This window comes from Antennarius striatus, chromosome 12 (assembly GCF_040054535.1).
Source record: "Antennarius striatus isolate MH-2024 chromosome 12, ASM4005453v1, whole genome shotgun sequence".
Classification (NCBI taxonomy): domain Eukaryota; kingdom Metazoa; phylum Chordata; class Actinopteri; order Lophiiformes; family Antennariidae; genus Antennarius; species Antennarius striatus.
The window spans coordinates 10,908,044-10,980,132 of NC_090787.1; the positions used below are offsets into that span (position 1 = coordinate 10,908,044).

At 37.9% G+C, this 72,089-nt stretch overlaps 3 protein-coding genes across 3 annotated transcripts; 1 reads left to right on the forward strand and 2 right to left on the reverse strand.

Moving 5' to 3' along the window:
- Nucleotides 1-4,940: 4,940 nt before the first annotated feature.
- vgll3 (vestigial-like family member 3) lies at nucleotides 4,941-7,903 on the reverse strand. Its single transcript, XM_068329260.1, has 4 exons — nucleotides 7,763-7,903; nucleotides 6,296-6,638; nucleotides 5,675-6,214; nucleotides 4,941-5,565 (listed from the first exon to the last, which is right to left on the reverse strand). Exons 1-4 carry the CDS (start codon nucleotides 7,865-7,867, stop codon nucleotides 5,525-5,527), a joined length of 1,029 nt encoding a protein of 342 aa, XP_068185361.1. The 5' UTR covers nucleotides 7,868-7,903; the 3' UTR covers nucleotides 4,941-5,524.
- Nucleotides 7,904-21,457: 13,554 nt separating this feature from the next.
- Nucleotides 21,458-33,133, forward strand: chmp2ba (charged multivesicular body protein 2Ba). Its single transcript, XM_068329261.1, has 6 exons — nucleotides 21,458-21,638; nucleotides 23,888-23,979; nucleotides 25,830-26,024; nucleotides 27,140-27,242; nucleotides 27,439-27,545; nucleotides 29,623-33,133. The coding sequence occupies exons 1-6, from the start codon at nucleotides 21,605-21,607 to the stop codon at nucleotides 29,734-29,736; spliced, it is 645 nt and encodes a 214-aa protein (XP_068185362.1). The 5' UTR covers nucleotides 21,458-21,604; the 3' UTR covers nucleotides 29,737-33,133.
- Nucleotides 33,134-34,354: 1,221 nt separating this feature from the next.
- pou1f1 (POU class 1 homeobox 1) lies at nucleotides 34,355-44,457 on the reverse strand. The gene is made up of 7 exons (XM_068329860.1): nucleotides 44,322-44,457; nucleotides 41,811-41,972; nucleotides 41,043-41,141; nucleotides 35,731-35,994; nucleotides 34,964-35,128; nucleotides 34,688-34,748; nucleotides 34,355-34,595 (listed from the first exon to the last, which is right to left on the reverse strand). The coding sequence occupies exons 1-7, from the start codon at nucleotides 44,455-44,457 to the stop codon at nucleotides 34,355-34,357; spliced, it is 1,128 nt and encodes a 375-aa protein (XP_068185961.1).
- Between the last annotated feature and the right edge of the window lie 27,632 nt (nucleotides 44,458-72,089).

Here is a 72,089-nt window from a genome sequence, read left to right on the forward strand (position 1 = left end):
GGTGTCCTCTCCTCTCCTCTCCTCTCCTCTCCTCTCCTCTCCTCTCCTCTCCTCTCCTCTCCTCTCCTCTCCTCTCCTCTCCTCTCCTCTCCTCTCCTCTCCTCTCCTCTCCTCTCCTCTCCTCTCCTCTCCTCTCCTCTCCTCTCCTCTCCTCTCCTCTCCTCTCCTCTCCTCTCATCCTGATCTCTATATTTGCATAGTTTTGGATTCAGACAGCTGGTGTACTGCTGACTGTGAGACTAATCATCTGCTCAATTACTCTGGAATGTGTATCTGGGACGTGTTATGACTGATCAGCTTTCTCTCTCAGTCTCTTTTCATCTCTTTTGGTGGACTCTCAAGTTTGCTACTCTTTTTCACCAGCTGCTCCCCTTGACTCCTAGTTACAGATACTCTGGATATTCCCTTGATGCTTCAGCAAAGCAAAACCAAAAACATTAGTGTTATTAACAACAGAATAAGCTTCCTGTTACACACAACTTAGTCAGGAGTGACAATAAGATACTCTAAATATTTTTAATGTGTAGGGAATTGAAAATATTAGTAAATTAATGAAAGTTCAAGTTTGCTTGTCTGAAGACTCAGGGAAAGGCTTGTCCCAGTCCATCATCAGACTTCTGCAGAGGTCTCTGAAAAGTTCAGAGGCTCCTCAGTGAGTGGGTATGAATGACATGCTGAAGGTTTTAAATGTGAAAGTCTTCATATATTCTGTTGTGGGCGTGGGACAGCAGAGCAACTTTTTGCTTGTCCCTGTTTGGGACACCGCGACCACCAGGACCACCAGAACCACCAGGGCTACAAACAACCCATTTCCTTTAGAACAGTGTAAGAGTTGTGTCTGCAGTCGTAGGACACAATCAAACATGTTCTTAGTGGGTTTTGGACTCTGGCAAGGTGACAGCTTGTCTCTGACGCTGTATATTTCCGGAAATGTCTCAAAGTACAGTTTGGGAAGCTAAGAATTCTGTCAAATTCCATGGTTTTGTTCCATTCATCAGTTTAGGATCTTAATCATGTAATAGAGTACTTTGTAGATGAGTGTGAAACAAGTGAGTTCAGAACACCTCCAAATCTCAGTTCATCTTCCTCCGCTGGAAACCACTGACTGGAAACTACCTTCCTTCACAGGGTGTTTAGGCTCAGTTTTAAAGATAAGATGAGGAGACACTGGTCATTCAAAGAGAGTTGTGGCTGCCCCTTCACATTGAAAGAAGTCTGTTGATTTGCTGGATGAAACTGAGGCCTCTGTTCATCACTTCTGAATCGATGCACATGTTTAAATGTTTATAATGTGAAATGAGGTACTGGCCATTGGGAAAGGTTGATTTATGAAGTTGTGATGGAGGAGCGCACCTTCACACAGGAAACTGGAAGAATAAAACCTGATTTTTAGACAACAACACAAAAACAAACAAACAAACAAACAATAAATAAATAAAACTGGGATTTTTGAGGAAATACACTTTATGAAACTCATACAGAAATGTAATGATGAATAGCTCAGACAGGGCTTAGCAGTTCAGAAGAAAATGTGAATTCCAAAAAGCAAGAGAATAAATACAGCTATAATTTCCAATTTCTTAAACTTAATGCAATATTCTGATACAAAGAGGAAATAGTTTTTGGTCATAAAAGAGGCAATCATGAGAAAAGATGAGAATACTAAGCTCTACATTGAATCTGGGTTCATCCTTTTCTCATTTGCTGTCTATTGTGCATGGAAACATGAATTTGTTTGAGCGATGAGTAAACGCAGAGAAAAATCAATTTCACACACACACTTGTGCACGCACGCACGCACGCACACACAAACACACACACACACACACACACACACACACACACACACACACACACACACAAACACACACACACACACACGCACACATGCCGAATAGTTGTTGTTTTTTAACAGCTACAGATACTCCAAATACTCATCTTTAGGATTTCACTGATATTGACTGATGTTCCTTATCAATTATAATATTGATCAATACTTTTCATGATTATGGATGGCACGGTGGTGCAGTGGGTAGCACTGTCGCCGCACAGCAAGGCGGTTCCGGGTTCAAGTCCCACTCTGTATGGAGTTTGCATGTTCTCCCCATGTTTGCGTGGGTTCTCTCCGGGTTCTCCGGCCTCCTCCCACCTCCAAAAACATGCGCTTTAGGTTAATTGGCTGTTCCAAATTGCCCATAGGAGTGAGTGTGAAGACTTTTAAATTCATTCATTGAGTGCTTTGTGTTGTATTTGAAAGAGCTTAATTTACCTCCCTAATAACAACACATAAATGCTGTTATGAAATTAACATGCTTTCAACTGCTATGCATGTACATTGAATGACAGTGTCCTAGCTGTCATTACTCTGAATACAGTATCTTATACATCAGTGCAAACGATTAAAATTTTAATGAATCTACTCATTAAATATTTCCTTTATCTCTGCCTGCAACACTTAATAATTGACATTTTAATTAACTTTTACATTGCTTCCAGCTTGATTACTGTAACTTGGTGTTCTTCCTGCAGTGGAAGTGCCTGTGGTGACTCTCCAAGGCTGACAGTGGGACGCCTGTTAGCATATAAGCTGATGCAGAAGCTACATGCTAATGCTAATTAGGAGGAGAGGTAGCGGTGGAATACGTTAGTGGAAATTCTTAAATCTCTCTTGTGTCCTACTTTAAAAAAAAAATAAAAAATTACCCTTGGTCTTCATTTGTGTGGTGTAGGAACCACATCAAGCGAATTTAATAAACACATTTACCATCAAATGTGTGTTGTTAGAACAATTTTCAATGTATTATACTGTATTATACTGTATTATACTATACTATTTACATATAAACTGCAGGATTTTGTTTTATGTCTTAAACAACACTGTAGCAGTCAAAAGAGATATAGGCACAGCTAGATGATTTTTGGGGAAGGCGCAATGTTTGATAGCATCATTGGATTCTGTGATTTAATAATTAAATTTGATTGGATTGCTAAAAAGGAATTAATGACTCAGTTCAGGGCTAAAATGCAGACTTTCTCAGGTTATATTAATATCTCTGTGACAGATAACAAATGCAGCGCTGTTCAACCATTTATCCAAAAAGAGGGCAGCCAAGTGGTCATTTGCTCAAGCCTTCAAAAAACTTAATGTATTACCATAACTCCTCTATCTACTAGCATGCATATTGGTATCGTTGATAAATATTTTAGTTCAGGCTATGGCAATACAAGATAAAATTCTGCCCATCCAGGGAGTAATGCCAAGGTGCTACGGTACATGCGTCCTATTTGCACAGCACATTAGGACATTAACATTCTCCGTGATGGAAAAAAATGCAACTTTCCATAAATCCCTCCCCATTTTATGTGATTGTATGTGTGTCTAGTATGGAGGCTGAGAATTCACACTCTGAAATCTCTTGCCCAATGTGGGTCTTGAACCGGTCAACCTCCGGTCAACAACCCAAGGCCTAGTGGACTGGTAGTAGCGAGCTAACTCTGAGCCAACGTCTTTGCTAATATTCAATACAGATATTATCTTTGACATTAACAGCCAACTAACCTATTTTATTGTATGTTTATGATGTTTGCAAAGTTATCAGATCCATAGGTTACGTCAAATGCGTGCGCAGTAGCACGTGTGCCCTCTGTGTTGTTGTTACTGAAGTATTACCTGCAGTCATGCACGCCAGATGCGTAATGATCGTATCGGAGGAAATGACATTCAGGTCGTACTCGAGCACACACACACAGTTACACACACATGGAAGCAGCTGTTGATTATGTTGGGATGTGTACAAATAATGCTGGTTATGACATAGGACCAGTTTGATTTTTTAAGAAAACAGATCAGTTCAGACTTTCTTTAGGAACCTGATATCTCAGGTGTAGTGGTAACTGTAACTTCCAGTCTATTACTGTGCTAAAGACCTTGATGTTTAATAGAACAAGATCAAACATTACTGCAGTACGTCAAATCTGTTCTTTGCGTGTGTCTTAGAATGTTGTCTGCTGCCCTATTGGTCTGCCACCCTTACAAGCTTCCTGTCCAGACAGGAAACCCATTCTTTGGTGTGTGTTTGTCAGTCTGAGTGTGTATGTGTGCGTGCATTTTTGTAAGTGTTTGCGAGGAGAGAGACAACAGACAACGTCATGGTATCTTACAATAACTGTCTGAGGAATGTAACCCACTTCCTTTTGCGCGAGACCTCAGCTCCTGTCTGGTGCATGATGGGGCCTACAGTATTCTGTTAACCAGTGTCTTTGTGGGAACCTTCAAGTTACTAAATCTTATAAATAATAAATATCTTGTCTTTGAGCAGCAGCTCAGATCAGATGGGTTAGTGTTTATGAAAAAAACATGTTGAAATAAAATCACCAGTTATTGAAGAATGTCTGCAGCTGCTGTAAAGTCATGGGTCTGTCTTCAGTTATCAACTTACCTACCTCGATTGTCAGGACTTGCCCCTAGCTATTTCTGTTAGTTCTATCATTTATTATACACTAGCTGCATGAAGGCTCTAGAGAAGAAATTTTAGTATGTCTGATCAGAAATTTCTAAAACCACTTATCCTTTGCAGGATTGCAGATATCTCCTTGCAGAATGTTCCAAGGTCTGGATTTGAATCAAGTGCTCAACAATATTTTTCCTATAACTGCAAATATTCAGCCAGGTTGCATCACACTTGATGTTACAATACTGAAATGACATTCTTTCCAATTTTATAGAACAAGACAAATAATCATTTAATAGGATGTAATGGGAAAGTAAAGTATGATAAGTTGCAAAACAAATTTATCCCATTTGAGAGCAAGAATTTGTACCTATAAACTAAAAAAAACAGACTTTGATGTGCTTAATACTATAAAAGAATCTGGTCAGAAAGTATTTCACCTTTTGGAGCGTACAAAATTATGTCTAAAAAGGAATCTACACTTGCAAATAATATTCAGCAATTTTTTTTATTTATTTGTTATTTACATGTACAGCATCAATATTTATACTACACAACAAACCGGAGGCCAGATAGTAAGGGAGAATTCAGGCAAACATTTTTGCAAAGAGCATCCAGCAAACAACAAAGAACAGCAGAACTGTACACACACACTCACTCATTCTCATACAATATAATGCATCTACAGCTGTAAACAACCAGGTACTGTACAAAAAATGTGGATCATAATGAAGCTCTTGAAACAGAACCATTTGGTCTCACATTGCATGAAAAAGAAATGAAGCTTTGCGCTGATGGAGATAAGAGGCCTCCTTTTGAAAAAATGTTTTTTTAAAGCTAGTAGTCTGTACTGTCCTTCAAAGACCTGCGGCCACAGCATCACATCACTGTCATTAAAGTCCAAAGCCTGAGTTCATGTCCATGATGAGTCGAAACTGTGCAGGATTCATAGTCTGAGCTACGGCAAGCCTTCTATCACAACCTGCATCGTACATTATAGTGCTGGTGATGGGCCCATACATTGATGGAGTCGTACAGTAGGTCCTTTTTGGTGTGAGTTGATGATGAATCAGTTAGAACCAAACTGACGTCTTTGCTTTGGTCTGATCAAGAGCTGCAAGGAAGAAAGAAATGATGTGAAATTATTATTGTGCAATGTGTGAGAATATACATAAAGTTTATCAAGTGCATTTATTCTGTTGATCTTGTTTTGTGGTATCTACCTGAGTCATATACCTCCAAGGATCCATGGAGGGCTGAGGGGGTCCATGTGACAGAGGTAGTCGTGGCAGGACTGCTGGTGGGGGTGTCCATCTCAGTCTTCACCACCTCGCTGTGTGGAGAACTCCCTGTGTCGGCTGTTGGCTGGCTGTGGGTCCTGATAGTGGGCCGCAGCAGAGGATTAAACCTAGCATCCAACGCTGGGCTGTGCGTCGGGTAGGAGTGAAGCATCGAGTGATGGTGCCGACCGTGGATGTGGGGGTGAGAATGGTAGATGTTGTGGACATTGGGGTAGCCACTTGTGCTCTGTGGGTTCAGGCTATAGGTCCAGTTATCCGAGAAGGTGGCTGGAGGAGGGAGATTTCCCTTTGAGAGCATGTGGTCGGCCCACAGACCTCCATCTGGATGGCTGAATGAAACTGGGCTTGAAGAAAAGTCTGGATGGACTGAAACAGACACAGAGGGGAGGCAAGAACTGGTCTGGGCTGGATAGGTGCTGCTCCACGCCGAGCTGCTCTGACCCTCAGAGAGAGACCCACCATCTGAAACCAACGCATCATTCAGATTTTTAGCTTCATCAACACTTCCACAGAAACAACTCTAGCGCTCACCTTGATGCTCACCTTTCCACGAGCCGGCGGGGGCTGAGGCCAATGATTGAGTCACTCTTATTGGTTTGATCTCACTGTTGAAGGTGCTGGACTGACTGAGCGCTCGGGAGAAGTGCTCGTCTACAACATCACTGATATCACCTTGGAAATAGGTGAACAAAACACACCGGGAGCTCAAGTACTCTGCTTCTGCTGGTTGAGCATCCTTCAGTTCCGATTCAAACGTTGATGGCCGTCCCGATTCGGTTCCTGGAGCTACAGGACCCTGGCCGTGAACATGATCCCTGGAAAGCATGCCTCTAACTCCGACTTGCTGCTGCTGCTCCTGCATTTTATGGCACACATTCAGCCTTCTCTGCAAGAAGAGACAGGACACAACCAGGAATTCATTACACTTTTATTTTCATTTTATTAAAGCTGCGTCGGATGGGGATTTTTTTTATTAATCAATCAATCAAGTTTTATTCATATAGCGCTTAATCATGGCAACAGACATTTCAAAGCGCTTTAACAGACAGAGAAACCCAACTGAACCCTCAAGAGCAAGCATAAGCGACAGTGGTGGGGAAAAACTCCCTCGATGAGGAAGAAACTCCGGGCAGGACCCAGGCTCTTTTGGGCGGCCATCCGCCTCGACCGGTTGGGTGGAAAAGAAATCAAAGGAAGATAAGAACAAGGAAAGAGAAAGAGAGACACAGAGAGTGGCAGATAGGCCAGATAGAGACAGTGTCAATATGCTTAAAGTTATGTTTCCCATTGCTAAAGTCAAGGCACAATTACAGCTGTGTGGATGACTGTATGGCGGCACGGAGGAAGAAAGGAAGCAGGCGTATTATGTGGATGTTGTTGCTGCTAACACTTATCAGAAAGAAATATTCAGTTTCTCTGCGATTATTTTCTCTGATCACGCTTAGTGTTTGTGTGAGAATAGTGGTGTTCTGCATATACTGCATTCAAAAATCTCTTTACCCCTGATCCACATTCCTGAGTGACGGTCTGACTGTCATTACATCACCATTTGACCGCAGGATTAATAGTTCCGTGTCATTACGCCTGACCTACGTTGAATAACGAGAGTAAAGAATGGAATTTAATCATTCAAAACTGAATCTGGAGTCAAGAGGCTTTTTGTCAGTTTGATTGTGGTGCCCGGCCAGCCTCAAAAGTCCGACACATTAAAAAAAATTTTTTTTTGGGAAAAAACATCTATAAATGAAGTAACATGGTAACTTTGAGATATTGCTGCTGTAGTAAAATACATCGGTCAGATCACATTATTCATCTTTTGATATTTCTGTTATTTTCGCACTTGTTATAACAAATTATTGTTTATAAAGTTAAATGCCTTTTACGATCTGAAAACACAGAGATCTATATCCTATATATCTATATACTATATCCTCTACTGAAATTAAAATAAAATACAATAAAAAAAACTTCAGTCTACCAAAAAAAAACAACGCACGGTTGCTGCCTCACCTGTTGCTGCTGGTTATGGTGGTTGAAGTAGGTGGCTTTGTACGCCGCTGTGGGGAGGTAGTGCGCTCCATAGCTTTGGTGGTACATCACATCCAGGCAGCTCATAGCGACAGACCGGAGCGGCTAATGACACAGTCGGAGGAGAGAAACGCGCACGACAGAAGGCGAGGGCGACCCACCGCTCCTGATCCCGAGACTTCAGACGGGCTGTATCCTCCGAGTCATCGGCTCCTCCATATATGGCCAAACGCGCACAATGGCCATGTCGTTCCAGTTTGCATACACACAATGCGTCTCCCGCTGTTCGCTCCACCACCACAAAATGGGACAAAACTGTTTGAGACAAACGCACTGTATCTTGTAAAAGAAGAAGAAGAAAAAAACTTCCCTGACAAGTTTGCACACCGCTTCTGATTGGGTGAGTATTGAGTAGCCTATTACTGGAGAGGAGTTATATTTAGAGAGGGTTGGGGCCATTTGCGCACGCCTACTGGGGAAGGGCCTGTAAGTTGCAGAAAAGTTTAGCAAGCTATTAAGACTCCAGCCACGGGTCTAAGGTTGTATCCCCGTGGCTGGAACTCATTCATTAAAACGAACTTAAGATACTGTAGCTCTTATTTGGACTTTATAGACGACATACCACACCAGGACTGCGTGTCAAAGGGCAGAGACTTTGGGAACGCAGAACAGAAGATTTGGACCAGCAGACATTCTTTCACGCGTATTATTACTATTATTATTATTATTATTATTATTATTATTATTATTATTATTATTAGTTATTTTATTTTCCGAATAGGTTGTTTCAAGTATTCATATGAGTGTCCAGTTGCTTTGGCCATAAAGTTTATAGCCCTGAATGTTTCCTTTCAGACAGTTTCTTCAGTGACTTTTTTCTGTCTGAACTACAGTACAAGGTCATGAAATATTGGAATCAGTATTTGAAGAATTTAAAAAAAGTCCCCACCAGGACTTTTGTTAAAAAAAGAAAATTAACCATGTTGACCATTAAAAGTAGTTCTCCAATTTACACGCTGATCATGAGATATGGTACTTATTCGTATCTACTGTACAGAGACAGAATGTGATCAGGAGGCCTAAGGTTCAGTATCTTGTTTGTATGGAAAGGGATTGTTGACCTTGTTTTGTGAATAACTGCTCTGGAACCACATACAGTTTAAATAATGCAGTCAGAGACTGCAACATCCTGCGACAACCCTGAATTCAAAATTTTACCCTGACCTACTGTCATAAGTCAGGGTAATTTAATAAAAGGCCCATGATCCAACATGTAACTGGTGCATTCTATTTGTCATGAGGTTTCAGAGATGTGTACCTAAAAAGGTATAAAAGTGAAAATGTGACCTTGACCTAGTTTTTCAAGGTCAAGTGTGTGATCTAATTTTCATCCATTGCCTCCCTGAATATAACGCCTTTTGTTTCGTCTTTCTATCTTATCCGGTTTCTGAAATATGTGCAAAATAGGTCATGATAGAACCAAGGCAATCACAGACTGCAACATCCCGCAACACCCCTGAATTCAAAATTTTACCCTGACCTACTTGCATAGGTCAAAGATCAAAGCTAGTGGTCTGACCCACTTTCATAGATCAAAGCACTAGCTTGGATCTAATCACACTGGCCTTCTCCCTCGTCTTTCAATCTTATTTCTGAGTGTACATAAGTTGAAATTTGACCTTGACCTAGTTTTCTCAAGGTCAACGTCATCATCTCATTTTCATCCCCTTTGCTGCCTGAGTAATGTGCTTTTTGTTTCATCTTTTTATCCACAACGGTTGTGAAGATATTTGGTTGACAAATGGACAGACAGACGGACGGACACATGAACACTGACAATTACAATACATCACAGCTTCGCGGAATGTAATGAAGCATGAACAATGTCATCATATTTGAGCAAGTTCCATCACTTAGGATCCAATTTTGGTGTGAATTCTGTAGACAAAAACATCAATTCATTTAAAACACCGACCTTTTGTTGAATGTAAGTAAACACATTTTTGTTCAAATGGGTATAGAATATTATATTTGTTTCAAGCTGATTTCAGGGATCAGAGAGAGAGAAGAGGGGTTGTTCCAGGTCAATTAGAACATTATTTTTTATATCTATATTTACTTCCAGTCTGTCTGAAAACTGTTCATCTCATCTACTGTACTTCTGGTTGCTGAGGGGCCAGGGAAGTACAGGACTTCCTTTACTTTGGTGCGATTTGGTTATGTGACATGCTCAGTGTTACTAGAGTGAAAGTAAATGGGATGACAGGGCATTTCATCAGAGTGATGTGTGTGGACACCAGCTGCTCTTGTGTCTGGTTTTCTGGGTGAATTCTGAACTCTGTGGCAACAATCAGCTGAAACCTGTTGTGTTCATGGTGTGATGGGACATGTTCCACCCATTTCCATCTTTTGTCATGTAAGAAAGTCTACTTTTTGTCAACTAAAACACCATGCTAGTTTGTCAGCTGTGACCTTTCAAGTTAACATTTTATCTACAAAACATTTCTGACTTTACAAGACAATTTACACTGTTATAGACCTAGTGAAAAAACAGTAGAAAAAATAATTATATTTGTATTATGGGAAAATGTTGTGAAACAACCAATAAACTAATAAAAAACAACAACGAAAAATAGCCAATTAGCCAACCAGCAAACAAACATGTATCAAGACAACTGTTGTACTTGGCAGCTATATGCTATTGATTGCCTTTTATGCTTGAGCCCAAACAGACAGTATGATTTTTTTTTGGTCATAAACAGGCTGAAGATACTGTCCTCAAACTCTTAATCCAAATCTTGACAGACTGTCATGTCTGGTTTATCCATTTGTCACTAATGACTGAAGCAGTTGTATGGAAACTAGTCCAAAATACTGGACTTCATCTGCAGCGAAGAGGGAGGCCAGTTGATCAAAGTCTATAGATTTTATTTATTAACTTTATAAATAATACATATTTATACACATATAAATACACATTAATGTTGGGGAAGGAAAGAGAAGGAGTTTTCCAGGGAGTGGTGGTTATGTTTAAGGTTAGATCCAGAGAAGTGAGGGTCTGTGGAAGTAGGATTTATTTCAGGGGTATCTGTATCCTCTTTTTGAGGTTGAAGACAAGCTCCAGATGCTGCTCAACTTCTGCTTTTTAACTATGAGCTCCTCAAAACAAAAACGTGGCATGTTTAATTATGACCTCCTAACACTGTCGGTTGTTTCAGGGAGGTTCTTTGCCTCCCCGAGTGGTCTTATCTAAAGAACATTTAGGAATTCAATTGGGTTTTAACAGAATAGATATTGATTGCCATGTTTTTCCTTATTGTAATAAGCACAAAGACTTTTATGCTTGTTTTTGTCTAATTTTGATTTGTGGTGGGAACTGTGTTCATGTGAGAGACAAGGTTTTAATAGAGTTTGTGAGGAAAAGCAGGTGTTCACTGGTACTTTTTTCATCCCGTAATGGAACTTAAGGGTAAGTGTCTGAAGAGAATACTATTTGAGATTATCTGATAATGGGTATCTGCTGTTTTATTTGCAATGGCAACAACATTCAGCACCAGCTTTTTTATTCTGATCCTTAGACCTCCTCTGAAATAAGTTGCAGGAGCTCACCTGTAATTCAGCATTCTCCTGCTTCAAACGTTGATGTTCCAGGATGCTCTAATCCCTCTCAGAAGCAGTTTTGCATAACATCAAATTATTGTTCCTCCTAGAACTTCCCTGCCTGCTGTGAGTTCCATTCTGCAGAACTCAGCTTTCATTCTCTTTGCTGTCATGCAGAGCTGTCTGTAAAACATCTGTTTATACATTTAGCTAGATAGACAGATATACTTTATTGATCTCAAACTCGGAAATTTGTAGTTTCTTAATGTTTTTTTTTAAATTTCTTATACTTTCATTGAGTGGACAAATCAAATTTTCATACAGCGTTTTTGGTCTTGTAATGTCAGTGTAATGTCTTAGTTCTTGTGCATAGTTTTAACATCCCGCAAAGCGGTGATGTATTGTACTTGTCAGTGTTTGTGTGTTCTTCCGTCTGTCCACCAAATATCTTCAGAAAGATGAAAGAAAAAGCACATTACTTGGGCGGCAAAGGGGATGAAAATGAGATGATGACCTTGACCTTGAGAACACTAGGTCAAGGTCAAATTTAAACTTTTGTACAATTATTTGCACATATCTCAGGAACCGGATAAGACAGAAAGACGAAACAAAAGGCGTTATATTCAAGGATGCAAGGGGATCAAAATTAGATTGAAAACTTGACCTTGAAAAACTATGTGATGTCAAATTTTCACTTTTATACATTTTTAATGCCCAGAACAATATTGTATGTTGTCCTGAGTCTGTGTGCTCCAGTATACTTCTAGCAGTAGTCAACTTAATAATGTGAAATTAAAAGCCAGATACTCAATAGTACAATATAGAATTCATTTCTGCGACCATTATGAAAGTGGGTTAAGGTAAAATTTTGAATTCAGGGGTGAATTCAGGGGTGTCTCGGGATGTAGTCTCTGACTGCCTTGTTATTTGTTTAGATTGTTTTGAGCATGCTCTGCTTTATTTGCAAAATATTTTGGCTAACACTGAATTCTATCTTAGAAGTGTTATTGGTCTACACAACGCCAGTCTCTCATTTGTTTTCCAATAATTAAACCTTAAAAAATCTCATGTTTTAGTAGTATATACCTCATACAGTTTTATGTTTAGTATGAATGGGACACCCTTTTTTCCGGTCAAAAACCAAAGGAGCTGCATCTGTCTTGTCTGCTACCTATCTTGGTGAGGGCACTCTTGAAAAAGAAATTTTTAATTTTAATTAGGCTATTTTCCTGGTTAAATAAACGTCAAATAAGAATAATAAATTATATGAACGTATAATATAATAAAGCATAATATCAGACATGCTGGGTGCTATGTCATTTCAGGGTGATTTCTTATTACTGTTACTGTTGATGATCAATTTCATATCTGTGTGAAGCGCCCTGACCGACAGAGTTGAGCTGTTTGCTCCCACCTGTTGGTGAAGCTCTGACATGACACTTTGCTCTACACAACCTCTGCAGTTAAGACAGATAGTGTAATTTCTATTTTTAGTGATCAGGTTACAAAAGGACTCGGACAAGTGTCTGTCACACAATTACATTATAATAAAGCAATGTAACAGTACTAACAATTTTAAATTATGTTTTTGCCCCACAATGAACAATGCAATATATAGTTTGTCTGAAATAGTTAAAAATAAAAATAAAAATCACAACGAATTGAATTCATGAGGGCATTTTATTGGGAAAACTGTTAAATATGTGGCGAATTGCATTTGGTAGTAACTATTCAAGATTACAGTTCAGTTAAGAGTATGTGGACATTTTCCAAACATCTTTGAGTCAGCAGAGATGCATATTTCTAAAGACACAAGAACCCTTTACAATGGTCAAACCAGTTACAAGGAGACATCAGGATATTGTGCAACCAATTTTATTCACCAAAAATTTTAACACAAAAGGAGACATTTTCCTAACACTAACCTGGAACGTTTTTGTGCTAAATTAATAAGTTCACAGCATGAAAAGAACACCCAAAGGACCATAAAGCATCAACATTTCTACAAGGAAAGTAGTCTGGAAGTAAGAACATACCCCTGGTTTGCCATGAAATTAGATTGGAGAGTCTGCCAAGGAAAAAAACATTTCACTTTTTACAACATTGCAATAAAATTTAGCATTCTTATCCATTATGTAAAAAGTGCTTGATGGATTGCAATGGAAATTTTACAGAAAACTTAAGTTGATTTGGAACTGGTTATTTTGGGCATTAGCTGCTCAGTCTGTTAAGACTTCTTGTCAGGATTTGCAGTTGCTCTTTCTCTCTCCATCTCCTCAGTCAAACCTGGTTCCCAAACCTGGTGTCATTCTTCTTCTCTTCTTCTCTTCTGTCAACTCTCACAGTGCTTGGTGCCAAGTTTTAACTTCACGCCAAGTTACATCTTGGCATGGATTTACTAAATAAAGACGTTTTGAATGTGATAGGAATCAGAATATTTTAATGGTGGTGAGAAAACAAAACAAAAAAAAAACATTTCCAATGACAACTGAACTGCTTTCATATGTGGTCAAATACATTTTACGTGACTTTTTGTAGGTAACTTTTTGCACTGAGCGTTGTTATCTTAATTTTATTAGATATTTTGAATGCACTTCAATGAATGTTTGTGGAAAGGTGGACTCTGAAGAGAAAAGCATATGATTAGAAATTGAGGATTACCTGAAAAATGATATGGATCCAGGATTATTAATAAAAGTACAATGGTACTTTCCAAATACTTTGGTGAGACACCAGGAAGATTTATAATGCATGTCCTGTACCTGTTCTCCAAGCAAGTTACCAGGTCTGATGGGACCCCAGGGTCTACAGCAAATGAATAAGATCCTCACCATTTCCACTCATGTTTCATTCACTTTGATTTCAGAGAGGCAGTGAATTATTCATTTACAAGCTGATGATGCAATTTGCCTAGATGGAAGTGGGGCAGCCTTCAGAGGGAAAAAGACGGCAGGAATTTCAAAATCTTTTGGAAGAGCTTTGACAGTATTTCAATAAACATCGCCAGATAATAAGAGCATAAATCTGACAGAGAAATTCTGACTGTAAAATATTAGTTTTTAAAAAAGGAGCTGCAAGTGAGAAAAACAGTTGATTGCTGATGACCCAGAAGTTTTTGATTCTTTTAAAGACACTAAATAATGAAGAGGCTTTCTCCAGCATTGCTAATTTCCATAAATGTCCTGTATCAAGCAAAATCTTTATAAAAGGGTAGGGTAGGGTTTCTACAGATACAGATATTCAAATGGGTTAAAGGGGATGAGAATGATAATTGTTGAATGAGTTCACACGTTGTTGAGGAAAAAGGTTTTAAAGAATAGTAATATTGACAGCCACTATGTCATCAAATCGACAATTAATTCTACAATGAATAAACCATCATGCATATTCAGTGGGGAAGGATATAACTGATTCGTGCAGAGTCTTGTGTTGTTCATTTTTAGACCGTGTCAGCAGAACAAATTGTGTGCATGTCTGGACCTGAGGACACCCACAGACAAAGAGAATGACTGTAGACTTGTGCAGATCTCCATCTAGTGTTGTCACAGAGGAAATCTGGTCCCCAGTTGTGTTGTAAGTGGGGCACTGGAGCACTCAGAGTGATGCCTAGAGACAGTGCAGGAAGTATCAAAAACATCCAATTTATACTGCTATGATATACTGTACATGTGCAGTCAAATACTCAATTATGAGCACTTGATAGTCCCTATTACAAGAGGAGTTCTCTGACACAGATACTGTCCTTCAGGGGGTTTCCACTCACATCTGGAGCAGCCTGTGCCTCCACTCCTCTGCTCTTTAATGAGCCACTGAGATGATTATTAGGGGATTTTTTTTAGAGGGCGGGGGGATTAAGGAAGGGACAAAAATTTAAATGGATTTAGAGAAGTGTTTGCTTTTCCTGCTGCTCAAAGAGAGAGGGACCCCTCCAGTGTTTCAGATCTAAAGACCTTTTACATGCCTAATAGACTTTCACTACTTTGACTCGTAGACACACTTTAAATGAGTTAGGTTCTTTAGAGGAAGCAGGTTTGGGTAATACAATCGAAGAAACAAACAAAACCAAAAAAACAGGTCACAAGTGTGTGTGTGTGTGTGTGTGCACCAGATTTGAATCCCAGTACCAAAAGAAACAACGTGAAAGGTCCAAGCCTCCCTGATCGGAGAAGATGGATTTGAAAATTAGAAACAATTTTCACATCATGAATACATTATTTTTTCAACCCCACAACGCCCCCCCCCCCCCGCCAAAAAAAAAAAAAAACCTTGACAAATTGACAAATCTGTCTTTGCAAACGTATGCTGCACTCTTTAGGCAGGTGTGAAATAACGCCGTGCGTCCATGATGATATCTCGCATTAAGCAGACTGCAGCATCATGAGTTTTCTGGTGCTGCTGCTTTAATTCTTTAGCTCCATAGAGAGCATGTAGGAACACACACCTGCCTCAGCTGACTCTCCAGATGGCCTGAAGATAATAATGATGACAATAATGAAGAAGAGGATGAAGATGACATACATTTAGGCAAATGAACAACCAGGTTTGCTTGTGTATACAGAAGATTCACAGGCAATCAACGACATGGAATTCACTGAGCTGTGAGAATATGGTTTTTATTCATTTATTCTCAGTAAATCCTATTAACCAACATTTACAGCTTTATTGATGAGGAAAAAAAACTGGTTCTAAACATATTGTCTGTACATTTAAAGGGATAATTTCATGGAGTTGCCAAATTAGTGTGAAGTGAGAGGTGGGGGAGGAGTTCAAACAAAGCCTAATTAAAGAATCATTAGTGCATTTTCAAGTGCATAAAGTGATACAATGTGAGTGTTTATTAAAATTCACTCACTTATGTATTCCAAAAAAATCTCTTCCTGCTGCATAAATCACAAGAAATGCCTGTTCTGTTCTTTAAAACCAGAACAAGTGTCTTAGTGTATAATTAATTTCTCAAGTGAGACACAAAACAAAGTGATGGGATCATTTGCATTGCACCAGTGTGTTTTCTAATGAGAAAAAGTAATTTGTAAGTTAATAGAATGAGATTCTCCCTGTTAAAACAAATGGAAAACTAATGGCTACAAGAGCTTTTTTTTTCTTTTTGTAAAACATAAGCCTTGAAATTATCTCAACTGTCTCAGATAGGCTGTTTTAAGTGTTCTCACTGCATGTCTTATAAATGGAAATGAGAGTTTTAATTGCAAAAAGCAGACAAAGTAAGAAGCTTCCTTCACAGCATGGGTGGTTGTGTGTCTGACAGTGACCAGTGGATATTGGGTTCCCTCAGAGTCAACACACTGACCTCGCTTAAAGAGCAGATAATTACTTGGTCCATTCTCCAGTTTTAACTCATATTGTGCATGTATAAGGATAAATGAAATTATCGCGGTTGCTCGACAGGAATTAATGAGTTGATTGAGACTCAAGGACCTGGTCATGTTGATGGAAAGGATGTTGATGTGTGTACCCTTTGGAGGGTCAAAAGGAGAGCAATTTTCCTTTTAAAAAGAAGCCGGATGTATACTTAAATTTACGGGCTGAAAATTCAATGTTAATTGGAAAAAATAAACTGTTTATGTGTGGGGTTCATGCTTTTAATATGTGTGGAATTAAGCACACAATCCTCTCTGTGACATTTTGTTCTGTTACTTTTCGAAAGTTTGGATGGAAAGTTTCTACATCTGGTTTGTAAAATGACTTGTGGAGAAATGTAATAACTATCCTATTATCTATTATTATCCTATTACTCAATGCTATTGAACAGAAGTAAGATACACAGTAGCATGGTAGAAAAACCTGTCCACCACTGAAAGTGCTAACAATGGGCACATTGCATCACAAATTCTCATATGCTTTGCTTAATAGTGATGTATACTAAATTCCTATGAAATATAATACATCTCCTGTATCTAAACCAACCGCACCTTATTCACATTTAAATATCTAGTATCATTTTAAATACACCCATGCACTTCAGATTAAATGCATATTTCTTAATTACTTGATTAATAAAGCTTGTCCATTTCCTCCATCACACAGCTTCTCAAACCTCTTTCCTACTCCGCAGAGCGAAAGACTCGTCCTACCTTGCCCTTCCAAGTGTAATGACTCTAATTCCCTCATGCTAATGGTGTGTCTGAGCCTCGGCCCCTGCTGGGACCACCAGCCCACTTCTGCTGGCCACAACCTGGCTCCAGGGCGAGGAGGACCGTGGACTGGAGAGACATAAGAGAGGGAGAAAATAGAGAAGGTGGAAGAGTGTTCGACATGCATGATGCATGTAGGATCTCCCTCAGACAGATTGGCCTCCTCAGGCAAAAAAGACCTGTGGATAAAAGAGGGTATCATTGAACCGTGTACCTCACTGAGTGGAACATCTAAAATTGGTGCCAGCAGCAGATTTAAACAATAAAAACTCACTGTTTAACCTTCCTCGCAAAACCATGTCTGTAAGATGGGCATGTTCCTGCCTTCATGTGTTTGTCTGCACTTGTTCATTTTAATAACCCCTGCACCTGCATCTAAATGCTAAAACTGCCTGCTTGTCTTCGGGGGTTGTGTGTACTTCGTTGGAGACTGGTGAGGTTGTGAGTGGCAATGATGATGAGCAAACACTACAGGGGAGAATAATCTCTCATTACCCACAATTCCCTGATGCTCTACTGTGCTGGTAAGCGGGACCAGATTTGTCCCATGGGCAGAAATGAGTGGAGTCACTCACTCGATTTATTAGACCACCCCAAACTCCCTGCCCCCCTGCCTCCCCCACTGCTGGCTTCCTGCTTTCTACCATCCCTCCTTCTCTCCCAAATGTCTCCACCACCTGCTTTCTTCCATATGTTCTAAAGCCTCTTCACAACTTCACAAACACATCAGGTTTAGAAAAATATCATGTTGTTACTTTAGATGCCATATTTCTCATAGATACGCAGTAGATTGTTATGCTATGACATCCTCCAAATGTTAAAGATGGATATTTTATTTTATTTTTTAAAGGAATGGTTCCACGTTCGATTCCTCTCTATACTGAGTTTGTAGTTTATGTTTGTGTTTGTGTTGTCCCTGTGTCTGTGTGGGTTCCCCCTGGTTATCCTGCTTCCTCCCACCTCCAAAAACATGCAATTTAGATGAATTGATCACTCCAAATTATCTGTGGGTGTGAGTGTTAGAATGAATGGTTGTCTTTCAGGTTGCCCTGCAAAAAGCTGGCATCTCGTCCAGGGTGTACCCCTCTCTGACCTACAAGGTGGATAGGAAGTTGAATGAATGAATGGTTGTCATTTTGGAAAATTACATGTTTATTGGCAACAGTTTGATGACTGGATCAAAGTGTCTCCCAGCCATCAGACTTTGATGGATGGGAAAGAAGAGATGGATAGAGAGAAAGTGTGAGAAGGTGAGGAGGAAAAGTAATCAGTTAACCTGGCTCTGTCCAGTAGCATCAGATTATGCCTACCAGAAACTCTAAATCATTTGCAATTTAGCATCACAGCTTAAATCTTTAAAAAAAAAGAAAAAAGGAAAAGGTCTGCCTCTGCTATGCTTGTGGTTTGATTTTCCCATCTCTTCCTCTTTTTGAATTTGCCCTCTATTTCGCTCCTCCTTTTATCCCCCTGGTACTCACTGTACCTTCCTTGCATTCTCCTATCTGTCTCTCTCCATTTGGGTCGCAGTTAAGCATCCATCCATCAGACAGGAGGAGTACTGTTGAAATCCCGTGTCTCCCATCACAGCCTCTCGCCTCATTCTGTCTTTGCATACAAACATATTTCAGCCTGCTTGCATGTCAGGCGTGTAGAGAGGGCTGTAAACATACCCCTGTCTTATGTCCCATTATGAGTCAGGATTTATGCTTATAAATAAAGGGAATGAGATTTACATTCCAAGGAGACTTGGGTGATCTACTTTGAAATTATATTGCAAAATGAAAAGGTAGAAAAACAGAGGAATCTATATTATCGGTCATACTATTGCTTATATATTACCATCAATAGAAAATGTCTAATGAAACATGCTGAAGTACACTAAAAAAGTTTTTATTATTATAAGGCAAGTGTAAACTACAGAATATACATTTTACAAGGATAAAACGTGATTAGAAACACAGATAATGATCAAATATTTTTGCTGCTATTAGGGATAAAAATGGCCATGTTGTTTTTAGATGTAAAATATCAGTCAGCACTTGTCTGTTTTAAGCAATAAAGGTCCATCCCTGCTGGACTCAATTCTTTGTTTCATTATCACACCACACAAAAGGATTTGCGGCAAGTGTCAGATGATACCTTAAAACTGAAAATCTTGATGCGCTTTATGGCTGCAACTCCCACTGATTGTGCAGAGATCTCATTTCACACATGAATGTCTCCCACATTTCTATGTGTGTGTGTCCATATATCCGGCAGTTAGTGCCTTAACATTACAAGTCTGTTAGCCCCAGGCTACATTACAAAGAGGAGAATGAGAGAGACAGATTGTTTAAAAAAAAGTGGAAGGGAAAAGAGGAGAGTGTGATGCGGGTAAACAGACAAAATGGAAAAACAGAGGAGACATTTTATTTGTTATTTGTGTTTCAATTTATAAAAGTTGATCATCAAAAAGAAATGTTCTCAAGATTCCATTGGAACATCCTCAGATAAAACTATTCATGGTCCTAAACTGAACAATTCTAAAATATATATTTAATCAAACTTAAATAAATCTATTACATGTTACAAAATCCTCATATTTGATTTTTCATTACTGGATTCCTTACTCTGACTGTGTATCAGCAAAACCAGATGCAGACACGCGCTTAATACCTGCAGGCCCTCTGGGTGCTTGGGGCTAGATTTATCACCACTGGGGCTCACTGATGATGAGGCCGTTTAGTAGAGGTCCCTATAGTCCTCCACTGATTAACACCAAACATCTTCCCTAATAACCTTAACAAGAACAACGCCTCAGGACGACATGCTGATGCACACAGGCAACAGCGAGAGCCCCCATTGCACACAGGCACACACCTACACAGAAGATAACGAAAAGAGCTAAAGGCTACTCATCCTCCCCTCTGTCTCCTCAAAGTCACCCTCCTCTTCTGTGCTCCAGCCATAACTTGGCATCCGTCACTATTTCACTATTTCCATCTTCTGCACTACCTCCCACCTCCATTTCTGGCACAGATACACATATGCACCAAATTGAGTTGGTTATGGTTCAAGAGTCCCGGGACTGTGGCACTAATATGAAATAAGAAATGATGACTACATGAATACACACTGGTGTGTATGAAGACATCACCTCTTGGGAGAAATAGATGAGAGAAATTGAGATTAACAGAATTTATGATGCTGTGAGAAGCTGTGGGCATTATTTTATACACAGTAACCCTGCCAGTAAAGTGTTTTCCTACAGCAATTTGAATGTTAGCTTGCTAAGGATGGACTCATAACACACAATAGATACATAGACTGCTGCAGACACTGCATAAGGTATCCTAGAAAGACTGAAAGTAAGGGAGAAAACATTAAGGGAATAATTGGAGCAAACATACATTATTCAACAATAATTTAAACAACAACAAAAAACACCATGGGAAACTAATTTGCTTGCTTAATATTATACACTAATTTATTAAGTAGAACTTTCTTTGTTCCTAGTAAATGTATGAGCAGTTCATATACGTATATGTCGCCTTCAGGTACACACAGTAATGTTCAGTTTTCTCTTCGACGGACGTGAATACAGTATACCAAACAGGGTGTCGAAAAAATTATAATACAGTATCTCTGTAGAAACAAGGCTAAATATTTTTTTGTCACCATAGTGACCGCTTTTCTAAAATGCAGATGTATTGGTAATGACTGCAGACAATGGTAGCATTGTCTAGCTTTAACTCCTCAAATCCAGCAAAAATGTGCAGACTGGCTTAGAAGTGATAATTTTGCCGCTGGTTTGTCGGCTGTTTAAAACAGACGGGCGCCACGGACGGTTTTCTTCTAAAATGTGTTATTTTACGATGTACTTGAAGGCAACACAAGAGTCCCGCCGTGACGTCACGTGGAGTCATCGAGTCATTCAGTTGAGGGAGGAACTCCGACAAGCGACAATCAAACAGGAAGCTGGCGCTGCTAATCTGACCCAACTCCCCGGGTGAAACGGCGAGACTGCGGTAGTAACTGTAACAATAGCAGTTTATCGGTGTTGTATTTGGTATTGAGTTCAATATAAAGAAGCGACATGAGTTCCCTTTTCAAGAAGAAGACTACCGAAGGTAAGTTTGTTCTGTGTAGAAAGAGCTAGCCAACTTGTTTTTAGCCTGAGTCACAGCTGTGTTCCTATTATAAATAAGCTGCCCTCGTTCAACTATAACTTGTTAAACCGGTTCAGTGTGACACAAGTGTTGAGTCACCACCACTGTCATTGCTGACTGAAACTTAGTGTATTATCTTACAATAAATACCAAGTTGTTACATATAAATGCATTTTAACGACAGTACGTGTCGATACTTTGGTTTTAAAGGTTAGTTCCAACGGAGAGTTATTGATGAAACTTCCATAACGATAACCCTGTTTAGCGTTGGATCTGTTGAAGACGAAGGTGTCATTATTGCTAAGCTAGTAACAAGGTGGGGTATTGGTTCATGCATGACCAACTCAAGCATGCAGAGGCACCATAATTTTTTTTTCAAAAATGTTGACTGAATAAAATCATATGTATAATTAGATATATTCGTTTGACTCTCAGGTTTGTCTGGGGTTGGTAGATGAAATACATCTTCCAACCATCTACATCTGACATCTTTTTGCAACGTAATTGTGCCAGAATTACTTAAGGTTTAGTATAAATTGTGACAAAAATCTATAATATAAAACAAATATGACATTACATATATTATGATTGATATTTATAGTTCAGTATAGTAATTTTCATTAGCGATGTCAAAATGATGGAAAACTTGAATTTAAATGTGTTTTTTTTTTGTTTCTTCAGGCTGGGTAATATACTTGACAAGCTCACAGTGACTGAAAATATTACTCAATTCTTTCATTTAAAATATTTACTCACAAGGCCATAATGGATTTGGAAGATGCAATTTCAACTACTAGAGCTTTTTTTCATGGAAGTAAGAACTATCATTACATTAACTCCAGGTTTAAAAGCAGCCTTTGTTAGTCAATGTGAGTTTTTCCATTGCACTGCATGGATACTCCTCCCATCACTACCTTTCTAGTTACGCCCATGCGATCATTTGCTTACTGTACTCACCGTGCTGTGCTATCTTAACTCCATGTGAAGATGTAGTCAGATTTCCCCCAGCTTCAACATTTTGAAGTCTTCAACTTGTTTTGTTAATGTGTCTCATCCCATGTTCTCTGGACTCTGTGTCTTCCGTTGTTTCCCTGGTTAAGGAGGTTGAAGAGGTTTGTGGTTATTTCACGAATGCAGATGAGTGTTAGATCACACGTATTTGTAGGACGATATCCCTCCCACTTCGAGACATTGGCGAAGCGTCAGTTCATACGTACACCTGCATCGTTTCTACAATTGGTTCAGTTCACTGACGTGTCTTGGTCATGTTTATAATTTCAGATTAAAATTTTTTTAAGGAAGAGTAAGTTGGGCTTTATTTTCGAACATTGTTAGTGGTATTGTCTTTATAAAAAGTTCCATTTCCTGTATCAGTTAGCACCTTATGAGCATATATAATTGGTTGATTAGAAATGAATTATTAGTGTCTTCATGATTAATCAATAGAATGTCCAAATTCCTCATATGTCCCTCAAAATAATTAAAATGTTGTTTTTGTATAACTTTGTATATCTATTTGTGAGATCTTTTATGAAGGATTCCTTGTTAAAGCAGCAAATTTAACAGTAATTTTAAAACTTGATTGATAAATGTAGTTAGTGTAAAAGCCCATATGGCCACAGTGTGTGTGAAAGTGATTGTTGGGATCGACCCACATCCTGAAGTCATACATGAATGTGTGACATCAGGGTTAAATCTCACATGATGTCACTATGCATTGGTGATTTACAGCTGACACCATGTTAATGTGACTTGTCAGTCTGTGTGCTGCTTTGGCATTTTGTAAGCATGGGGCACACACTATCACATGCTCACTATTCAGAAACAATAGATTGTTTTAGATGTCTTCCAAAGTCAGCTGAAAAGTCAGCTCACTCTTCCCTTTTCTAGCTGCATCACAGAAAAGAAACAATTGTAGATGTTTCAGACAAAATTTACAGATGTTTTAATCTGTTTGCACAAATTTATTTCAGGAGGGTCACTGCAGGGGTGAGCTCTGATCAAGTCAGAGTTCTTGACATTTTTCTTTAATTACAACTTTTGCAAACTCATATTTGTAAATCTTAAAAAATGTGGAACACATGTTTAAAGAAACATGTGTTCCACATGCATTTCAATTGTGCGAGATATGCTTCAGTGATCTAAAATTTCAGATTCAGCAGCTTTATTAGGTATGAACCGATTTTTTTTCCTTTTGTCTTTCACCAAAGAACTAATCAGGGACCAGGGGAGGGAAATGCGTTCCACTCAAAGAAACATCAGCAGAGACAGAGCAGCACTGGAGAAACAAGAGAAACAACTGGTGGGAATACACACACACGCACGCACGCACGCACAAAAGCACACACAGTATACCCACGTCCTACATCTGGGACTGAGTCTGATTCGCTAATATGTGTAAATGTCCTACTTGCTCGTGGTCTCTCTCTGTCCGTCTGTCTTTCTTTATCTTTCTCTCTCTCTTGCTCACAACCTCACACACACTCAGATAGAAACACAATTGCATGATAAGGCTTTATGCTTGGTTTTTTGCATTAAAGATGAAACAAGTGGATGTGTGTTACTTTCTCTTGTATTAAGTAAATATCATGTAATTGCCTCCTTGGGGAAACTGATTTTTATTCCTCATTAAGGCTTTCCACTAATGAGTTGTATGTTCTGAATAAAAGATACCATTGTTAAGAAATGGAAATGACCTATAAAAGCATCCTGTCATTTTTCCCTATATCAGTAGGCTACATTAGTGGTACATCAGTAGGGCAGTAGTCCATTTTTTTTTTTTTTACAAATGTGCAAAAACATAATTGGAATGATACCTTTTACATCTTTCGATTGAATATGCTTTTGCAGAAAAATGTTTGCTTTCAATGTATAATTTTGTCTGTTCCAAACAATGTGACTTTTTCCTGCATCACATTTGTCTGCAGCATTCCCTTATGTGTAGGAGAATACTAAACACCCATTCACCTTTTTCCTTTGTCTCTTGACAGGCCAGTAAATAAGATACTGTAATTTCTCTATGTGCAGAGTCTTTGTTTCTGTCTTTTTACCGTTAAAGCATTAATAGTTTTTCAGATGACAATGAGGCTGACAGTATTATTGCCACTACTATATGTGTTTTGTCTCATAGAGCTATGCATTCTTCTCTGTGAAATTAAAATTTATTTTGCTGTTCACAATTGTGTACAAAGAGGACCTAATGCACCTATTTCATGCTGCTTCTTGCTTTGTCAAACATTAATAATTAACTGTTGTTTCCTGAAGATGCTCCTAGTTCACAAAGAAATGAGCAGCACATGCTTCCGCTGTCGTACGTAGCAGCGATGAGAGGCCTTGCTAGCTTACCGTAACCTACAGCTTCACTCTTGTCTCCTGGGATGTTCATACACACCCATGCCCACACACATGATCCCTGTGGGCATCAGTGTGTTTTCTTATATTTGCCAAAGCTAATAGTGCATAATTGCTTGCCAGTGTGAAGGGCATGATCCAGATGACTTTATTTACTATGTCCTTATTTGCAAACACATTGGTCTCTTGGGAACTTGTTTGATACAATTCTGTAAATCAGTACGTAGGATGTGTTCACACACACAAACACACACACACACACACACACACACACACACACACACACACACACGCACGTATTGATGTGGGTGTGTATACATACATAGCTGTGGCTTTGCTCATGCCATTGTATTGGTGTTTCTTAAATTTGAAGAAAAATCAGTCATGCTTTTGTCTGTCTGTCCATTTTTCTCTCTCTCTGTCCCAATGGGAAATGTATTTACTTTATTTGATATACATAAATCCATTTGTGAACTGTCAAACTTCAAAAACATGTACCTGTAATTATGTTAACTGTGAGAGGGAAGTTTGGATAATAAAATTTCAGACAATAAAAACATGAACAAAAATCACAATATTTCAAAAATTTGTATTAAGTCATCAGAAGAAATCACAGTAGCACCTTTCAGGAAGTAAGATCATTACTAGAAATGTTAACAAGAGATGGATATCTGAAATGTGTGACACGTCGACTCCACGACAAATATGCAATATGCATGCTGATACTATGGTGAAAATGCATAAACTTTAGCATCCAGTTCGTGTATCCAAGATTGTATTCTTCTCCACCCCCAAAACCAGGAGGCAGAAATCAAGAAAATGGCTAAGAGTGGTAACAAGGACGCCTGTAAGATCCTTGCCAAGCAGTTGGTCCAGCTCAGGAAGCAGAAGACTCGCACATATGCGGTTAGCTCCAAAGTCTTTTCCATGTCGGCACAGACGAAAGTCATGAACTCCCAAGTGAAGATGGCAGGTGCCATGGCCTCCACAACCAAGGTAAGATCCTGGTCTTCTGTTGTTCTGAGGCCAGGTTACTGTATATAATATTTAAGTCAGTTTTAAATGGCAAGTTAAGTCCAGTTTTAAGGAATAAAACACCAACTTTTACAGTAGAATACCAGCGACATAATGATAACTGGCAAAAATGTGTTCTTTTCAAATGGTAAATTAAAACAGACATCTTGATCTTTATTGTAGTATTAGTCTCCAACTTAATTCTTCATGGTCATTGAGACATTTGAGATCCACTCTTTTCAAGTCATTGTAAAAAAGTAAATTGTGTTTCTGTTAAGGGCATCGACTATTTTCTTTGACTAGAGGCATCAAAATTTAATATTGTAATTAAAGGACTAATGTGGGATCTGTCTATGTGGTGGCGTTGCAAATGAAGTGTGAGAGGGACTAATTGGCCAGGAGCAATGTACAGTACAGTCAGGCTTAACAAACAGACAGGTCAAATATAATTAGGCTTCAGATTAATGGAGTGTAATCAGTAGAGAACATGACTGTTTTAGAGAGAGCTTGAATTATTTTATGTCAGACATAAACAAAGTTACCTAATATAAACTGAAGTGCAAGAAAATCTCAGCTCAAATCCATACTTCAAATCAATTGTGCAGCATTTCCCTCCAAAGCAGCATTTTGACAACAACAAAGTGGAGACCAGGAACTATTCTTACTTTTGTTGGACTTTGCTGTGAATATAAGACACATTTGTCCTCACCTTTCACAGGAAGTGTTTTCTGAAGCTTCCTGTAAACCAAATGTTTTGTTGGTGCACAATGATTTGCAATAATTTTAGACTTTTCTGGATATTGCTCATTGGGAAACTGCTTTATCAGAAATATGAAATATGTTGGTGGTGAGAGTGTAGATGACCATGTAAAACACACTTCAGTTTAAATTTCACTTAAATTTATGTTTTTTTTGTCTATGTTTTAAAACTTTTCCAATGAAAAAACAAGTCAATGTCAGAAATAACACTGGAGATTCTATCCTGATGGTATTGCTTTTTGGCTGCATCAATTTACTGTAGTTGCATTTGTTAATTTGTTCAGGTTTTGTTTCTTCTTGTTGCCATGTTAAAATAATCAATATCTTAATGTGTGCAGACGATGCAATCAGTGAATAAAAAGATGGACCCACAGAAGACACTGAAGACCATGAAAGAATTTCAGCAAGAGAACATGAAGATGGACATGAATGAGGAGATGAGTAAGAACACATAATACACACATACGCTCTGGTATTTCCAGGCTAACCAAAAATCAGATTGTCAGGATATAAGTGAATATGTGAGGTCTTGCTGGCTGTTTTGTCATGATAATAACAAAGAATGATTGTAGCAATACATTTCACATTTTGAGGTATTTCAATATCCTCTAATTCCCTCTCCGGCTCTTTTGTCCAGTCAATGACACTTTGGATGACATCTTTGATGAGTCTGGGGATGAAGAGGAATCTCAGGACATCGTCAACCAGGTTCTAGATGAGATTGGCATTGAGATCTCAGGAAAGGTGAGAAATTCAAATTGAGACAGAGATTGCACCATCTCTAATACTCTACCTACAATATCCTAACACCACTTAACATTATGAGAAAAGTGGAAAAAAAGTGGAGAAAAGTGGAAAAACAAAAAAACCTTTTTTTTTTCAATTTATGGAATTTAAGCCAATATTAACACATTTTACACACAGTGGTGTTCAAAATAATAGCAGTCACACATCACTAGCAAGATAAATCGCTGTTTTTGTTAGAATTTCAAATTCTACACTGCAAGTAAGTTTGTGCAAGTTTTATTAAAAGTATAGAAAAACAAAAGACCCAACAGGAATTACGTGCACACGGCTGATTCTGTGAAACTGAGTCATCAACCAAAAGGGGTGTGTTAAATAAGTAGCGGTGCTGAATCCAATTTATAAGGTCACTGATTATGTGGGGAAAAAAATAGGTGAAAAAAAAAAAAGGTGTCTTGGTCCTTTATTTAAGGACCAAGGCACCTGGTGCTGTATGTGCTAGCTGTACATTTGTCCTTGAAAGAAGTTAAGAAGTTAATAAAAGAGGGAAAACCTAAAGTGCAGAAAATGATGGGTGCTCATGTAAAATAATATCAAACACTTTAAAATTGCAGCCAAAACTATAAAGGTGGCTAAGAAAAAGAAAATGACTATTCAAATGGATAAGAGACTAAGCAAAATGACTCAATAGGGTTCAGCCAGTGATCACCTCCAGCAGGATCACACAAGATCTAAGGCGGCCTGTGAGAACTGTAACAATCAGACTATGTCTACAGTATGTGAAGCCAGCAAGAATTCTGGCAAAGTCTCATTGTTAAAAAAGAAAAGAAAAAAATACGTGATAAAGTGGTTTCAATTTGCCAAAGTTCACACTGGCTGGCCTAAAAAGAAATGGTGCATCTTTTTGGGTCCAAGGGCCACAGTTTGTCAGATGAGTTTACGATTCTCAGGAAATTTTAATCTTTAAGCATTTCTTAGTTTATACAGTACATTTTTGACTTTGTAAATAAAGATATCAACACGGATATTATTTTGAACATTAAATTTCTTGACTTTCGATAACATAATTTCAAGTTCAGTTACTTTTCATCCTTTAAAATAGAATGTGCAGTGTCCCCAATGCTATTGTGTGCATTAAAATAAAATCATTTGAAGAATTTTGAGGTTCACTCACCGTTTTAAACACGCTGCTATTATTATGAACATAACTAACTAATTACACACCCCTCAGGAACATGAACTGTTAGCGTTCCATATGGCTCTTACTTGAGTGGTTAAATGTTTTCCAGCTGCCACGTGGTGGGGCTACCCCCTAGCTCTAATGCTGCGTAGTCTTTAGAGCTTCTTGGCTGCCCATCTGCTGGGTTTCTGGCTCCCCCTGGGGGCCTCCTGAGTTATTATCCTTCATAACACTGAAAGGAACCAAAATAACTGTCCAATAAACAAGCCCACAGCTGGAGAGACCAGACATGAATGTTTTAAGACTTTTCTCCTTTTAAGGGCTGGGATAATTATTTTTTGCTCAATCACAATTAAAGACAAAATAGATGATTCTCTTATTGCTTTTGTACCGTACATTTTTTCTTGGAAAGAAAAAGAAAAGCTTTCTTTATCAACTCTTATCCCAAAGGGAAGTTAAATGAGGTAGTTTGGGAGAAAGGAGCATAGGGATGGCAGATGTTTTATTGTCCCTCTATTCAGTGGAAGTCAGTCATTCAGTGCAACAGAAAATAAATTGCAGGAGAAGAATTTGGTACTTTCTGTTTGCAGTTTGAAATGAGAGCCACACAATTTAATATTGTGTCTTTATGGTGGTGTCAGATTGTATGTTTCTACCAGTTAAACAGCCTCAAGATGGTTGCATCACAAATTTCTTTTGTAATGTGTATCAACGAATGTGAAAAGCATACATTGAAATGTCGACTGGAAAGATGGGAAAAAAATGTTTTCTCACATCTTGACCCTTCCCACCCGGAATTGATGGCAATTCTGAGAACAATTACCAAGCTTTATCATTTGTGTTTGTATTTTAGTTTGAAATATGTCTGCTAAATGTCACGCTTGTGTTTGTTTCCAGATGGGGAAAGCTCCAGCAGCAGGAAAGAATCTCCCCAGCGCCAGTCAATCCAAAAAAGCCACCTTGTCCGACGAGGACATTGAGCGACAACTCAAAGCTCTGGGAGTAGACTAAATGTGTTTTTGCATGAATGCTCTCATTGTAGAGATTCAAGATATTAATACTCATAGATACAGACTCTTTTTAGACACACTGGTTTTGTACAAATACTACAGGTGTAGCAAAAAGTGCACACTCACACACTTGATGACACCTGAAGGCATGCAGACAGACAAATTCTATTAACTCATATATTTACAGCTTCACATGCAGGTCATTAAGCACAAAACATCTAAACTGTTTATGCAAAAATATTTATCATCATTGAGTGGCCACAACCTGAAGTTGCAGCAGTAATCGATGCTCAGCCTGAAGAGTTCTGAACAACCTACTTAATTTACACCCATCTCTGTTTTAATAAGGGCTACAGAATACGCTATTGTACGTTTTCCCATCCAATATTTTGAATTTGATTTAGTCATTATATTTACTTTTATGCCACAGAAGATGGATCGTTTTATTCATCAAGTTTTAATACGTAAAACATGGTGATTAAAAATAACTGTTTGTCAATAACCAGTTGGAACCTGTATTTTGCCTTCTCACACACTTCACAGGTAGAATTTACCTGCCGCTAATGTTGCTGCTGGTTTATTCAACATCCTTTTAATTCACTTCCACCTAGGCAAACGATCCATATCTGATAATAACATCCCAGAGTTGAAAAGAGATGGGCACAGATATTGTCACTGCCTTCACACAAATAAAGCAAGTAGTCAAGTAGCAAAGAGATGATCATATTTTTTGAGTCTTTAGGTACGCTAACATAAATAGTGGAGCTGATCTTAATTAGACAAACTTGTATGTTGAATATATAAGTGATGTTGATGCCTTTGAGCTCATGAAGGCCTTCACTTTACCTCAAAATAGTGGCACCTAATGAGCGCCGCTGAAGTTGGAATGCTGTGCATATTGTGTGAGAAACCAGACACAAACCAGGACTAATGAAAGTCTGACATATCAAAGAGTTTAGAATAGACTTTGTGATACTACTGGGTAATCAATAACTTTTTTTTTTTTTTTTGCTATTTGTGTATCAAAAATTGGACATAGGATTTACTCAGATTGTAGGATGGCACTGGTCCTGCAATCCCTTTTCTCTTTCAGCTGCTGTGCAGTTATTGTCATTTGTTATTTTAACTTGTCTCATTCACAAACCTGAACACACACAATAGCTTCAAACTGATGGAAGTGATATTTGAAACAACGACACTGTGATGCAAGATGTTTTTCTTGCTTGGAGCTGAACCTGATTCCTCTTTGAGTGATGTATTCTGGTCAGCCAGTTTCAGGATGCTCTGTCACTCCTCCCTCTGTGGCTTTTTGTACCAAGTCTAATTCACATTGCTAACGAAAGTTAGAATTATCTTTTTTTAATTATATAATTAGTAATTATTTTTGTAACTTGTCATTCTTTCCTCTACCATTCATCAGTCTATTGTGCTTGTGAGTGGAAGTAATGTTTTAACATATTGACATTAAGTGCAATCCCATGAGAAGGAAACCTCCAACTTTTTTAAAAGCATATTCTCCTCTTTTTTTCTTCAGTTATTTTAAAGTGTTTCTGCAATGATTTATGGCATTTATAAGGAATAAAAAATAAAAAAAAAACCACAGTGGGGTTAGTGTCTTATGTCTATATCAGCATTTTAATTAATGTACATTTAATATTTTCTGTTCCTCGTGCTACAATGGGGTGGGGGATAGTTGTTGCCAGGATATTTTGAGATATTTTTGACTGCATAAAGTGGGCTAAATGACAGAATTGTGCTGACAACATTCTGGCACATACAACGTTAGTTATTATATCATTTCTTCAAACTCATTAATCTCTATGCTGATATGAATCTCAAAGCTGATATAATTAAACAGCCGAGGCAAAGACCAGAGACCAGTGGGTGGAAATGAAGGTCTGTGTTTCTAAAACAGGTTGGGAATTAGACAAACAAAACAACACAATACAAAATAAATGTACAACAATTAAATCTGCTGACTATTTTACTCAGTCCTTTTTAAAGTTATGTGTCAATTACAAATTTTATTTTAGAATCCTTCTTTTTAAAGTTCTCTTATTTTAATTGACCTGGGCTTTTTTATTGTGAAGGACTCCAGTAGTAATCATAAATATGGCTGTTCTACACATTCAACATTAATAAGTGTCCACTATCAGACTGGCACACAATTAACTACAGGCAATACCAGATCGATAAAGTCAAGTTCTATGTGTAAAAATATATAAATGAAATGAAACATATGGGTCCTTTTCTTAACTCTTCCCTGGGTTGCAGTGCATGTTGCAGACAACACCTTTTTTTTTTTTTAGTCCAATTGAGATTCAAGTAATTTGTATCTTATCTGACATGCATTATGTGTTGTTTTCCAATTCCTGACACATCCACAGCCATTCCTCCTGTCTGATTTTTAACAAACACTCAAACCAGAAAGCTGCATTTGTTCTTGGCGAGGACTTCAGCCATCTAACGCTCTGGACCCATTTTAGATGGAAGGCTCTTTTTTTGAACCAGGCGGCTTCTGAAACAGCTTTAAAAGGTTCATAGTTGATAGTGTTTTAACGATACCCTATTTATGAATGTTTGACTTTGATCATATGGCACAGCAGGCTGAGAAATGTAAGTGTTACTGTCATTGTTAAAAATCTTCCTTGTATGTATTGCAATGCAGGCTTGACCTACAGTGAATCTGACCGCTGTTTATTTTAAAGTAGCATACCATTGGAGATTGACAATTAAACAGAAGATACAGAATATGTCAATCCCCCATACAACTCCTGTAGTTATATATGTAGAAAATTTAATAAATCTGCCTTCACAGATGTATTTTCCTAATTTTCTTATGGATAATGAATAATTATCCATATAATTATTCTTAAACAGGTTAACATGTGGACACACTATGCATTGTGAAGGGGTCACTTTGTATCCTGACTATTCTTACTGTGCATTTTTAAAAGTAATTTTTAATGAAGTGTTTTTTACTTTTAGTGGCGGATTAATATTAGCGGATTAATATTAGATTCATTTAAATAAAGGATCTGAATATTTCATCCACCATTTAAGTATTAGTGACACGGGCACGAGAAGTTCCTCATCACTTTTTTCCATTCTGTATACGGGGGTCTACACTCCCCCACCCGAGATATACAGTATTTCTCAGTGACGGACTCTCCTTCAGTTTATTCCTTTATTTCCCCTGATGCAACTCCAGTTAGACAGCTGTGCGTGAATCACAGTGGAAATGGCTTGTTTCTGAATTAAGATGTCTTGTAGTTTTATTCATGAATCCCCAGCGACATTCATACATTCCAGACTCTCTGTGCTAATGCATGTATTCATCGGGTAACATTAATAAAAACTGAGTGATGGTACATGTGATACTTTATTTTCAGAAATGAATTGAACTGATTTATCTTTCAGGTCTTGGTAAATTAAAGTCTACTTCTCACATGTTTGTGTTAAGCACCAGTCTTTTTTTTCATATTTACTGGATTTTCAATCAAGTTGAATGAAGGTACTTCTTATCTGTCTATCATCAATTCATACGCAACCTTTCAGCACTGCACTACATTTTTGTAGTTTTGCAAATTTTGTCTTTCTTTTTTGATGCAAGTTGAATATGAAGCCCTATATTTTGTCTGAAAAGGAAGTTATGGGTGTTAGGTCTGTTCTTCACTTGAGACATTTCACATCAGTCATTCCAATGAGGTCACAGTCGTGACTGGCTGGTGTTCTTCTTGGTATAACATTTTGTCAAGGTAGAAATAGCCAAAAATAAAAAGGCACGACATCAACAAATATGAAAAATTACAGCAAGACAAGCAGAGCTTGGATCCATTTATTAAAGGAAATGTCAAACGGTTTCATATGTCTCTGACTTCAGACCATAAATCAAAAGACTGAACTCTGCAAAGTAAACCAACACACACTTATATATTAGATTTCAAATAAATAGGTTGTTTAACCTTATATACATTACAGTTTTGTCCACAGCAAAATTAAACATTAATGTAATTGATTGGTGGATGCCTCTGAATCAGCTCTAATCACAAATATACAACACAGTGTGAGTGCTTGTGAGCGATGAAATGTCCTTTTTTCTTGAAAAAGAAAAGTGCAAAACAAATGGTCTGCTTTAAGACAGGCAGAGCTGGTCAATGTGAGGATTGAAGAATGAAACCATATCTGGTCAGGTCTGATAGGCTCTCAGCACACGTACAGGAAACAATGTGCAATGTTAGGATTCAGTGTGTTTAAATGTGGCTGCAGTGTCAAACTTGCAGCACATTGTACGTATGTGGTTAATGAAAACCTGTTGTCTTCAAAGCTTCAAAAAGGAAAATTAAAAATAATGTCTGGTTGCTTTTTGACATTTTGAGATATTTTTGAAGGTTCTTACCTATCATGTGGGGAGACTCAAATATTGTAAAGGTACAGTATATGGTATTAAATATGGAGCACATCATAACGCTTTGAGGGAAGGAAATGTGATGAAATCCATTCTATTCAATAGATGCATTGTGCCACTTTGCTGTGAAAGTATTTTTGTTGCATACTTGATTAAAAAAAGAATCCTCCATCTAACTAAGGCTGAAGAGGTGATCCGGCTAAACTCTGAATTACGTCATTGGTCTTTGCATTTTGCTCATCTGTGAGATGCAGTTTGGGTTGATTTTGGTCAAACAGGAGCTGAGGTTCAGACTCGTCTTCACCCGCTTCTCTCTTTGGCGTCTATTGCAGAACCAGACTCTGACCACCTCTTTCTCCAGGTGGAGGCTTTTGGCAATCCGTGCTATTTCCTGCGAGGAAGGTTTACTTTTTTCCACAAAGCTGTGTTCCAGAGCTTCTTTAGCTCCAAGGCTGCAGTGGACAACAAGAGAGTTATTACTAAATGAACTGTATGAAACAAAATATTGCATTGCAAGCACATCTTTCTCTCTAACATATGATACCTGATAGTTGTTCTCCTTTTCCTCTTCCGCTCATTCATTCCTATTTTATCACTGTACAGTGCTGTTAAGAAGGAAGAGAGTTTAGAGTTTCATAATTATGCAAACCAATACTTTACAGCATTTCTAGCAGATTCCACCACTCTAAAATAGAGATGTAATTACACCTCATATTAAAACAAGCTTTACTTCACTGAGATGAGGCATTCAAGTGATTGTTCAAATGAAAAAGTGTTCCGAATACAAATTGCTTGAGAGGGGTGAATGTGTGCGACTTACCTCCTGCCAGCTCAGCTTCATCGAGCCACTTAGCCAGAATGGCCTTCAGTTTGCAGGCGTTCTTATAGCTCAGCTGCAGATTTTCAAAGCGGCAGATCGTGGTCTGACTGAACTCTGAGCCATGAACTGCTGCAAGAGCCTCACCAACATTAGTCTGGGTGTATCCTGGCAGTCAAAATGAAATAAATAGAAATACAACTAGTGCATTAAGAGATCACACACCTCCACCAGCAGCAGTGAACATTGCCTTTAGAGTTCTTTCTCCCTAAATTACCTTCTTTTTCTGAAGCAACAACTGCATTTAAATTCCAGTACTATATTTGTAAAATATATAAATGTCCCTGCTAGATGTTCAACGCTAACTAAACTGTTCAATGAAATTCTTTCTCTGTTGTTAACTAACAGACAGACAATCACTCATCACTTCATCTCCATGGTGGTAGTACTAATTATCTTGAGCAGAGAAAGAGCAAGGCAAGTTTAACCATGAAGCAGTCATAGTAGGCCATCTAATTAGAACAACTGGATAGTGTGAAGATCCCCGAGGAAGTGGGATGTTGGGGTTTTTCAACTCCCCTAATGTTGTACTGAAACTGGTCTCTTTGCTGCTTGCTTTTGTTTCATTTAATTTGTCTTGATTTGAAGTTCCCTTTTGGTAAAATTAACTTAATTTATATTAGAACTCTTCTCCTGCTATTTTAAATCATATTCTGATAATAATGGGGATACATTTTAGTTACTGTTGTTTCCGAATACATAAAGCTCACCCAGTTTGATCCTCCGTATTTTGAAGTCATTGGCAAACATCTCCAGCTCTCGAATCTGTGGGGAATCCATGGCTGGAGCATCTTCTGTATCGCGCATGTTCTTCCTCTGGGCATCGGTTTTCAACTCTCCCACGCTGGGGCCCCCAGGGGCCTCATCAGTCGAGAGGAAGGCCGAGGGCAGTGAAGAGAAACCATGGCTTAATGCACAGGAACTGCTACTTAAACCATGATCCGGAAACTTGTACAAGCAAGGTGTAAGAGAGCCTTAAAAAAACAACAGCAAAACAGAGGGGATACAAAGAAAGGAAAATTAGGTGGTCGGAGTCAGAGAGGAGTCCAACTGTCAGTAGGGTTGTGAAAGCCTTGTGGCCATTATTCCCATGTGCATGTTGAAAACCTTTATTTTGACAGTCCAGAAAGTTTAGATGTGATCCCTGAGGACAAACTGAACTTCTAAGAATAAGAACCTGCAATAAAAGACCTGTTTTTTGTTTGTTTGTTGTTCCGCTATGATAGTAAAGTGCTTTTGAAATAAATGTGATGGTTCCGTCTTTTCCTGAGGTAAAAAGGAAAGTCTACTGAGAACTTTTCCCCAATATTAAGTGAGAAGACCACTTACAAAACCCCTTACAAGTCATGCCTGTGTGGGATCTATTTGCATAAAGACATCAGTGCTCAGACAATATGAATTCATTTATTCTTTATTGATCCTTTTCTATATCATCTATAACAGTGGTGTCAAACTAATTTTCACCGAGGGCCACATCAGCATAATGGCTGTCCTCAAAGGGTCAGATGTAACTTACAAATGTAACTCAATGTAACTCACTGAAATGAAAAATAAATGTAACTACTCCTTAATATTAAATAACTCTGAATTTATTACTCAAGTTAAAAGCATTACAGTTGCATGAAAAAACAACAGTTTGTTTCTCTGTTATAACATATTGTTTAAATTTTTCAGGACATGACTCCATAACTCCATCAATAAGGGATCAAACTATCCAAGTTATAAAAGAGAAATAACATCAAACATTAACTTTGTCCTTTGTGTCAAAGTTAAAATGGGCCTGATTACGGCATTGTGGGAAATGTAGTTTTGGTCAAAGCACACTTTTGACCTATTTATTTTTAGACACTCAGACCTCTTATTCGCTAGCGGGCCACATAAAATGATGTAGCGGGCCACATTTGGCCCCCGGGCTATATGTTTGACACATGTGACCTATCCCCTTCCCATTTCTATGTGGAATACTATGTGTATTTAAAAGGTCTCCATTAAGTATGAACAAACATTACACAGCCTTTCTAAAAATCTAAAAATATGCTTGTAAAATATTCTACCGAGTACAACATTCACATTAAAGATTCAGGTCTCTAAAGGTGTTAATGTTGAGGGGTTGGATGCACTGGAGGCTTTTGCGGTAGCGTTAATGATTGGACAGTTGATCAATCATGTTCAGAAGATTTTGCTTGTGAGTACATCATACACACAGATACAATGAAAATAAAAACTGGATTTGACAATTTAGGTCACATACTGATGGATCAGATAATACACAATACCTTTTTTGTAATTCAAGTCTGACAACAGTCAAACAAGGACTTTCAGGAATTCCATAAAGATTGTCTGTGTAGATAGTAAATATGACTGAAATGTATGTATAATGAACAATGCAACACTCCCCTCTTGTGTTTGTGGGATTGTAGTACAGTGCTGATTATGTTGCACAAATTGCAACATCCGAATAAGAAATAGTCACTGATTCAAATTTGAATGTTTATGCTTTATTTATCAATTATAGGTGTCAGGAAGTTGTGATGCAGGAGGTATGCACTTCTGGTTTACTTTTGTAAGCCACTCAGCTCTGATGTAATGCTGCTGAAATAAAGCCTTCATGAAGGTTATAAATTTCAGCTTTTAAACTTCATGAAGGTTGCAGTCTGGTTGATGCAATCCAGTGTTTATATTTTCCAAATATTTGTCCAAGCTGAGGGCACAGATGAATTTGAAATCGTAAATTTCAAAATCTCATTTTATTTTGTAAATAAGAAAATATGGGATAGTTTCAAAACACATCCTCAACTAAAAACAGTAGAAAGAAGATATATACTTCATGTTTTGAACTGATTGAAAGCGCAGTTGCAAAGTTGCAAAGTTATTCCTTTCTGTCTCTCTGTTTTTAACATCGTATACAGCATCCAGACATAAATGAATCATAATAATAATAACACATAATAAGTGTAGTACCAGATTAATATATAAAATATTGGTCAAAAGTGGAGTGGTGCAAAAGATGCTATGATTGACTTGCTGAATCTTCAATGGAAACTGGTGTGACAGACTCCAAACTAAAACTGAACGCATCAGTGATTTTCTGTAATCCTCAAGGTGCTTGGTAGTAGTTGGACTCCTTGTCTGTTTCTAAGTCTAGGGGGGGTTATATCCAGGTACAGTACTTATTTTCTTTCTGCAGCTGCCTAGAAGCAAACATAAGGAAAGAGAATGAGCACCTTGGAAAAATATTCCTTCACTGTATTTGTTTATTATTTAGAATACATCTTTTTTCTTTTTTTACTGAGAACCTCTCCTGTTCTTTAAGGGCCTGGAAGATTTAGCTAAAGACACCCAGCTTCCCTTCCCATGCTGAAGGAAGACAGGAGACTGAATTGTCTTGATTGGGCCTGATTTCTACACTAACGCTCTCTGGGGAGGGCACATATAGTTGTGACTGTAGACAGCAGTTGTGTGTGTGTGTGTGTGTGTGTGTGTGTGTGTGTGTGTGTGTGTGTGTGTGTGTATGTGTGTGTGTGTGTGTGTACTGTTCAGACAGTTTGGACAGCTAACCCCTTTCAAGACGTGGGCTCAGTGGGTTCATGAAAAACCTTCATAAGTGGACGTAGACGTCACTTTCTGGCCCCATCAGCAGTTTATTTCTGATCAGAGACAGAAAAGCAAAGAAACTGTCGAGCAAAATAGCGTCAGGCTGCCATAATTTTTTTTGTTTTTGTTGTTGTTTTTGTTAATTTTTGCTGAAGCCACAACTTTTTAGTCACCCTATACTTATCCCGCCCCACAAACAGTTAACTTTACATGGCAGACAGAGAACACATTACCATTCAACTGAGTCTTATTACTGTCCATATTAACTTTCATTTTAGCTCTGATTTGATATCCTCCAACTAATGGAGAAAATATCCAGCTATTTAGCCGAACAATACTCCAAAGGGTGTCATTTTGTGCAGTAGAGTAAAGCATTGGTGTGGTTTTTCCTTTTGTTGCTGAATACAAGGCAGTTGAACTACAGTAAGGAGACTTTATTTATGAGAGTAAGTCCAGAGTGGAAAAAAATTAACATCTCACATTACATCCATTCATTTGATCCATTGTTAAGGTATAAAAATTGATTATCGGGGCTTTATAGAGAAGAAGCCCGACTCCTTTCCTGACCTCAGCTCCTCCAGTTCACATAACTGTAGAGTTTAATGCTATTAATGCTGCTGGTTCCTCTAAATCATTCTGCTGGGGTTTGCTGTTTTGAATATGTTTCAATTTGAGGTTTTTACAAATTGATTCCACCTCATAATTATTATGGATTTGGTTTGCCTTCAGTCGTCTGCTTAACTGTCTTCTCATTTATATCCAACTAATTTGCAAGCAAACAAATATGTGATGAGGGAACTGTAATAGCTGCCTAGATTACATTCAGAGACAGTTATTTTATTGAACACAACAGAACATTTATGCGTCATGCTGGAGTTGCATGAAAGGCAGTCAGGGTAGGTACACAAAGAGCATCGCTTTGAGGCAACAGCACAAACTCCAATCTGTAGTTGGCTTTAGGCAACAAATTCTTTTTAATTGTTACCTAAAACAAATTAAACAGAATATCGTTCAATATTTTAACGGCGTGTTCTGCATCAACATTTCTGCAACTTACCATAGAGTCCATGTTAAATAATCTTGTCACTGTGTGAATAGAAGACATAATTAACAGTTTTTTCTTCATGGGTGTTTTTGTGGTAAATTAGTAATATAAATGTAACTGCAGGAAGGCAAACCTGGATACTTTATTTTAGGCAAAGTAACTTCAATTTTTCTATGTGTTCAAAATGAAAATTTTTACTATCTTACTTAAGAGGTTGTCATAAAAACACTATTTACTCTGTCTTTATAATAAATAGGTTATCTTTAAGACAGTATATACTGTTTGTTTATTCCCACAAGACAAGGTGAGAAAGAAAAACAGCGAGGCAGATGAAGGAGAGAGAGAGAGTGTGTGTGTGTGTGTGTGTGTGTGTGTGAGAGAGAGAGAGAGAGAGAGAGAGACAGAGAGAGAGAGAGAGAGAGAGAGAGAGAGAGAGAGAGAGAGAGAGAGAGAGAGCGAGCAGCGTTCAGACCGTCAAGCCGCAGCAGCAGGATCTGAAGATAAATCCTCTGATTTAGAGAAGAAAGACACATACAACAGCTTGTATGAGCCCAGAGATTGGCCCTAGCTTTCTGTAATGTCTCTATTGCTACACAAATGCTGAGTATGATAAAATAGAGAAATGAGTAATGTTCTATATGTTAGAATGCTGTTGGCACAATTCTCTGCCATGTGCGTTTTAAGCCCACTTCCAGCAGCCCTGACAATAAAAGAAAATCTTCATGCACAAACATCTGTTCTATTTCTGTTGGTGACCTTCCCCAAAGGCCTGACCCTAAAACAGCCCCTGGAGTAGCTGACAGGCAATGCTTTTTGACTTGCATTTGCTCCCATATGATTACATCACAAGAAACCATAACTCTTCAATAAAAAAACGCTTGACAATAAAACAGTTGAAAGGTAAATGACCATCATTTTTATTATTTACTATAATCCTTTCTTTTTTACATTATGCACAACTCTAATTTATTGTTTAATAATCTAATTTGTTGTAAATTGCCAAGTCAATTCCCCTGAAGCGCATAATTTTGTGGTGGTTTGAGAGGACACATAAAGACATGGGGAGAACAGGCAAACTCCACACAGGAGAAAAGAAAAAGTAAAAGGCACTTATGTTTAAAATCTTTCAGCACACCACTACTGCTTGTTTTCACATAACCTTGAAATAGTAAGTCATCTTTGACTATAATGTTTTTTAAGAAGAAAGGGCTCAGGAGTGAGGATCAGTAATCTGATCTGAAATTGATTTTAACTGGCATTAATTTATAAATTAAATGGGAGTTAAAAAAAAAACTTGCTCAGTTTACTGGGTTTAAATTGCAAGCTGGGAGCAGAGTAATTGTGTGTGCATGTTGATACAGAGAGAGTATATCTGATCATTACCTTGCAATGGGTTGGCGGCATTCACTATGTTTGGGTGAGGGACGCCACATGTCTGCAGGATGCGAGTCTGAGAAATACTGGCAGAAAGCATCTCCTGAGCTGGAGAGGGAGAGAGAGAGAGAGAGAGAGAGAGAGAGAGAGAGAGAGAGAGAGAGAGAGAGAGAGAGAGAGAGAGAGAGATTGTGATCACCATTTGTATCACACTGTGATGTCACAGTGACTCAGTGAATTTTTGATTAGATATATTGATTGGTTTCCCATCAAAGACATCTCCGAGTCAAGGTTTGTCAACTTACTTGGTATATGTATAATAAATGTCTTACTTGCTGTGCACATTAAAAATGACAACCACAATTTAAAAAATTATTTTGTTATAGAACACCTCAGACCTGAAAACAGTTTATGATGGGGTTATTGTTGTTGTCATTAAGTTCTTCAATCAGCTTGTCAACGTAAATATAGTTTCAGCATGTTGTCATCGCTTTCATCTGCCTTATAATGGTTAGCATTTAATTCTTCGATTCTGTCATGTTTTAATCAACAATTATTCCAAGTTATCATCAACTAACAGTTTAATCTATGAGAATTCAGAAGAAAAAAATATCAGGGTTGTCTATAAATTTTACAAATACTGTCAAAACTTGAGTAAAACAAGGTTGCCATTTTTGCTTAATATACTAAAAGAATTGTTGCGATCTTTTGGTTACTGTGATGGAAGGTTAGAATTTCAGCGCTACAACTGTTAACACTGAGGCCGTCGCCGCTCACCTGCCATCATGCCATAGGTCGCCTGCTGATTGCTGTAATGACAGGGGGTGACTGGGTAATGCAGGCTCGGGGGGCCATTACCAAGAGAGTTGCTGAGGGTCGAGGTGGACAGGTGCATGTGGGAGCGCTTGTATGACTGACCCAGGGACAGCCCAGATGATACTGATGGAGAAGATGTCATTACAATCAGACCAGAGAACAAAAGACCATCAAACTCAGAACCAGAGAGATGTGGTAGCCAGATCTCATTTGCGCCGGGGGGGCAGCTATTGTGTGTGCCTTGAGAATAAAAAACATGGATGAACAATAAAACTTTCTTTTGAATAATGTGAGCTAAATTATCTCTGCTGGCACCTATTAAGGTATCATGATATCAAGCAGAGAGAGAGAGAGAGAGAGTAGGGGGTGAAAAACACTAATATTTGAGGGGATTTCTTTTCAAAAGGAGCTTCATATGATATAATTATAGTCTGAGCTGAGTGTATTTTTCTTTAAACTAGACACCGGAAAAATATCAGTGAAAGAAGAGCTAGAAGATGGGACAGAACATGGGACAGAAATAAAATGTTAAATGTGCCTTTAAAAATTAAATCAATAATAGAAACATAGTGGTAAAACAAACAACGGTCTATGAAGCTAAAGATGTCAACATGAAAACATTTTTAGTTGTTACCTTTATTATCATGTATTACTAGAATAAATAAGGACTGATAAAAGACTTTGATTTAACCTTGTGATCACTCTGTTAATGTACAGATATGAGCTATTTCTAGGGCACCAAATTGGTCCAACATGTTTTATCTTTATTCTCTTGGTCACATACAATGTTTCACTCGGGTAATTCTGGATGGAGGAGCACAATCATGCAAAAGCTCTGTTGTATTGGTGGGATTTTTATTCGCTAGCTGTTCCAGATTTATGGACATTGGCTTTGGATTCTCATGTTGTACAAAAATGGTAAGTAATCTATTAATTAACACATTTGGTAGCCTAACTGTGTGGGTCCTGAACGATTTATAAACTCAGCTGCTACAACAGAATTTTTTTTGTTTGTTTGCTTTTTGGAAAATTGTTTAAATTTTATCATAAATTCTCAGTTTACTTACATTGAACCAGTAGACTACTGTTCAAACATCAGGGTATTTTATTGCTGGGTTGATCCCTGACTTAAATACTATATTGTTTCGCTGTTCTCTCCTAATGATATCTGCCAAGAAGATTATGTTGTTTTCACATACATTTTTCAGTATTTAATATCTCATGAAATAATGAATAGATCCTGATGAAAAAAATTATGCATTTTTAAAGAATTGGTACATTTGAATGGGATCCATGCCAAAATCTACCAGATTTTAATGTTCCCATCTGTATCAACTGTACTCGGTAAATTTAGGGTTGAATTAGGGTAAGGGTTTTGGGTATGACTTTGACTTATGTAATTCTTGTTGAAATCATTCATGTATAAATTTCTCATGAAGCTCCAAATAAAAATACATTCATCACTTGGAATACACAGACCTCTTCTGTGTTCATTTTTGTCAGGCATCACAATTTGATCATAACTAATGAGGCTGTCATCAAAAGAAACATTTTTCCACCGAGGGCAATCTTTCAACTAACTGCAAATTCTACTTGAACTTACTTTAGCCCGTTGTCACATTTCACCTTCCATTAACTGGAAGCAAAAAGAATTGATAAAGATATGTTCAATATTGAACTGCAGCAAACCAATGTCCACAAAAACCCACAGGCACAGTGTTGTATAAGATGAAAAATCCATGCTTGACCTGCTGCTAAGTAAACTTTTGAAAGACTAATGTTCCAGTTGATCTATTCTAAAATTCAGTATAGCAAACAGCCGCCACTGAAAGTGAAAGGAAGCTGTATTTAAAGCCCTAACATTAATAATATCATGGGCAGTTAGTCAAACATATATCATATCATGTACAACATAGATCCTCAAAGCAATTATCCACCGAGCAGAGAAAACCTGGCTAGCCCACCTGGCTTGACACATTCACATAATTTATGTCAGCTCTGAATAAATGTATGTCTTATTCTAATCAATCCTCCCTGTTTCCTTAAAAAACTTCTGTATGAAAAGCAATGTGGTAGTAATGCGGGTTGGTCAATCGGAGATCTAACAGGAGCAATTTGTAGTCCGACACAAGACAAAACTCATCTGGAGGACTCATGGGACTTCCTTTAAAATCAATAGTGTCTCCCTGTCAACACTCACAAATCCCTGAATGAGGCTGAACCCAGTCTCTGTATCATTTCACAAGGATGAAGTAGAAGCTTAACATGGTTGTTATAATCCTGCCTTCTGCCTGCCTGTAGCTGGGACTTAATAACATGAAAACAATATGGAGCCAATAGTATGTTATCCAGCTACTACAAACTTCCCTTCTACACTTAAAAAAAAAAATCAAAACAAATTAGTCCTACAAGGAGAGAATGAGTGAAAGAAAATGAGGGTTAACACTACAGAAGCATTTGAAGCAGGTTTACCTGGAGCGACCATGCTGTGAGTGTGGGTAGTGGCTGGAAGGCCTTCACCAGTAGACGTGTGGTGCATGAGGATAGGCAGCGGTGAATCCACTGCAAGTGGGGTGAAAGAGTCGGCGCTGAATGCCTGGCATGCCATTCTCCTCTGGCCTCTGTCAAAAGGACCCAATGGAAGTTTAAAGCTTGATCCTTTTAATGGCTTCTTTTCTTTTGCCCTCTGCTGCTTTATTCAGTCGGGCCCTCCTCTGTCCTCGTGTCCTCGGCTTCCTATCCTGCCTCGTCTTTATCTTGCTATGTCTCCTCTCACCTGTTGTCTTTTCTCATCCTCCTATTCCTTCCTCAATCAAACATAGTTTCCACTTAATATGCTGGGAGAAAACTCTTTATCCTTCTTTTCTCAAGGATAAATGGATGTCAGAACTTGAACCAGAACTCTTCAGTTTCAGACACATCAAAGATAAATGGTGATGTTTTTCAGCTTCAGGTTAGTATCACTTTCTGCACAAAGGTGTTTCTCTGCTGCACGGCTTTCTTTCATTAAGGCCCCCTGCAATACTTTAATAGAGTTAAGCCAGTAACTGTCATACCTTCAGCATTTTGCAGTACTCGTGTACTGCTGGTATTTATATCCCACCCACCCACATGTAACCACCCTCTCGACCTATGAGGCCCCCTATTTCATATCAAGCTGCTCACCCCCATCTACCAATCCCATGTCAGTGCTGTGCTATTACTTTTGTTTGTCTTTTCCTGCTTTCTCCTCATCCCATCTCCAAATCCAGGATTAGGGTACAGGGCGGCTGAGAAACCCGATCCCCTCCTCTCCTCTTCCCCCTCTTGCCAGGTCTCTGCCTCTGTGATTACAGGGTAATGTTTGGGATGCAATGGGAAAATAAATTGAACATTTAAAATGCTCACCAAACACAAGATTAAATTGCATTTTGGTGGTAGATAATGTTGTATTTGCATGTATGCTCCATAAATGCTCCTCAGATTAACATGTGTGTTTTCTCCCAGACATTTAATTACCTTACACGAGCTTTAATGTGGAAATTGGAAGTTTACGTTGGATAGATCCAGCTTGACCTGGAGGTCAGGAGCCCTGCTTTAGTTCTACAACTTTAGTCAGTAACAAAAGACACATGGCATCATGTTGGAGTGAGTGGAAGGAAAAGGTAGCATTGTTCCTCCGTGGTGTCCATCTTATGTTGAATGCAGTGCCCTCCAGGTAAAGACAACAAGTCTCATCAGAGAGAATAAAGGTTAATCTGAGAAGAGTAGCCACCATGTGTACTCTGTTGTGTCTGGTTGTGTTGGTGTTTATCCTGGACTATGATTCACTATTGTTGATGTAGGTGGGCAGCAGGTGGAATATAGCTTGTGGGTGGCAGGCACATTTTCACTTGTTTCAGCATGCAGTGTAAATTTGGATTGGATGCACTTAGTCCATTCTCTCAAAACAGTATTTTAAAAAATATTTACATTTGAGGTGTATTGAATTATATTAATTGTAGCCTAAAGAAATACATGTGTTAATTTAGACTTAACATACACTTCATTCCTTGTGCTCTATGATATGTTTTAAATTCTTATTCTCTTTTTTTTGCCTAAAATCTCCATAAAACTGAATGCCGTTGACATGGATCTCTGCTTTGATATTCAGCCTTATAAATAGATGCAAATCAGTTATTAAAAAAAAGAAAAGACAAGTTCTGATTAAGAAATGCTGTGTGACAAATATCTAATGAAATCAAAATGGACTTTGACGTGTCTCATTATGTCAAACTGGATTGAAATAAACACAAACTTATCCCAGTATGAAGACAAGTGAATGCAATACTCTGTGGCAGCAGAAAATAATAATCGCACCAACAGCAGCATCAGCCTTAAATACTTCTCTCTCTTCTTTCATTTCAGCCAACAACTCCCACTCAGGCTAAAGACCATCTTCCCTGTTGGCAAATGCAGGCTTAAAAACTTTCCTTTTTTATACTCTACCATGTAACAGGCCTGGCTGGAAACTTTTTTAAGCTTATTTTTGAGCTCTGCTATTTAAAAAGTTTTTTTTAATATCTTTTATCTGTACATTTGCAAATAATTATTGTGAATTCTAAAAGTAAATGCGAATCTCCATCGTTTGTCTTTTTTTTATCACTCTTAAAATGAACTGACTGATATGAATTTTCTGTTTTCTTTTTTTTCAGTGAATAACACTGTTTTACTGCATTCATTTCTGAATATTGAAACTGAATCATTATTTTATCCTTTTTACATCTGTTTATGTCAATGTGTTCCATAGTATTGAAGTCTCAATTTGGAAGAAAAAGGTATGAAAAATAATAAGTAAAGATCACATTTTCATTTGTGCTAAATAATGGATAATGACCCCTTGACCCGCATAAGCTGAAAAAGCGGTACAAATAATGAATGAATGAATTAATGAATGAATGCTAATGATGAACTATGATAATAAAGTAATAAGTCAACAACTAGCAGGCTGTGCGTCTTCCAGTTTTTTTTGTGTGTGTTTAGATTATACTATTTTCTTAAAACCTTTTAACAAACAAGTAAATCTTAAAATATATGGATCTTATATATGGTTCTTATTGGGATCATAGATCTGGTGTCATTTGTTTGTTGGGTATGAATCAGATTGGTTCTACTCTTTTTAACACTTTTTAAAAAATGTTTTCCTATTAGGTTCACAAATATAATCTTAAATTTTAATAGTACTATTTTCCCATCATGTTTAAACTGTTTCAGAGATGAGTCAGTAAAAAATCTAGCAAGAAAGATAGAACAGTTGCACGTCTTGGAATGGCCATATCTAAGAAAATTGCCAAATTTCCTTATCTATTACATTTCAATCTCTTAAAATGTCAGCAAATGCAACCTTCAAAGTGCTTGACTGAATCTGAACTGATGATTTAAGGCTGAGGGTGTGGAAATGGCAAACCGTTCCCATGGGTAGATGAGGAGATGGACACACACACACACACACACACACACACACACACACACACACACACACACACACACACACACACACACACACACACACACACACACACACACACACACACACACACACACACACACACACACACACACACACACACACGAGGTGCCTAAACTTAATTAGTGCAGAGACCATGAGTCAAAAGAGTCCTCTTAAAGCACCTGGCCTGGTCCCCCTCCTCATTCCCCTCAAACACACACTCTCTTTCTCTCTCTCTCTCTCTCTCTCTCTCTCTCTCTCTCTCTCTCTCTCTCTCTCTCTCTCTCTTTCTGTCTCACTCTCACACACACGTGCGCAATACAATGTACTAATGTTGACAAATGGACAACTATGCTAATCTTTTAAGTGTACAACAAAAAACAAGTCAAAACAAGTACAGAACAGAAGCAGCTAAATACAGATATATCCTCACTATGCATATTCTCTCTCTCTCTCTCTTCACACACACGTGCACGCACGCACACACGCACACACACACACACACACACACACACACACACACACACACACTCAAGCATACACATGATGCAGTGGGAACAGAGTGAGGTGACTCATTCTCACAGGTATCACATCCTTACATACAGTGTACCAGGTGGACTGTGTGCATGTGTGAAAATGAGAAAGTAATATGTAAAGAGACGACCCTCAAAGAGAACAAACCTCTGTGTCCTCGTTATGTTAGTGTTCCAAAAAACAAATCCAGTGGAAGTGTGTCTTACTGACGATCAACACCCAGTTGTAACACACTGAGACTATTATTTTTTCGGTTGTTCGCTAATGGAGCATGCCCCATCCTTTCAGTAAGCATCGTGTTAATCAAGTTATCTATATTTACAGATAGAAATGGCTCAGAAAGCCTAATCTTGTGATAGAAATACTGCAGAAACATTCTTGAATCCACTTCTTTATCCATAAGTGTAGTGAGTTCTTCCAAGTTTGTTTAAAATCCATCAGATGGTTTATATGGAACTGAAGGAAATGTTGAAAAAAGCTCTTTCTCAATAATCAGATGAAGTGGATTGAAAGTTTCATATAAATTCATGTATGAATGTACTGTATGTGTGTGTAGTGTGTATCCATACACCATTGCACAACAATATGAATTGATACACATAACAATGTTAATCTTATCCATAGTAATTTTTTTAAATATCTTGCACTAATTTCCAACAAAAATTAATTCTCTGTTGGCAAATCAAAAAAAAAAAAAAAGAAGTTAATTATGTGAGCTAACATAATTGGATATTGGATGATTATCCGTTTTTATGAAGCATTAACATAGCATTTAACATAAAAATTATACCAAGCAATCATGCAGTCATTTTTCAAATAATCTTTCATATCTCTGGTGCTGTTTGAGGCATGAAGAGTGACTGCAGTGAGTTGACTGCATGTTTTCAGAGGTTCCTGCATTTCTATCATGAATTTGAAAAGATGAGTGGATGTGTGTATTTTCTGCTCATAATACAGTGTAAAACCTGAACTTTGTTGATTGACCCTGCAATGTGCCAGCAACCTCTTTCAATAATCAACCTTGAATTAAGACAGGTTTTTGTGTTCCTTACATAGACATACATATTAACTGTATCTCGTCAGAATATCCTTGTTTTTACCAACTGAACTGAAGAGAAGGGCAGTGGGAGTGAAAGTGAGCGATGGAAATGACTTTTGTCCTGTTTTTGAAATTATGCATTCATTATGCAGTGATGAACTCTGACTGGGGTTTGTTGGATGCTTGAAAACATCATAGAAGAGGTCTGCTCCCCTGATGAATATCAAGCATACCTTATGCACCAATCTGACCACCATCTGCGCCTGACTCATCAACCTCAGCACAAACACCGCCCAAACCAGTCCAGGAGGGCTAATTTCATCAACATATTCAGCAAACCTTGTTCAAACAGCAAAGGTTAACAGTCCATAGGAGGAAACAAGAGAGGGTTCTGAATCTCCTCTCCTCGTCTGTGGCAGATTACTATCGCTCCTCATTTAGCAAATGTCACCGAATGGCTGATTAAATGAAATTACCCCACATTAATTTACAACTTTAAGCAAAACATTGTAACCAAGTTACGATATATTTATTGTCAAATTGTTGTGGTGACATTCTGAAATGTTGCTTTAGATCATATGTACATTTTTACTCATATAAGAGAAGATCATATCTGTTAGAACGAAGCACAGGATTGTACAATACTTTCTCTAGCATACTTAAACAAGAAAAGGACAGGGAGGGCATTCAATTGCACAAGATCATCATTAAAAAAATGGCAAGCAATTTGGCAACTAGTCTTCTTTATACAATGAGTGCTCAAAATATACATTCATTACATTGTTAAAGTGTCATTAAAATGGAATAAACCAATTAATCCAGTTTACTGTAGCAAATGTTCAAATATCCCGCAAGCATCACCATGAAAAGACAGTGAAAAACCAAATTTATACATCAGCTAAAATGTGAGACTCACTGTAGAGAGAGAAATGACAACAGTACAGTCAAAACAATATAAAATAAGAGCATAAACCTACTGCAAAGCTCCAACAGGAAACTCCTTCAATTTCTCTTGAACCCAACAGCCACATTTCACCCACTGTGCCTCAACTGTGAGCAATGACTGACCATTTGTTCCTTCTGGAAAACACACACATTGTTGAACATGCTAAATATATTTATTGCACGACATGCTGAATGTTTAAAGAGACTTTTATTTTACAATCCATATACAGTTGTGGAGCGAACGACTTTAGCCCTCTGTCTTTACATAGTCAACACTCCTGCTGGTGTGCAGCTCTTTGTTGTAATTTTTTCTCCTCTACTCTTTGTTGCACTCAGGATTTGAAGGACAAATTCAGTGAATAGCAAATTCTGAAAAACGATAAGTAAATCAGTAGATTTTGTAGAATAGGTGTGAAAGGAAAAATGTTTTTCAGAAATAAAAGGAAAAAAATAATCATGTAGCACTGCTGTGAATTTAAGATACAATACTGCATTTGAAAGCAGTACCCATTGATGTCTCATCACTGACATGGCATTTCATTACCTTATGAAATGTGTATTGTCACAGTTTTCGTACTTGCATTGTTTTCTACTGAGACAGCAGTCCCAGACATAAAGTTCAGCATGAATAGCCTCATGTGCTGTGCACCATGCAGTATTCATTAAAAACAAACCTGTTCCTGACTCAAACTGTCATTTTGCATCACACCCCGAGGATGGCTGTGATGCAAAATGTTCACAGAAGGGATAAATAAATGGGAAAGAGACGAACAACGAGTCAGGAGAGAAAATCTGTGAGAACAAGGATGCAATAAAACAGTGAGACATAAATACAAGTCAGTACACAAATGTACACATGCATGTTATGTAACCAGCTTCATTCAAGTCTTCTCTTTGCTTGGGGAAAAAAAAATTACAAAGAAATGGAATAAGAATTATACAGGATGGATGTAGGCGGTAGCTAGGCAACAGGCACTAAGGCAGGGCCGTTTGCTCATGTGCCCAGCAAGTCTACAAGCTTTATGAGTTCTCATCTATCTCCTCATTTGCTGAATAAGGGCTGTGCCCTATGATAGCAATAGAAAACCATCTTTATCTGTATTTCATGCTCAGTAGATGCAAGTAAGGTCTGCACAGAAAAAAAAAAGTCAGTCTTTCTGTTTAAATGTCATAACTGTATTTAGAAAATTACATAAATCCTAACGTGCTGAAAAGAAAATATGGAAAAGGGAATTGAAACGCTGCGTTTTGTATAATACAAAAAAATTCATATTATGAGCCATGCAGTATGGTTTTCTGATTTGCAGTGCTGATGAGGTCCACCACTTTGGTCAAAATTGAAATAACTCGTTAGATTCTGAATGGAATGTCACAAGATGTTCAACCGGCTTTCATGCTTCCCGAATGATGTTCTCAAACATTTTTGGCAACTCCTGGATTAATTCTACCTCCACCATAATGTCTACTTCTTTGGTTTGGAATGGATTGTGTTTTCAAGTCCTGGATGTATCACTAGTTAACTTGCTAAAGACATCCATGGTCCATAGATGATGAACAATAATGAAATTTGAATCTAGTAACACCAAGAGAAGAAGGATTTTCATTTTTAATTGCAATATCTCTCTGTAAAAATCTTTCATGCAGTGGCCCAGAGCAGAATTTTTTATTAAATTACACAGGTAATCTTTTTTTTAATTTTTTTAAAGTACCCAATGTTCAAAGAGGGCTTGCCATCCATTCATAACACGTTTAACAGGGGGCATGGCCTGTACACTCACTCTGATAAAGTGATAGTCAGAATTCATGTGAATTTCCTACATCTGTCCTCTGTGCCCTAGAAATGTTAATCTCATTATCGCTTTTGTAGTTCTCATCTTTTGTTTTGATTTTTAGGCCCTTTTGAACACATTTAAATGATTTTTATGTCATTCTGCTGTGATGACATGAGGTTCTTTTCACATCAGGACAAATGGAGCTTTCATTATAGTTGGACATCTGTGTTCTTAAAATTCTAGTTCTCCTTCAAAGTATGAACGAAGTATGTCGATAAATGGCATATCATAAATGCATACCAGATTACATTTTTAATATTGTACATTAAAATAATAATAATAATAATAATAACAACAATAATAATAATAATAATAATAATATTAATAATAATAATAATAATAATAATAATAATAATAATAATAATAATAATAATAATAATAATAATAATAATAATAATAATATTCTGTGACCCACATCAGCGGAAAAAGCAGGTTTAGAAGACCAATTATTATTATTGTTATTGTTAGTAGTAGTAGTAGTTGCAGTAGTTGTAGTAGTAGTAGTAGTAGCAGTAGAAATCGTAGTATGGTAATAGTAGTAGTAACAGTAGTAGCAGTAGTAATAGTAGTAATAATGGAGCAAAAGTAGTAGTATGGTTATAGTAATAGTATTATTGTTTCGTGGACAGAATTACATACAATTTGTTTGCATCTTATATTAGTTTGGTGCTACACTTCTCAGTGAGTAAAAAATATGCCTTGAAAGTCTTCATTGCATCACCTGACCACCAGGGGGATGCAGGGCTGAAAACGAGAGAGAGCGAGAGAGAGAGAGAGAGAGAGAGAGAGAGAGAGAGAGAGAGAGAGAGAGAGAGAGAGAGAGAGAGAGAGAGAGAGAGAGAGAGAGAGAGAGAGGTTTTGATCTGTGAAATCACATTTATTCATGAAGTCGGTATTACAAGATAGTTACGTTAACAAACATCGAAGAGAGATTCACTCAAACATGAACACACACTTAAAAAAATAACTATGAAATGTGGGCAAAATAGAGAGAGAGAGAGAGAGAGAGAGAGAGAGATTTTTTATTTTTGCAAAAACACTTTAATCACATTGAAACATTTTACAATTTTACATTAGATGAAAGCACTAAAGTGCTTCAGAAGAAGAAGATTTTGTGCAAAAAAACTTCCCAGTCTGAACATTTTACAATTTTCTATTAGATGAAACTTCAAAAACACTAAACACAAATAAACAAAAGGAAATACAATTTAGAAATTAGTGCATTATATCAGGAAGTTTGCAAAAGTGAGGTGATCATCAACTAAAGTGCATAGGACATTTTTGTAACACCAGATGTTCCTAAAGTTGTTTAGGTCTTTTGTCATTTTATAGAAACCAAATTCTAGTTTAAAGCGACATCTGATGTTACAGCAAAAAACAGTAGCTGCTTCTTGAACAGTATTATTATCAATTTCAGATTGCGTGAGTTTTGCCTCTCCAGAAATAAAAATTTAAAAGCTGCCACTTTCTTTGATGAGAGAGAGAGAGAGAGAGAGAGAGAGAGAGACAGAGAGAGAGAGAGAGACAGAGAGAGAGAGAGAGAGAGAGAGAGAGAGAGACAGAGAGAGAGAGAGAGAGACAGAGAGAGAGACAGAGGGAGAGAGAGAGAGAGAGACAGAGAGACAGAGAGAGAGAGAGAGAGACAGAGGGAGAGAGAGAGAGAGAGAGAGAGAGAGAGAGAGAGAGAGAGAGAGAGAGAGAGAGAGAGAGAGAGAGAGAGAGAGAGAGAGAGAGAGAGAGAGAGAGACCCAGAACAGACTGTTTTCCTGTTCGTAGCCACAGCTGTAGACTCAGTGGGGACACCACTGCGATTGCTGTCACTCTTGTTGACAGGCTTTTCTTTGAACAGTTGATCACACCAAGAAATTAGAGTGTTTGGTAGGGAGAAATCAGTGCGAGGGTTCAGGGTATTTTACAGCAGGCACAAGCAAAATGATTATGGCAGGCTCCTGACGGTCTGACTGGTTAGCTTCATGTTGGGTTTATTGTTTATCATGGGTAACCTCCTAACAGCTGTTCACATGCAATAGAAGCTATGTAGTATGTACAATTACAAGCAATGAAGTTAGCATGCAGAAGAAAAGCTCAACAAGCTCTGAGGCATACTTATCCCTGCCTAGCAGACAACAGTTCATACCGTAGTGTTTAATGCAGTCTAAATTGTTTACCTGTTCCAGTCTGCTGAGCCACAAAGCTATGGGCGAATGTGTGGAAAACAATGCAAATGTGTGTTAACAAAGCTTTTGCACAGCTCTTTAAAAATGGAAGAACATTTTAAAGTTCTTTGAGTGTAGTCTACACTGCAGGCAGTGGATAAGTGGTTGGCAAGATAAGTTTCAAAATTCATTTAATTTTAATAATTCTTATAAACAACTAGTAATTTTCCAGCCCTCACTACATAAATCAGATGTTTTTCTTGAAGAAAGTGAGAGAGAATGAGAAAAGAAAGTTTGTTAGGTAAAGTTTAGAAGACAAAACCAGCTGTCAAGAAAGTAGTTGTAGCAGTGAGTTACTGCAAGGAAATGATGGTTTCAAAGTAGGAGAGAGGAGTTTGCACTTTACCTTGGGGAGCGGGAGGCAAGGATTTATGTCATGCTGACCATTCGCTGATTTTGACAGTCTGGATGGGGAAACTACACAACAAGTGACCTCAGTCTCAACCTGTGAGTGGCAAAAACAAGCAGTTGAGAGGAGAGAGTTTCCCCACAATGTTACATTACAGACACTACAAATACCAATATATGGAGACATAGGGTCCACTTTAGAAAATGCTGGGATTCCATTGAAACAATATGATGGACTTGCTGGCAAAAATTAACCTGAAGAACGATAATCATAAATTGGAAGTATTGTTTCTGATACTTTGCAAATATTGAATCTACTTGACATCTTGCTTCAGTATCTCCTGCCATCTTTAGCTTAAAATTAGTCCACTACCGTCATTGGCTAGTTGCTTTTAGTCCTACAACTTCCTAGTTTTAGTTGAGTCTTACTGTTCCCATAGGCCCTGTTTCCTCTGCAGCAGCAGATTTTAGCAAAACAACCTTAAAAAAACTCAACATAGGCCGTTCTTTTTTTCAGACAGAGGAATGGCCCACTACATGATTATTATAAAGAGACATACGTCTCCATCAGGAGCTGTTGTAGAGCAACGCAAAAGAGATAAACAGAAAATATATACTGTACAGGTGGGAGGAAACATAGCTTCCATGAAAGATAATGTTATGTGTTTCCTGGCTGTACAAACAAAACTGATTAAATGTTCTGCAGTATGGCCAGTGTTGTGGTTAGTCTATAGCTTGTTGTAGTGCTTTTGCTTCATTTTTTTCCAACTAAACATAAATATAACCACATTTTTTTTTACCCCAAACTTAACCTCAACAGAAGAGGATTTTATAAGCTTATGACCTGCCAGTGCTTGTAACCAGAAATAAACAGAAATGTATTTAGAATAAATGGTCATTTAGCCAAGGCTCATTCTGGTCACATGACATTCACCAAGGCAGTGGGGCATTCAGCCACCCCTGTCCCTGGCTGACTCTTTGATGGTGCCACAAGGGCAAATTAAACACCAAAGGGATGACAGGCTCAGGGTCTGTTACTGGTATATTGAGAAGCACCAGACAAAGCAGTGTCGTAGGAAAGCTCTGGTTTTAATATGCAGACCAGGTCTTGTCTGGAATAAGAGGAAGACAGGAATCATGAGAATCACATCACATTTGAGTGTGTCTGTGGCTTTTCGCTACTAAATTTAAAGAGCTGATACAGGCATGATGAAAAACAACATTGCAAAAAAAAAAAAAAATTTTTAAACTGAATATAACACAAGTATCAGAGTTTTGTTTTTTTTTAAATTAGGAAAAGCACAGTAAATTTGGAAATAATGTCTTCTCTTTGTCAATCTTTCCCTGTGTAGTAAAAACCAGAGCTCGTAGTCTCAGATCAAACAACCCTGGTGATGAAAAGAGCCAGTCTAAGAGGCCTGAGAGAAAAAGGAGAGGATGAGGAACAGAGATCAGAGAGATGGACAAAATGAAGACTAATTTGCCCTGACGATCGCGACTGTAACCAAAACAGCTTCAAAGAATAGCAACATGAAGTTGACATCACTGGTCAGACTGGGTGACACGGATCATCTCAAGACACCACGCAGGGCTTTGTACACTGAAATACATCTTTTACTAATTAGATACTCTTTGAAAATATTTTCACATTATTCACCTTCTTAAATATCCAGTTAAGCTTCATTCAGTTGCTTCTGCTTGAAATGTGCTCAAACTGCTTGCGACCGACTGTTTGATGTGTATAAGGACACTTCAAAATTTCAATTTAATAGATATGCAGCTGCGTGAACAGTATGATTAAAATTAATTAATTGTTATCCATATCCGCATGACAGGCTAAAGCTATTGAAATGAAATGGAAGAAGCTGAGTGGTGGAGTTTGGATGTTTTCCCCATGTGTGTGAAGCTTCCCCCCAGGTAGGGCAGCTTTCTCAAACTGTCCACAAACATGCAATAATACTGTAATATATACTGTATAAATATGCTCCCAGGGGTTGTTGGAGCCTATCCCAGCAGACTTACAGGCATGAAGTGGGGAGACGCTCTCGACACATCATGGAACCACATGAAAGACAAGCAACCAATCATGCAAACACTCACACTTATGAGCAATTTGACACTGACCAATCCCCCTGTAGTGCATACTTTTGGAGGTGGGAGGAAAGCGGAGAAAGCCCATGCATTCACGGGGAGAACTCCACACAGAACAGAACCCGTAACTGACTTGCTGTGAGGCAACAGCGCTACCCACTGCCCCACCCTGATAGGAATAGATAAAGCTTCTTTACTTCAATAAATGCATATGATAGATAGATAGATAGATAGATAGATAGATAGATAGATAGATAGATAGATAGATAGATAGATAGATAGATAGATAGATAGATAGATAGATAGATAGATAGATAGATAGATAGATAGATAGATAGATAGATAGATAGATAGATAGATAGATAGATAGATAGATAGATAGATAGATAGATAGATAGATAGATAGATAGATAGATAGATACTTTATTAATCCCGGAGAAAATTGCATTTAATCCCGGAGGAAATTGCATCTTTGAAATTGCAATTTCAAAGATGCAAATTGCAAATTTGCAAATTGCAAAGATTTCAAATTGCAATTTGAAATTGCAAAGGAAATTGCATCCTCCCTGCATCTACACATATTGCATATGTGTAACATAAAAGGTGTCATTGACACACCCAAAGAAGAATATTAATTAAGATGATTACATATTTTTTGTTTCACTCTCAAGGCTATGATTTGCATTTCAGACAACTGACAGGACATGAAAAGTTACTGTATACAAACGTATTGACCAATTTTCTATAGGGAGTTTGGAGACGATCTCTCATAAACTTATGAAATGTATGAATCAACAGCCTGACTCATGCAAATTTTTAAGTTTGTGTGGGATTTTTGCTGGAAAAATAAATCATCTAAAATATTTTGTATTCAGACATTTGGTTACCTCGGCAGGAAGAGAGAGCATATATTTTCACGACAGTGCATGAATCCATTATGCCTGTTGTGGTTTTATCTTGTTTAGCAGAAAGCATTCAGTTGTGTCAATGGTGCGTCTTTGCAGCCAAGGACACATTTCCTTAAGCACAGCCAAGAGAATATGGCCGCATTCATAGCACACCTCGTTAGAAAGAGATCTGAATGATAGGATCTCACATCCATCCATCAGTGCCAGGTTTGAAATCAGCCTTAGATTAAACCAGATGGATTGAAAATTTAATTAAAGCTATTCTATTTCATGTAGACTTAATGTGTAAATGTAGATATGCAAGTGTGTGCTGATACATTAGCCCTATCAACGGTCCAAGATAAAATGTCACTAACTATCTGACTTAATCCCTTCCTGAAAAGGTTTGGCTGTAAAAAAGCTGCTTGTTAAAAAATATATGTTGTATAAGACTGCTTTCTCTGTGTTACTCCATGTACCATGCATTATAGTACAATATGAGCTCAGCATATTTGCTTTGAATTGCAGCTCCTGTTGTGCTCTCACTCCTCTGTACGGGCGCTTCCCTGTTGTCTCATAACATTTTCCACATTGACTCATAAAATCTTTCACTAGTGTAAAATAAACCTCGCTTGCCTCAAGGAAAACAAGGAAGCAAACAAAATCACACACATTTTATAATCGTGCCAAAAGTTACAGTCACCATGGCAACAACAGATAGCACAGCAGCAGATCACTTGTCAATCAAAACATCTGATGGCTAGTGTATCTGGAGGAATGCTCTCACAGCCTTCTTATACTTAAATAAATTCTGTGATATAATAAAGTCATAAAAATACATTACATTGCTTTGATTCTAGGAATGAACATCAGGATGTAAAAAATAATAAATAGGATTCTTCACAGTGATATCATAACAATGAAACCAGAAGATTAATGCAAAATTTGCCTTCTGGCAGTATGCCATGTTGCAGTACAATTCTGCCAGGACCTGACACTGTACACTTACGTCTGCATTTACATGAGCAATGTTCTGACCAGCACCTTGGCTTGGATGCAGAGTCAGTGTCAAGACATGTGAATACAAGATGAAAAAAAAAAAAGTTGGAAATTACACACACTGCTTTCTGGGCGGCAGTAGCTCAGTCCACAGTTCACAAGGACTTGGCCTGGAGGGTGGCCTGTTCAAGACCAGCCTGGACTAAAGTATGGTGTGCACTGGTAGCTGGAGAGGTGCCAGTTCATATCTTGAGCACTGCTGAGGTGCCCTTGAGCAAAGCAACAAACCCCACATGTTGAGTGTAAGGAGCTGCTGCATGGCTGCCCGCTACTCCACCATCTCCCTTAACTGCATGTTTACACACTCTTTGTGTGTGTGTGTGTGTGTGTGTGTGTGTGTGTGTGTGTGTGTGTGTGTGTGTGTGTGTGTGTGTGTGTGTGTGTGTGTGTGTGTGTGTGTGTGTGTGTGTGTGTGCCTCTATCAATGTGAAATAAATTGAGTGAAAAACTGAATTTCCCAGAGGGATTAATAAAGAAACTTTTTTCTTTACATTATTGTGGAAAGTTTAAGTTCAAATAATTATTTTTACAAGCAATAGTAAAATCAGAGTTTTGTTTATCATTCAAATACTCTCATGCAGTTTGGTGTCAATGCTGTTTTTGATGAGGAAATGTCTGCAGACAATACTGTATTAAGAAATTTCTATAGCTAATGGCGTACTGAAATAACAATAAGACTAAAGCTCTGCAGCTGCATTGTCAGTGTTCTTTGCTAATTATATGAACTGTCCAATTTCAATTCCCTTTTAAATTCATTACTTTATTATTAGGCATCATGCTGCGTTTAATTGCTTTTTGGCATTTTGAATTCATACAAATGTTCCAGTTTTAATTTGCAGGTGAAAATCTGTAAAGTTAAGATTACAACTTCACTTTTTTTACAGCCATATCCCTCGTATCCTTATGGGTCCAGATAGAAACAACTGCTGCTCCCATGAATTGTCAAGGACATTTGAAAGACTAAAATCTTCCCCTTCATCTGTCTCAGTTTGATCTGCAACTACTGCACACAAATAATTCATATAGAATCTATTTTATCTATGATACTGCATCTGACATTGGGCAAGTGGCCAAGTACACCTTGGACCTGTCACCAGTTCATCACAGATCTGACACACAAAGAGACTAAACTGTCGTTTACGTTTACACCAAAAGGTGATTTACAATCACCACATACTGCATGTTTTCAGACCATGGATTGAAGCCAGGGTCCTAAATACACATGAGTAGAATGTTTAATTGTGTTACAGAAAGGCCACAGCTATTGATCTGATCTAAACCCCTTCCTTCTGTGAACGCAAATGCTATATTATAAATCATATTGTATAATATAGACTCTGGTATTCTTATATCTATTATATCATCTTGTCAGCTATGTTGCTGAAACATTGTGTGAAATATTACTACTTTTACTGCAGTATACTTCAAAAATATCATCCTTTAATACATATTTTAATAGGAGTACATTTTCACCACTTTGGTAGAAATTTTATTTGACCAATGTAACATTTAAATGGACCTACATTGATTTCACACTATCAATGTTTGTTTTACTTCAATTTACTTCCAGACAAAATGTCAGTGCAATCCAATCTAAATGTCTACATGCCCACAGGTGCATTAGATCCTTCGTCTGATCCTTTAAGATGAACCAGAATGTATCCCATAACAGAGAAGAGCACTTGAATTCCAGAAATGAATAAGCTTGTAGCTAAAAAAGAGCCTTTGAAGTTGAATTGAGAAGTGAGAGAGGAAGAGGAAAGATATACTGAAGTGGACTAAATTGGTAGAGAAAGGGAATGATGGGGGGGGGGGGGGGGCTGATGTAATGTTGAAAGGAAGTAAGGTAGCAAAAGGAAGGGAGTCCACAATGACAAGAATTGAGTGATCAAAGTGGAGGGAGGAATGTCACTAGCAGACTGCAACTTATACTCATCATGACGGGGTTTTTTCATTCAAATTGATCAACATACTGAAAAAATATTTTAACTGTTTGTTGCTTCCAAAGGTAAGTTGTTGTTGTTTTTTTTGTTTTTAGCCAAAACTCAATGGACTTCAGAAAATGCCAGGTAATTTCACCCAATTTTGATTAGCTGCAGTTAAAGAGAGGCAGCAATACCAAAAGAAAGACACAGGTGAACTTCATCCCAGAAATGATGACTTATTCTAGTAAACTTTCCAGTATCTCTGGCCATGAACAGCATGGACAACAGCAGGATATCCTCTAAGGGGAATATAGCAACCATTAATACTCCTGTGAATTTCCTGAAATGATGTGTCAATGTTTGCTGTGCAACCTCCAACTGGGACTATCACCTCCCCTCCAGCAGCCTCTGTATTATGTGTAATAGTGCTGTATTTCCTGAGGTGTTCCTGGTACAATAGTTAAATACATCAGTGAGGGAGAAATGAGAAAGTAGCTGTCATTCTCTGCCAACCCTGGAGATTCCCATCAGCTCTGATGCCGAGATGTGGCGTGTCTGTCATTGTGCTTCGACAGAATGCCGCTCATTCCCTCCGGTTATCATCTCTCAAGTAAAAGGAGTAGGCACCAAGGTGGACAGACAGGGATCAAGATTTAACAACACTTCTGTTAACTGGTGCTGCTGTGAACAGCCTCAAGTAAAAAAGACACAAAAAAGATGTTCATGTCTTACTGTGTGAAAATTACTGAATTCTATTTTAATTTTACATGCGGGGCACCTCTGAAAATATTACAGCCTGGCAACGCACATACAGTTGTAATGTATGCATTTGTGAGGAAATTTTAAATTGCATGCCAGTCAGAATCAGAGAAATAATATTCTTTTTATTCTTTTCAAATTTGCTTTCGTTTAGCCTGTAGCTACAAATAATCTGGCATGTTGGAACCATTCACTTCATTTGAAGTACTCTGACAGCTGACACGAGAAATATGCAATAATGTGTGTGACCATAATATGATTAAGAGACAGAGAATGGTATAAGTTGGAAATTAAAAATGCTTAATTTATACACAAACGTCATCATTATAAAAGGTAAAACAACTCCAGAGAAGGGATCGCACAGGAGAGACTGTTTCAACTTTATTGTGTCTTAAGGTATAAATTAAAATGACACATACATGAAGGGATTATTGTTTTTATAGATCTGAGCTGATAACATAAATAGTAAACTGACATTGTGTTTGTATGTAAAGTCACACAGTGAGCAAAATTATGGCATGTCTGCATGGGGAAAGGTCTTTGTTGTTTCAGTCCCAGGCAACCTTTGTGTAAAAAGGCTTTAAATTCACTCTTTCCTTTATGTGATCAGTCACTTCAGGTGTTATCAGTCGTCTCAGTTTATTGCCATGCTATCAGCATAACTGTCTAAATGGCATTGATAGACTGTGTACCACTGGCTATCTAAAAAAATCACAAATATTGTTGAACGTATTGGCATGAAAAGAAAAATCCCGCTGAATTTGGTGATGCCCACATTTTTCACCCAACCGCACAAGTATGCCAAAAGATGTCACTCTGTCAAAAACTTTTCCTTAACTAGGCCCATGTTAGCATGTTCATGTTTCAGCTCAGAGCACTGTTGTGTTAGCGTGACGTCAGACTGTCTTGTTGGTAAACCTTGTTCTACCATTGTAGTGCACAAATCGCAAAAGTAAGGAAACAAAATCATCGAGATTCTCGAAGCCTTTTTTTAAAGATACCATATTATGATTTTTTTTTTAAAAATTCATGTCATTCAGCTGCCAGATGTCCAACTACACTGTATTTGAAATGTATTTCCCCTTGATTCTATGTGATAAGATTTATTAATTTCCCTGTGTTTGACACTCAACAGCATGTATTTGTAAGCATAATCAGATATTAATGGTGCTCTCAGGGAATTAATAAATTAAACACAGGAGATGATGTATGATACATGGATTTAAAATGCTGTGGGTGATGGGGACTGATGACTCTCTTGAGGCTGAATAGCATGAAAATTGTAAAACATAAAATTTTATAGTTGGGGAATCAAACACTGGTGTGGAGGTGTGCATAACAACAACATTAATAAACTTGATGTATCTAAAACAAATATTTACAATACTGAGTTGATCGACTGGTAGTCTATCAATGTTGCTATGCTGTCAATAGATGGAATGAGAAAAATACTGTACATTACAGGCCTTAGCGAGTAGTGATAAATTATTGTCTTTTGTGCATTTTATTCACCATTTTTATATGAACTCAGAGCTTGTGGTTTGAGTTTTCAGTGTTCGAGGGATGTAAAATAAAATTGTACATTTGTTTTATGTCGAGCACAGTCAGAAAAAACAAAACAGCTGAAGTTACAGCAAGGGTCATGAGTGACACCACACAGTTAAAGCATCCAAAATAATAAATCTTACAAAACACCCAAATCAGAGTGACTCACAAAAATAGGAGAGCTATCTGCAAACCAATGACAGGCTTCAACAGATGAGATGCAATATTGGTTTGCAGATGATTTGAATTTAGTTTTGTTCTTTGCAGCTACTTTTATTTATTTAAAATCATTTTTAATATGTAATTTTAAGTCATGTCATGTGATAAACTTTACTTCAATACAAATCTACAGTATATCTATCATAGACACTAACACAGACCTCTAACACGTTTTAACTTATTTTCTTTTCTCTCTAATTATACACACTTGTTTATTTTAAGCCAATCATAAATCTCTTTCAAAGAACAATAAAAAATGTGCCTTCAGGTAAGGGAAATACAGTTAAAGAAATTACCTTTGTAGTCTGGTGGAGTGATCTCTTGCCAGTTCCACAGAACAGGAAGTGAATCAAGTCATTTAGTAATACAGTCAGTTAAGTGAGTCCCATGAGTGCCAACACAGAACACTGCAACTTGCCAGTAATTCCAGTCCAGGTTTTTGATGAAGCAATACACAGAATGTTTCACATTGCATTGATTTTATTCCACATGCATCAGTTTATCCTCCTTCCACCGTTTATGCAGTTTTACTGAGACACATGATCACAATTTTCCACCATCTGCTTAAAACCATCTGTATAAGCCCTGAAACACAAAAGCATCCACACATCTTATTCACATTTGGGAATGAAGATCTCAATCATCCATATCAACCCTAATTATCCAACACAAATACTCTCTGTGACATAGTACAGGTTTATACAATGCATCTTTAAAAAAAAAGACCTTCACTCCAGCCGTATCAAGTATTTCCTATCCAGAATGATTACTGACAACAAAAAAACACTTTCAGGAAATTCATGCATTTCATGCTGTGCATTACTGCCAGACATTAAAATTCACAAATGTGATTTGTCAATCAGAGAATTAGTCATTTCAAATGTTAATTTTTACAGAGCAAGACATGTTTTTAGGTTGCATCTGGGCTCTGATCTCTTCACTGTTAGTAGTTTTGTTTGTTTGGTAAATTTGATGAGTGACGAGATAAACTGTTGACTAGAGTTCATAAGTTGATGGAGGTGGTGATGGGGCTGCAGCAGTTCATGTCACATGCGTGTGTGTATTTTCAACATGTTTGAACCAAGTCTGCACTCTTAACTGTACATATTTACATATGTGATATGTTTTAACTTAGGTAAACTGCGTCATTTCCTTTATGTGCCTTGAAATACCCAAGTGAGCTGCAAAAGCCTAGAACAAAGATACAGTACATTATTCCACTGGTATTGAGTTTGTCCACTCTCAGAATGCAAAGTTGTATAAAACAAATGGACATCTATAATTAAACGTGAAATAACTTTAAATTCAGGCCCACTACATGTTGAACATCTCAGTTTAAACATCTGAGTTTGGTTTGATCTGCAGAGGTGTGGAGAACTGTTGTGGAAAGATCCACCAGCGCATTTTATGAGGTTATCACCAGGACAGTTTGACACAGCTGGTAAAGGTTTGTTTTCACACCCCAATGTTTTCCCTGTGGACTGTATGTGTAAATTGCATACTGCTATCAGAAGCCTATGTTTTCTATTTCCATATGAGTAATCTTGTTTTTTGTTCTTTTTCTGCAAACCATCTGTAATAGAAGTTCATGCATTCTTAAACCCTTAATAACCCAATCAGCATTCATTACCAAAATGTTTGCAAAAATGTAAGCAAAATCACTTTCCTTGTAGGAGAAATGAAACAGCATAGTATGTTTGCATTTCACTTCTGACATACAGTATAAATATCATATTTGCAGAAAAAAAAAAAAAGTCTTGAAGTAGAAAAATACTAATGCCATTTATGCCCATTCATTGAAGACTCCTTTATGAACATCTGCTAGGTAATTTACAACCAATTGAATACAATGAAATAAATAGGAAGTGAGAAGGCTGTAGGCTTTGTTTAGAACTTTTGCAGTCGTCAAATGGAGGGCACTCTAATGCATAGCTCTGCCAACCAAATCAAATAAGCCTCAATAACTCTGGATATACAGCACCTCCAAATGTAATTATGAGTTCTTGCTGCACAGGCCCACTATTCCAACAAATTAATTTAACTATTCTTGTTGGTGGTTCTAATGAAACAAAATTAAACAAATCATGATCAGAGTAATCAGACAACGGCGGCACGGTGGCGCAGTGGTTAGTGCTGCTGCCTCACAACACGGCGGACCCGGGTTCGAGTCCTGCCCTGTGTCTGCGTGGGTTTTCTCCGGGTTCTCCGGCTTCCTCCCACCTCCAAAAGCATGCGCTTCAGGTTGATTGGCCGGTCCCAAATTGACTGTAGGAGTGAGTGTGTGTGTGAATGATTGTTTGTTTCTATGTGGCTCCGCGGTGCACTGGCGTCGTGCCCAGAGTGTCCCCCGCCTCACACCCTGAGACTGCCGGGGGAGGCGCCGGCTCCCCCACAACCTGCGTTTGCGGATTAAGCGGGTTAGAAGATGAATGATCAGACAAGAATTAGATTTCAAATTAAGTGAAGTAAGCATTACCTAAATACCCTCATAACCCTACACATTGTCCACCAGCCTCCCAGCCAAATTAATTGTTCTCTCTTACTCCAAGGTGTACCTCTACTGTTACTTATACAGCTGTTTTTAAACATGTCAAGCTACACTAGCAACAGCACATTCCAGGTGTTTCTGTTGGCTCTGAGAAGAACACATAATCAAATGAATAATGAAGTACAGCTACTATGCCTCATGTTTAAGTGAAAACATCATCTTTCTTAATGGGATCCACACGTATCATCTCAGGAGCTGTGGGGAACATAATTAGTATTTTCATCATTAAAAATGTATTAATGGACCCAGCTGCAGTGCTATTAATCAAAAAGTAAATTTTTATGATCCAACCTTCCCAGATTGTGTTCTGCCTGCAAATATATCTTCAGATATATGTGCGACGGTGTTCAAAACCTGTGCAATTCTGTCTGACATAAAATCTGTATTCGCGCCTGCAGAAACTAGAATTTATATTATTCATATATCCCTGTACTTTCTCACTTTAGTGGTGTTTTATTCTGCTGTTGAAGATGCACTATATTTTATTTAGCTTTTTTTTTTTTTAGCTAATACTGTATTGCCTTTTGCACTCGTCATAGTGTCCATATAACTTGTTTTTATTGTAGTTGGTCATTTGTTTTCATGGCTCAAACAAGACTGGTGGAGAACCCAAAAGCACGACAGACAAACGGGCAGGTCAGGAGTCTCAAAAACAGGTTTAATCAGACAGGCAGGGTTCTGGTACTGGGGAATCAGTCCAAACAGACAATTTATGTTTAATGTGAGTTTTGTTGTTTCTGATCAAATTTAGTGACACTCCCACCCTCATATCTTACGCATTATTTTACTGGGCCCTATTTTAATTTGATGTCTTTATTATTGGACTTTCACAGATATTTCATAACAATATGAAATACTGTATTTGAAATCCATTCTCACTGTATGGATATCAATGAAAATGAAATTAATTTCAAAGAGTATCGTTACAAACTCTATACTGCTGTGTTTTGGATTGAAAGTTAAGTTAATCTTGTATAACCATCTGTCTGGGGATTGTTTAATCAGGCGGGTGCTTTCCTTCTGCTGTTATGGCGAATCATGTCATTTAGTGCCCCACAAAGCACAACCCTGCACCAGAATAATTGAGTTCACTTGCAAACATTTCTTGTGGTTTTTTTAAAAAATGGACACTGTTTCTATGTTTTTATATTGAGTTATATTATTAAGGGTCCGGTTTTCTCTGGCATCATCATACATTCAAGAGAAAAATAATGTATGACATGTTTAGGATTAGAAATGGAAATACAGCCTATACAGCCTAAACATTTTAGAATTGGTTGTAAATGAATTATTTTAAAATAGTTATGGTACATGACTGATTCATGTCTTGGTCTGCACATTGATCCAGAGCTCCCTCACACTCATGCCTACGGTAAGTACTGAGTCATCAGTTCACCAAAGCTGCTTGTTTTTGGTCTGTGGGAGGAAGACAGAGAACCCAGAGGGAACCCAAGTAGACACAATGAGTACAAACTCCACACAGAATAGTCTTAGGCCCTCAGGTGAATCTGAACCTAGGACCTCCTTGCTGTGACAACAGTGATACCCATGACACCGCCATGCTTCTCTTACATAACTGTGTTTGCTCCATAAGTTAACCTTCTTTTTTATTTAGCCTAGTATTGTTGCATCTTGAGTCCAAACCAAACTGAACTGTAATGGGTTAACAGTTTTTTAAGCAATCTTTATTTTGAAAGTCCAACTAGCTAATGTATATTTATTTATAGCTGTGCACTCCCAGAAATCATCATAGGGCAGCAAGTGAGCATTAATGTATGAAGCTGAAGGCTTCATACAGGGCTTCCTGACAGAACCTGATGTTTAGGTAGGTGAAACTCTGCATAGCAACTCTCCTTGGTCTTTGTTTTTTGGAGTTTATTGATGTGAGCTGCCTTGGTCAGGTGGCCGACTGCCAAAATGTGGTGACAAAAGAGAGTGACCATGAAGATCCTCAAGGACAGAGATAGTACCAATAAAGAAGAGGTACATGCTTTGAACTCAGCTTGGTTCTTATGATACATGATCTTGTCATTTAGATTTTGTACACTCCATCAGAGTATGAGCTATGAACTGTTCCATGTCTCCTTTCTCCTCAGGTATCTGTTAGAGGTCTTCCAGGTCAAGAGTCCAGACTTCAAAAGCATAGTCAAGTTATTCAGGGGACCACAAGAATCCTGTGTGGCATTTGAGACATTTGATAGAAGACTGCTCTGTCAATAAGTCTGCTCATAACCAAGACCAGATAACATCATCTCACATGACATAAATGTAATAGGTTGATATTATTTAGAATTACATTAGTTATCCATTGTACCACTGGCCAACTGGTCGTCAATGAGAAAGACTTGAACAGTTTCCTGAAGCAGGGGTGTGTGTGTATGTGTGTGAGTGTGTGTGTGTGTGTGTGTGTGTGTGTGTGTGTGTGTGTGTGTGTGTGTGTGTGTGTGTGTGTGTGTGTGTGTGTGTGTGTGTCAGCTACAGATACATCTCTTCAACTGCTCATGGATACATCAAAGCCACCTCAATAATATTCACACGTTTGATATTTAGACAGTGAAGTGCACCCGAACTTTCCAAATGAGACCACTTTAACCAATGACATCGTTACCTTGCAGGTTCTACCTAGCAAGACTAAATACTCTTTCGAGAGAGGCTAAAATTTACTAGTAAATCACTGTTGACAGGCCATATATTACAATAGACAGGTAAAACCTCACCTTGATAGGGAATGGACATCTAAAAACCTTTTACTAACACAAATGTGTTCAGGTTTATCTCACAGAATATTCCACTGACCTTCACAACTTTGTTACCAATTTTAAAACACTATAGCCTGCATGGCCTCTCTGACAGATGAATCTAATGAAATCCTGTAGTGTGTGATGCCCAGTCATGTTCAAGTCTTGTAGTGTGAGCATATTTGAGGTTGGAAGAAGACAGTCTGAGCAGATGCTCATTACGTGTGTGAGGAAACCCAATTTCAAACTCATGTAATGATTTTAAAACTCTCATTGTGTCAGTCCAGTTTAGTCACCAAAGGTTTTCTGACTGACTAATTACCACATATCATCTGCTGCATTAAACAATTATCTGTACTTGATTTACTTGTCTCCTTTAATAGAATTGACTGCAGAGAAACCTTTCCAGCCGCCAATGTAAAGCATAGGGGGGAGCTTCAGCCAGCTGAATACAGGTGTCTTCATCCTTCATGGCTCATCTGTTAATCTAAAAGAGTTGATGTCTTTCTTTTAACTTTCTATATTGTTACACGTTCTCAGCTTGCCAAAATGTGTGTCATCTTTGGCTGTTCTTCCTAAGGGCCCGAAAAATTGCTCTTGGCCTGCCTTCACTGGAGCAACTGTCTTGTTAGGCAGCTGCATCTTGGAATTCTCCTACTTTTGAGTTGACTTAAAATGTCTGATGGTGGGTCAGATACCTTAAAATATTTTGCACAGCCAAGTGGAGGATACCCATCTAATAATGGATTACTTGTGCTGGGAAATATATCCAGTAAAAGAGGCGAAGCTGATGATGGGGACGCTTATATTGTAGACACCACACTATCCTTTGTTTTCTCCAGTTTAATAAATACGTATGCCAACACTTTCTTGCCTGTCTGCATGTTATTAAAATTTTTTATACAAAATCTGCAAACAGCTTTTAGTAAAACTTGTTGAGATGGTTGGTCATATATTAGGGAAGGAAACGGAAGATTTGATATTTTTCATTTTTTATTTGTAATAATGCAAAACTACTGTTTTTCACCAGTTCTTCTGCATCTATTGTATATCTATCAATATCATTAACTTTTTATAGATTGTTAAAAATCATAAATTACTTGATACATATTGATCAAACGATCCTCGGTCATCATTGGGCAGTGTATGCATACATTGAATAAAATGATTTACTTCCTCCAAGGTGAAAGCAACAGGGTCCAGCAGATGTCAGATGGTATCTGAATGTCTGATGATCTGCCAGCCTGCTGAATTTGGCCAAGGACATCAAAGGAAGGGCCACCCAGATGCCCTCGTAGCTGATAGCATTATATGCCAAATTTGGATTTACACGCAAAATGACATCTGAGTTGGATATGTGACAAATTGAGTATGTGACTGTAATTTCATATTATGCTCTGATGCGTATTTCATTGTGCCACAAATCACACTCTACACCAATTTTCTGGCAAGCAGCACAGAATGAGAGATGGAAGGCAGCTCTTAGCAATGTCACCCCTCTAATGACATCCAAGACAAAATGAGACAAATGCACTGAGTGTACATAAACGTCTTCCGTTTATTGTGAGCCTGCTTGTGCCTCGGAAGCTGATGTCATGTTGTTGCAGGTTGTTTCAGTTTGGACACTTCAGGTACAAATGAGCCTTCTTCACATGCCGCTTACCCGCTGTTGTGAAAATGGGAATTGCAGGTGAAAAAAGTCTCTGTGAGCATTGTGGATTTTTTTGGTCAACTTAATAAAACCTACTGATGAGGAAGGGACAAAACAGAGCAGACAGAGAAGAGGTGGGTGGGGGGAAGAGAGAGAGGAGAGAGAGAGAGAGAGAGAGAGAGAGAGAGAGAGAGAGAGAGAGAGAGAGAGAGAGAGAGAGAGAGAGAGAGAGAGAGAAAGTGTGTGTGTGTGTGTGTGTGTGTGTGTGTGTGGTACTATAAAGAGAAGGGGGTAGATTGAGAGAGCTTGTGAGCAAACGTTACATGACCCAGCAACACTATCATACCATATTCTATGGTAAACTCTGAATAGATTCAAACACCACTAACCCACACAAAAACTATGTGTTTACCAGTTCATATTCATGTGTTTTTGCAGTATTCTATATTTTGTTATATGAGGGGTTGAACATTTGCAAATTGTTCTCAACAGAGAGACAAAAATGAATGTACATTTTCTTTGTTGGGACAATGTTCAAAACATAATTAGAGATGTGTCCATCTACACTACCAATCAAAAATCTAGACACAACTTCTCATTGTATGTTTTTACTTTACTTTCATGTCTAATTCCATTGTAGATGGAAAACTATGAATGAACACACGTAATTTGTCATAAACATAAAAATGTCAAGCAACTCAAAACTCATTTTATATTTTAGATTCTTCAAAATAGCTACCCATTGCTTTAATTACTGCTTTACACACCACTGGCATTTTCTGGATGAGCGTCATGAGGTCATTTGAAGGGAAGTGTTGAGCACCTGTTGGCGATTTTGTCTTCACCCAAACCATTTGGACTGTGTTTAGGTCAGGTCACTGTGAAGGTTACGTAATCTGACAGAGCATCCATCACTCTCCTTTTTGATCCAGTAACCCTCACACAACCTGCAGATGTGTTTAGAGTCAATGTCTTGCTGAAAAATAAATGATGATCCATCGTAAACACAAACTGCAGTAGCAATGCTAGTTCAGTGTGCCTTCAATTTTGAATAAATCACCAACACTATCACCAGCAAAGCCTGATGTGTGCAGCTTCTTTTGAACAGTTTAAGTAGAGATGTGTCTGCTACGGGATTTCTGTGTGACATTTATCTGGGCTCTAATCTGAAGTGCCGTTAACTTGTGATTTCTGAGGTGAGTGACTTGGGTGAGCTTATCCTCAACAGCAAAGGTGACCCTTGGTCTTCCATTCCTGGTAAGTGTATAAAATCCACTGATAAACCGAAGCCATCTAGGGATGCTTGTTGTCTCGACTGGGGTACCCATGCAGCTGTGTCTATATATTATCTGTATTTTATAGGCCTGGATCAATGATTAGTGATATTATCTACTCAATTTTCATCTCCTGGTCCATGATATTTATGTACAGTCTATTGCATCAGTGGACTTTATGGATCTGTATTGTGATCCAGGCTTAGTTGGCCAAGCAAAAGCTACAACAGTCTTCATTTTATATATATATATATATATATATATATATATATATATATATATATATATATATATATATATATATATATATATATATATATATATATATATATATATACACCGTATATATATATATATATATACTGTATATATATTGTATGTTGCAATGCCAATGCACACCATGCAGTAACAGAGGCTACAAATCCATGGCAACAAGCTTCCACAAGATTTACACTAGTAGCCCTCTGCCCTGACTGCTGTGTGCATTTTCATTTCATTTGTCTCATTTCCTGTATCGTCTACAGGCAAAGTTACCTCGAAACAATGATCAGTCAATTAAATGTGACAAACAAATAGCAAATCAGGTGAGGAAGGTTGTGATTTTCTTTGACAGGGGTTGCACTTTTCAAGATACAGGGTCATTAACAAGGTTTTCTCGAAGAACTGTGGTGTTGAATATCAATGCAAAAAAACAAACAAATAAACCAAGTGTCATGCTTTGATTTCACTGAAACCAGCCGCCGACAGCCAGGTGGACTTTCTGTTAGTAAGCTGAATGAGCTAACAGATCTCTGAAAGAAACATTTTCAGCATTCTTTATTAATACTAGGTCTTTTATTTCAGCTTTTAAGTTCAAAAGGAACTTACAGGCGTACTACACTGCTACAGCCATTTGATGTTTCCTACTTCCATTCCCAAACTATCCAATTTTGTTTGATAGGTGATGCAAAAAACCTTTAGAAGATGATAAAAAAAATACTGCATTTGATTATTACATGTTATAACCATTATTGTTGTTTATAATAATTATTATCATTGTGATGCAAGCAAAATAATAAACAATTTAGAAGTTGCCACTCAGTGATCAACCAACTAGTAACTAACTGTCCCTTTACCATTTGGTGCTGTGCCACTGGTGGGTTGGTTAAGTGTGACCCCTTCTG

What these genes read in the sequence shown, in the direction of transcription:
- vgll3 (XM_068329260.1), bottom strand. Translation starts at nt 7,867, where the DNA reads ATGAGCTGCCTGGATGTGATGTACCACCAAAGCTATGGAGCGCACTAC. An exon ending in ACCATAACCAGCAGCAACAG is followed by an intron (nt 6,639 to 7,762) that starts GTGAGGCAGCAA and finishes CTCTTCTTGCAG; the next exon opens with AGAAGGCTGAATGTGTGCCA. An exon ending in CCCCGCCGGCTCGTGGAAAG is followed by an intron (nt 6,215 to 6,295) that starts GTGAGCATCAAG and finishes CGTTGGTTTCAG; the next exon opens with ATGGTGGGTCTCTCTCTGAG.
- chmp2ba (XM_068329261.1), top strand. Translation starts at nt 21,605, where the DNA reads ATGAGTTCCCTTTTCAAGAAGAAGACTACCGAAG. An exon ending in CCATGGCCTCCACAACCAAG is followed by an intron (nt 26,025 to 27,139) that starts GTAAGATCCTGG and finishes TAATGTGTGCAG; the next exon opens with ACGATGCAATCAGTGAATAA. An exon ending in GCATTGAGATCTCAGGAAAG is followed by an intron (nt 27,546 to 29,622) that starts GTGAGAAATTCA and finishes GTTTGTTTCCAG; the next exon opens with ATGGGGAAAGCTCCAGCAGC.
- pou1f1 (XM_068329860.1), bottom strand. Translation starts at nt 44,457, where the DNA reads ATGGCATGCCAGGCATTCAGCGCCGACTCTTTCACCCCACTTGCAGTG. An exon ending in GACCTATGGCATGATGGCAG is followed by an intron (nt 41,142 to 41,810) that starts GTGAGCGGCGAC and finishes CTCCCTCTCCAG; the next exon opens with CTCAGGAGATGCTTTCTGCC. An exon ending in AAAAGGAGAACAACTATCAG is followed by an intron (nt 34,596 to 34,687) that starts GTATCATATGTT and finishes TGTCCACTGCAG; the next exon opens with CCTTGGAGCTAAAGAAGCTC.